Genomic DNA, 56,290 nt, shown 5'->3' with positions numbered 1-56,290 from the left:
TCGGACTCCCTGCTCAGTGGGGAGCCTGCTTCTCCTCCCTCTGCCTCTCCTCCTGCTTGTGCACTCTCTCTCTGTGTCAAATAAATAAGATCTTAAAAATATATATATATAAAACAATGCATATACACCGCCAATGACATTTTAAGCGCAGACCTAAAATGAAGTTTTATAAAACACATTATGTTTTCTTGTCTTCTTTTCATATTTAATAGTCTCCTTAATGACTTGGTCATGATAAGCCTTCAAATTTTCTTCTGTAACACAGTGAGCCTCCAGAGAAATTGAAGTGGGTGTGGTTGGTCCTACACTGTGGTGGCTCTAAACTGCTGAGCTTTCTTATTGCTAAGTCTAGTTTTTATGCTTTGAGGGGCCTCATTTCATGCCAACAGATTGTCACTTCTTGATGAGTGGGCTTGGAAACCAGATACTGTTCTTGTAAAAATTTCATGTTAAACACCAATACACAGAAGTGAAACAACCTGTTGTATACACATCTTGGCTTGATCTCAAGGGAATTATGTTGCAAGAAAAAACAATCTCAATGGTTACGTCATACAGTTCATATACATTTCATCCTTGAAATGACAAAATTACAGAGATACGGACAACAGGTTAGAAGTTGCCAGGGGTTAAGGAGGGAAGTGGCTGTGACTATAACTGGATAGCAGGAGGGATCCTTAAAATTGTTCTGTATCATGCCTGGTGGGGGTCACACAAATCTAAACAGGGTAAAATTGCCTGAAACTAAATACATAAGTGAGTCATGTAAAACTGGTGAATCTGAATGAGGAGTAAATTATATCAATGTCAATTTCCTGGATTTGATATTGAACTATATGCAAAATGTTACCACTGGGAGAAACTAGGGGAAGAGTATATGGATCTCTGTATTTAGGTCACTCTGCAATTATCTCAAGATAAAAAGGTTTTAAAAAAAAATCAGTACAGGAACTCCTGGGTGGCTCAGTTGGTTAAGCATCTGCATTCAACTCAGGTCATGATCCCAGGCTCCTGGGATCAGGCTGCACATCAGGCTCCCTGCTCGCTGGGTTGCCTGCTTCTCCTTCTCCCTCGGCCACTCCCCCTGCTTATGTGCTCTCTCTCTCTCTCTCAAATAAATAAATAAAATATTCTAAAAAATCAATACATAGGATTTAAAGAACATTCTTAGAAAGTGCTGTGAACAGGGGTGCCTGGGTGGCTCAGTCAGTTAAATGTCTGCCTTCATCTCAGGTCATGAACCCAGGGTCCTGGGATGGACCCCGAGTCCCCATGCTCAGTAGGGAGACTACTTCTCCCTCTCCCTCTGTCGCTCCCCCTGCTTGTGCTCTCTCTCCCTCTGTCAAATAAATAAATCTTAAAAAAAAAAAAAAAGGCTGTAAACACATGGCCTTTGTGATATATTTTGGGTGCTCAAAGAATTTATATTTTGCTTGATGGTTCTAAAAAGAAGAAATCTCAAATAGCTGGATTCTAGATACATGAGACAATATTGTCTATCTTCCTAACGGAAGTGTACCTGTGAAGGATGAGTTCTGTCAGATGTCTTTTATTCACAGGATTTTGCTCAAAGTTTCAAAAAAAATGTTTTTAATAATAATTGGCCAGAAAACTTTTTGAGGGGGAGGTACTGCGTGGGGGCGTATGGAACCTCATACGAGCAATACCGAAGGTGCTATATGGCTAATAGCAGCTGTTAGCAATTGGGTTTTTGGAGAAAGGTAAAATCCTCTCAAACAGTGACTGTCAATCTTCCTTTATGGAAAAAAAAAAAAAAGAGTTCATCTCTTGGGTGCTCAGAAAGGATCGTGAAAGGGACCATTACGAAATAAAGTGCGACTTCGATGTCCCAGCAACCCCAGCCTAACTGCAAAGGCAGAGATTGAGACTACTGGAGACGTTAAGAACTGAAATGGCGCTTCATAGAATCTAGCCTCACTTATTAGAAGAACTGAAGTGACTTTCCCAAATAGTAACTAGTTACCTTCCCTGTTTATTAGTGAGTGACCTAGAAAAGGGCTTCCAGCTCGCAGTCTACCGCTCTTTCCCATACCACGGCTCTTATAAAACGGCTTTCCTTCTTGCTGAGCATTTCCTCTCTCGGCTGTTGTAGTTCCTGGAAGAGGAAACAATTTCTAGGAAGCATTTAAATGACCACAGCGCTTAATTCAGCGCTTGGCTTGCAGGAAAAGCTTAATGCTTTCCCAGACCCCCCTGCCGCCTAAAACAACCATGGACTAGAAGCAAGAAACTTGCAGCATTCTTGCAGAGCGCAGGCGCAGGACGGAGAAGGCTTGTCCTCTCTGACTTGCCGTAGGGGCTAGGTGGCTTGGCCTCGTCACCCCACCCCCTTCCACGTCAGCCAAGGACTGTGCGGAGCAGCGGCTGCTGCTGCGGGTTGGAGCCGGAGTCCACGGTCCCACCGTTGCCGTAGCTGCCGCGCTTTGGAGCCAGGTAGCCGGCCAAAAGCCCCCAATCCCGGAGGCGTGCTGGGCTGGGCTGAATCGAAGGAACTGGCTCTCCAGCGGGAAGATGCGGAAGGGGAGCGACTAGGCCGCTCGCGTCTGGGCCTGACAAAGTGCAACGGGAGGCTGGGAAGCCCTGGGCCGGACGCCCCTTCCCGGTCTTGCGTACTGGCCGGGGGTCTAATCCCTTCCAGGGCCCCGGGGCTCACCATTCCGGGCCGGGGGCTGCTTTGCTGGAGGAAGGGAAGGGGGTGGGGGTGCAGCGCACTGATTGACCCATCGACACACAGTCGTGTCCACCCATGAACGCGAGAAAACGTTTTAAGGTTTTTAGCTGAGTATTCGTGCACAGGATCTCTTAACTTGAGCAGTTCAGATTATGTATTACGTTTAAAAATCATTGTTCTGTTACAAGATTGGGCGGGACTGGGGGACTGTCACTGTATTGTGGGCCTTAGCAGTACTGCATTCTCAAGCCCTGGGCGGGGTTGTGGGGTGGGAGATAATATACCTAAGACCGAGGCAGACAAGCGTGTCTTTTATTATATTAGGCATTATTTTTATGGGACACAGTTTAAATTGACCCTACTCATTAGCCAAACTGAATGAAATTTAGACAGTAAAGATCACGATAGTTACTGGTTGTGTTTTTGGTTTTGGTTTTTTTACTTGTAATGATGTCCCTGTATTTTTCTAGATTTTCTGGCACCTATCATCCTTCAGTCTTCTAACGAGGTTTGATTATATCAGGAAACCATGACGGCTGCCGAGAACGTGTGCTATACGTTAATTAACGTGCCCATGGATTCAGAACCACCATCTGAAATTAGCTTAAAAAATGATCTAGGTAAACTCTGATAATAGTTTGAAAAGTAAATGGAGAAAAAATGAAAATAAAAAGCTCATTTCCATTCCAAGTTTCTTTGTAATTAGAAGTACTTAATTTTTGTCTAAATACTATATTTTAGGATCTCTTCAGTAGAACTTTGGTCTTATTAAAAATAAAAACTTGGGGCGCCTGGGTGGCTCAGTTGGTTAAGCTTCTGCCTTCCGCTCAGGTCATGATCCCAGGTCCTGGGATTGAGCCCCACTTCAGGCTCCCTGCTCAGTGGGGAGTCTGCTGCTCCTTCTGTCCCTCCCCTCATGCTCTCTCTGGCTCTCTCTCTCTCAAATAAATAAATAAAAACTAGAAAAAGAAAAAAGAAAACTTGTTACATTTAGACTTGCAATATTGGTTTTTGGAAATAAAACAACATTTCAGCTTAGTAAGGTTAAAGAAATATAATAGTTGTTAGATATTCCTCAAAATAACATAACGGCTTATATAGTTTACTATGTTATGCTTAAGTGTAGCTGACAGTTTTCTGTAGGTAACGGGTTGAGAATGTGTATTTGAATGTCTCAGTTCCTTTGTGCACTTAACTTCGTATTATTTAGCTTGTAAAACCAAAAGAACTTTGTTCTTTGGGTTTGCCACCTATTGAACTAATGAAGTCAACCCTGGAATACACGTGTGTTTTCCAGAAAGTGTTAAGCTTTTAGAGTATTTGAGAAGAAAACAAGTATATTTCTGGATTTTAAAAGTATATACTCTGTATCCTTTCTGTGAGTAATTCTGTGAAAAACATTTTTTTTCAGAGTAATGCACATTCCAAAATAATGATTCTTGTTTCATTGAATTACTAAAAATAAGTTTAACTTAAACTGGCAACTACTATTTAAAACAAAGAACAGCGAAAATTATGCTTCAGATCTTGAAAGTATCTTTTAGAAGGTAGTTTGCCATTTGAAAGGAGACAATATTTTACTTGCCTATTCCCACCTCTTAGTCAGCAGTAATGGAATATCTCTTGACTTTAGGCTACCTAATACTAGGTTTCTACTAAGATTTGTTTTTAGAGAAAGAAAAAGAAACGTTTCTTTATGGCACTTAACCCTATACCCCTATATACAAAAGCCACAGATAGTTCTTTTTTTTTTTTTCATGTTTATGTATGATAGAATGGAATGCACATTAATGAATAAACTTTCATAACTATATTTTTTCTTATAATTTAAAAGTTTTCGGGCACTTGGCTGGCTCAGTGGGTAGAGCATGCACTCTTGATTTCAGGATCTTAAGTTCAAGCCTGGTGTTGGGCATAGAGCTTACTTAAAAAAAAAAGTTTTCACTTTTAGACCCCAAAATACTTAAGGCTACAGCTGGGAAGATAAAGAACAAAACCATGATTGTAACAATACCTTTTTCTTAATTACAGCTGCCTTAAGTGTCCTCCCTCTACCAAGAAATAAGTAATCTCAAATCCCAACTTTTATGTGTATTTTTTTACTGTATCTCGAAAGAATTGCGATGAGAAAAAGTTTAGAAGTAGTTTCCAATTTGAGTAACAAATCCTTTTTTGTTTGTGACATATTTACTTTACCTATACTTTTAGTCACTGGACATGAGTTCTGATGACTACATTACCTGGAGTAGGAAGTACTTGGTAGATTTTGGCAAATTGAATTAATATTTGAAATTTTCCATATTTTTAGTAGTGCTCATGGAAGAGAAGTTCTGAAAATTTTGAAGATGTAGGAAAAAATCCTTCACCTCAGTTTGAATTGTTGGAATAAATGGAAATTGGGGCTAAGGGGGCTTGAATTATAAATGGTACAGATTTTTGACAAGTTTTCTATGAAACTTCTAAAACTTTTTAACTTGTAGTTACAAGTGGAGCTTTATCCTGCTAAACCCGTAGGATTTGCTAATTTGGGAATAGTAGTCAAAAACTGGAACAAAAGAAGACATCGGCATTATAATGATACAGTTTTATGCCTTTTGGACTTTGTGTCCTTAATGCTATCAAACAGATTAGGGGGAGAAAAAACTTTTTTTTTTTTTTTATAAATATATTCAGAAAGGAAGCTCAGAACAAAGATAAGAAAACCTGTTTAGGCTCAGCAAATACAACTTCAGCCACTTAAAACTTTGCCTAATCTGTCTTATTATAGTTATTGCTATCGACTGCTGTCACCTTTCCTGATGCTTTGTTTTTGTTATCCTCCCAGACTTAAAAACTGAAGGTTTGCACAGATTGGTAGTTCATCATTTTACAGTTGTTGTTGCTGTTGTTTTTTAAGATTTTATATATTTATTTGAGAGAGAGAGAGAACATGTGCACAAGTAGGGGGAAGGGTGTGGGAGGAAAAGCAGACTCCTGGTGGAGCAGGGAGCCAGATGCATGGATTGATCCCAGGACTCTGGAATCTTGACCTGAGTCAAGGCAGACGCTTAACTAGCTGAGCCACCCCGGCACCCCCAGTTGTTTCTTTATTTGGTATGGCAATACCAATTTTTTTTTCATATGTGGTAGGAGATATAATACTCTGAATCAGGGAGAGATGCATGAGAAGGCGATGTGTTTTAAACAGAAATGTTGACCCTTGTGGAATAAATTTGGGAAGAACCCTTACCATGTTCTCAGTTGAACACAAATTGAGAACCTGAGAATATTCTCTATTCTGCAACAAGTGAAAATATCATACCAAGCTAGTAAAAGATATATACCCTTTGGGGGCTAGAAAGAGATTTTGATTTACCTATTACAATTCTTCCAAAGCTTAAATCCTTTCTGTAACTACCAGCTGGCCGTTCACAGTCTCTTGTCTCTTTGGCAATAACAAGGAACTCTTCATTTGATAGCCACTTAGCTTTAATTGTTGGAAATGTATTCCTAGTTCTATTTCTCATGATAACTCTAAGATTATTAAAAACTTCATCATCCCTCTTTGTCCTCCCCTCTCCTAGATATTTATTTTTGTGATCTAAGCAGTTGTAGTGGTGTGCTTGCCTCTTACATTCCTGCCTTTGAATTTTGGACACAAATATTTTTACCATTAATTCTTCAGTATGCAGTGATAATGATGAAATTATAGATTGTTTTGCTTAAAATAGTTTTTAGTGTAAATTGCTTTAAGCTAAGTAACAGTAAACTAGAATCTTAAATGTCATCCATCATTCTAAATAATAGCTACCCATCTACTACATTTTAATTTTCTTCCAGTTTTTTAGGTGATTTCTTAAGAAAGATTATGAAGTTTTGTAGTCTGTTCTATTTTTAGTATATGTGCTGCTGAAGCGAGCACTGAAGCTTTGTAGTCTGTATGGATTTTGGATTTAGTGTATTAGTTCCTAGCCTTTTTGAGTTTGAAGATCTGATGTTAAAAAAATGCCACTGATCCTTCTTCCCCTCATGATAGTGGCTGTAACTTCGATTGAGGAGATACACGACTGACTAAAAGCTATGTTGAATTCAGAAGCGCTTATTCTAACAGCATCTATTTACACTTTGAAAAATAGCTACTGTGTGTTTGAGACATGCATCATGTGGTATGCCTACAGATTCATGGCTTCTGCATTAACTGCATGGGTTAGGGGCCAGAGATCTAATCCAGTGCCTTCATGTTCTATGTAAAGTATCATGAGGTTCAGAGATAAATGACTTGTGTAAAGTCATTCAGCTTGTTCGTGGCAGAGCTAGGTTGAGAACCCTTGTCACTTCCTTTAGTGCCTTTATTACCATTACTGCTGATAAAGTAATAAGGGAAATGTTTTATTTTGTGAATTGTAAAATTATCTGAGGAATTTTCCTTTGAAATGATTGTGGTTTTTTTTGTTTTGTTTTGTTTTGTTTTTTTGAATCAGAAAAAGGAGATGTGAAGTCAAAGACTGAAGCTTTGAAGAAAGTAATCATTATGATTCTGAATGGTGAGAAGCTTCCTGGACTTCTAATGACCATCATCCGTTTTGTGCTACCTCTTCAGGATCATACCATCAAAAAATTACTTCTGGTATTTTGGGAAATTGTTCCTAAAACAACTCCAGATGGGAGACTTTTACATGAAATGATCCTTGTATGTGATGCATACAGAAAGGTAAACCAAACCATGGTTATTTCTGAATATTGCTTTGATTTAAGTTGTAAAATTGGTGTAATGGGATTTGTTTTAATTTTTAAAATTAAATCTTAGATAAGATCTAAGTTATCGATAATTGGAACTGAAGTTGTAAAAAGTTATTGTAAAAAGTTTTATTGTTATTTCTTTGCACATTTTACATGCATTTTTATGTTACTAATAAAAAAACCCAGTGACACTTAGAATATGAGACATTGGTGTGATAATTAAAAATTTTTGACAGGAATCCGAAGGAAATTGTCTGATAATTTAGATCTTTTTCCACAAACCTACTTTCTTATTTTTTTCCATGGGAAATTTTGCACTTAATTGTGTGTTGTTTTGTAAAATGCTGGAACTCAACATTTTGTATTTAAATTTTATCAGGATCTTCAGCATCCTAATGAATTTATTCGAGGATCCACTCTTCGTTTTCTTTGCAAACTGAAAGAAGCAGAATTGCTAGAACCTTTAATGCCAGCTATCCGTGCTTGTTTGGAGCACCGACACAGCTATGTTAGAAGAAATGCTGTTTTGGCCATCTATACAATCTATAGGTAAATAAAGATACTCCTGTGGCTTCGTTTTGTGAGGATTATTTAGTCTTTCAGACTAGAGGTTCCACAGCACTTCCTTGCAGATTGTATGTAGCTTGCAGATAATGTTTTGTTTGACCTGAATGATATTTTTTTTTCTTATTATTATTTTGTCAACATTGAAAAGATCTGGCAACCCTGGGTCCTAGTTTCTGCATGACAACACTATGCTGAAGTTAACAGTAGCTCCCTTTAAATAAGTTGTACACTTTCCAGTTTACAGCGCCTATCATTCTCAATTGTAGTACTTCAGCCCATTTAATTAGTTAACTTGCTTAGTCCCTGTAGGTTTTGAGGTTTTTTTTTTTTTAAAGATTTTATTTATTTATTCGACAGAGATAGAGACAGCCAGCGAGAGAGGGAACACAAGCAGGAGGAGTGGGAGAGGAAGAAGCAGGCTCATGCGGAAGAGCCTGATGTGGGGCTCGATCCCATAATGCCGGGATCACGCCCTGAGCCAAAGGCAGGCGCTTAACCGCTGTGCCACCCAGGCGCCCCAGGTTTTGAGGTTTTGACCCTGTTTTTGAATTCCCTTTATGTGGAATGTGGGTCTTGTCTTTTTACCCTCGGAAGCCTTAAGGAGGAAACTTTTTAATGAGAAAGGTTGCAGTTCTCAACTGATTCCTGTTCTTGGAAAGCTGAAGATTTGGGGCTTTAAAAATGATTCAGAGAACCAGTTAGATAAGGCTAGAATACTTGGTTTTTATAATCGCCGGTGTCAGTCCATTTAGACATAGGATGTACACTTTTATAAATATCTTTGTACTTTAAGAGTTGATTGTTCTATTTCACAGTTCTCTTATTGTTACATTAGATTTTGTTATCTGTTGGGAAAGTGGTATTCTGGTTAATAATGTAGAGTTCTTAGAAAGTTATCATACAGACTACACAAATTTAAGAACTTAAACTAGACTGCATACACAAAAATTATGACATTTATAAGACAGTGGGAAATTTGAACACTGTATATGATGATATTAAGGAATTTTAAGTTTTTTAAGGTATGATAATGGTATTATGATTTGTTTTAAGAAGAAAGAATCCTCAATTATAATATGCCAATATATTTATAGAAGAAGTGGTAAGTGGTCTGGGATCTGCTTCAAAATAGTATGGGAGGAGAAAAAGTGGGCAGGGGTATAGGTGAAACAAAATTGGCCATGAATTATCAATTGTTGAAGTCAGGTGACGGTTTTTAAGCTGGTGTTCATTATTCTGTAACTACAAATACTTAAAAATTTCCTGTATAGGAAGTAAGTTAGCAAGTAAGTGAATATGTAAATATAATGCATAATTAATACAACTCAAAGGACTATTTTTACTCCTGATAATTCTTAATGAAGAATCTTTTAGTACCTTGAGATTGTTATCATGAGCATTGATATTATATTCCTAAAGTGTATGCAAGACAATTATTAGAGATATTCTAGTGAAAGATAGCATGTGGAAGAGGTCAGCTTTTTCTTTATTAAACTAGAAAACATATAATTTAATAATTTAATAGGTGAAGATGTAAGTTTATGATTCCTACCGACAGTTCTAAATGACTTAAGGTTTCAAAAAGCAAAACAATTGACAGTGTTATAAAGCTTGATAAAGATTAATTTTAGTAATGTCCAGGGAGTTACTAAAATAACGAAGTAGGTTTTTATTAAATATGAATTTTACCTGTTTTATTTCAAGGAATTTTGAACATCTTATACCTGATGCTCCTGAACTGATACATGATTTTCTGGTGAATGAGAAGGATGCAAGTTGCAAAAGGAATGCATTTATGATGCTAATTCATGCAGATCAGGTGAAGTACTTTTCCAAAAATTTATTTATTTATTTATTTGACAGAGAGAGACAGCGGGAGATGGAACATAAGCAGGGCGAGTGGGAGAGGGAGAAGCTTCCCTCTGAGCAGGGAGCCTGACTTGGGCCTCGATCCCAGGACCCTGGGAACATGACCTGAACCCAAGGCAGACGTTTAACGACTGAGCCATCCAGGTGCCCCTGGAGTACTTTTTAAAAAATACTTTTATGACTGTGTTCAAATGAGAATTAAAAGTATTTACATAGGTCTAGTCAAGTTTTTAGTCAGTGATTTTATTTATAGTACAAGTGTTTGTATATTTTGGATTTTTTTAGATTTTTGAACTTAATTTGTATAAGATATTTTTTTCTTAATCCTTCTCAAGACAGTTGCTTATGTATATACTTTATTTTTAGTAAACATCTGAGAGATATTTATTAATAGCCACTTGACAGTTTTTCCAGATTGAAATTATTATGGCTGTCTACAGCCATACCACCCTGAATGCACCTGATCTCATCTGAAATTATTATGGCCATTTTTTGTAACATTCTCTTTTGGGGTTTAAACCTGTTTTTCCTTCTGTTGGTATAGATATAAAATTGTTTAATAGAGAAAAGTAGTAGCTTTGTATAGGGTTCACCTTGAGCCATGTCTGTGAAAGAAGCACGGTCTTCAGTGTAGATGTGTATCCTTACTAGGCTCGTCAAATTTCATAAGCTGTTGTCAACTCTACATCCCGCTCTGCTGGTACTTAAAGTGTATGGATCAGCTGGAAGGGTTAGCAGTGACTCTGCATGCTTTGGTGGCATCTAATTTGGAATTTTTGCTATCCAGAATTCTCAACATGTGGGAAATAATATGCGTGAAGACAAAGATATCGAATCTATCCATATCCCTGAAATCTAGATGCTGTCATCTTATCTTTGTGAATAAGATTATAAGAAAGCTGCCTATTTGGGCCAGAATGTTTTGTCCTCTAGTACAGTTGGTTTTATTGACCTCTATATTTGGTGTTATGCTGTTTACCTAGAAGGGGGGCATAATCAGAAAAAGTTCAGTAAAATTTCCTGATACTTTTGCTGTAGAGATATTGTTGAGATCATAGTTTTCTGTATCAGCATTCAGTATATGAAAATCCTGAGATTTTTCTTTTAAGTCTTAGAAGTAGGAATAACCATAAGTACCTGGTTTGTTTTGATTTTATGGGTACCCTAAATCATGTAACATAGTGTTTTTCTCCTCAGTGTAGCTGCTAGAAAATTCAGACCCCAGATTTATGGCCCATTTGTAGGAAACGTATTGGATTTATTTCTTATATGTATGTGTTAACCTTGTTTTTTCCCCTTCATTTAATTTTTCTTTGCCCTGATTTCATTTGTTCTATATTCAGTTGTGTGTGTTTTTTTAAGGTTGCATTGATTAAGTCCTTTTATTAAATGAGATGGAATTTGATAAATATATTTTTATTTTGTTAGGATCGAGCTTTGGATTACCTAAGTACTTGCATTGATCAAGTTCAAACATTTGGAGACATTCTTCAATTGGTTATTGTTGAACTAATTTATAAGGTAAGACTAATCGATAGTGGGTAAAATACACTAAGAGTTTTAGACAAAGTTAAGTTGTCTCTTTCTGGAATGTTGCTTAATTGCTGGGATAATATGTTTTAGTAGTAGAAATATTTTATAGCACAGTCTTTTTTTTCTTTTTCCTTTGGTTTATTCTGTTTTCCAAGCACTTCCAATTTTTCTAACCTCCTTAAAGAATTGTGTCAATGGCTTGACCCAGTACAGCAGCACAGAAATCATCATGCATTGTTCAGTAACTGAATAGATTATGAATCAGGCTTTGGAATAAAATTCAAGATCTTTTCTTGAGTACACACCAGACTACTTTGGTAATCTAAAAACAAATCAGAAAAGCTTTAAATATTTTCTGTCTTCCCTGTTTGTAAAAGAATAGAGACACTTTAAGTATGTCAATATGACATTGTCAGCCATTGGCCAATAGAAAGTCTAAAACTAGATAAGAGATTTGGGTTTTAAAATGAAGTGCTTTATTGGCAACATTTAAATTTGATATATTATTTGAAAGAATTGATTGCATCTTAATGTTCTGATAAAAGGTAAATAACATCCAATTTTGCTATTGATACCATTGGAGGCCAACAAAAATATTCATCAGGAATGCCTTTACTAAATAGGATAACATTGACAAAGTACCCCCAGCAGACATTGCTGATTACAGTTGTCTTTGATTCTGAAAGAAAAGGGCCCCTTTCAACACAAGGTACCAGTCATTTGGATTTGGCATTTAAGATGAAACCAGAATTATAAATATATAGTTCCTTTTAATTCATTGTATGGTTCCATTTAATTCATTGTATGCTCTCCAAAATAAGGATTCTCTGCTATTCAGAGACTTCTTTGTCTAGCAGGATCCAGATTATAGTGAGAGGGAATAGCTTTTGAGTCATGCCTGAATGAGAGAGATTTGGCTGTATATATTGGAGGAAAATCTGACATAAAAACCAACTTCAGAAAAGAAAAAATAGAGAATATTTGCTTCATAGGTAAAGGTATTAAAATATATTTAGGTAAGCATAGAAAATTTTAGTTGTCTTCACAGTATGGGATATGTTCCAAATAAATAAGTAGTAGTACTTAGAAAGGGGTTATCTTTCTTGCTCTAAGAACAGGTATTTTCCTTTTATTAGCTATTGAGATTGGTATCCATCATGTTTCGCTTTTTGACATAAGATCCAGAATAAAAATTTAGGACCAAATTAAATATCATATCACAGTACCCATGTTAATACACTTGGTCCTTGATTTTGTTACTTAAATTTTCTTGTTCTATTTCACTTGTGTGTAGTATGCATATCTTTTATTATAAACCATTTGAAAATCTTTTGTGAAAGAGAATATTATGATTGAATGAATAAGTGAATGAGTAACTGCAACAATTGTCTGAAGCAAAACCTATTTCTTCCTGAAATTATCAGTCACAGTTCTCATCTCATGTTGGCTGACATCTATAAAAAAATCTGTTTGAAAGCTAGTGTCCCTGAAGTCAGTTGAAACCTAAATGTTTTCTTCTCCAGGTCTGTCATGCTAATCCATCAGAAAGGGCTCGTTTCATTCGCTGCATCTATAACTTATTACAGTCATCTAGCCCAGCTGTAAAATATGAAGCTGCCGGAACATTAGTGACCCTCTCTAGTGCACCTACTGCAATCAAGGTATTGCTTATTTCTTTTGGTGCCACTTAGATGATAGATATGCTGTCTTAGCACTTACAATTTTTTTATTTTTTAAAAGGTTTATTTATTCACTTGAGAGAGAGAGGGAGCGAGAATGGGGGGGAGGGATGGGGCAGAGGGAGAGAGAGAGAGAGAATCTCAAGCAGATTCTGCAGGACGTGTGGAAGCCAAAGCAGGGCTTGATCCCGGAACCCCAAGTTCACGACTTGAGCCGAAACTGAGAGTCAGACACTTAACTGACTGAGCCACCCAGGCGCCCCAGTGGTTAATGATTTAGTGGCATTGCAGTTTACTCTGTGATTACATGGCTTTACATGGCATAGAAATAACAATTTATAAATGTTGTGAAATTATTGGATTCCTTATATAGGCCAATCTTTTTTTCTTCCTTCCTGCTTTCATACATATACATGGGGAGAAAGAGAAAGAATACTAATATTTCTAGTTTCTGGAGAATTACACTGGTATTTTAAGATCTCTCCCCATACTTTAATTACGTTAAAACTTAGATCTGGGAAAATGAATTTTGGATCCTACATGATGGATCCTAAAAAAGATTACAGTGCATATTTTCAATAATGGAATGTTAGTTTTCTCGTCTTTAATTTACTATATCAAAACTGCATGAGAAACCCCTAATATAGTCAGAGAATGAACAGTTCTATAAAGCCAGCTTGTATGAATAGGAGACTCAATTGCTTTATCTGCCAATACTTAGAAAAAATTTTTTAACTTTTATTTTAAAATAATTTTAGACTTACAGAACAACAAAACAGCAAAAGTTGTAAAAATAGGACAAAGTTCTAATTACCCTTCACTGGCTCCCATAATGTTTGTGTCTTGCGTAGCAATTGTATAATTGTCAAAATTAAGAAATTACCATTGGAACAATATTGTTAAGTAAACTATGGATGTTATTTGAATTCCACCAATTTCATTACTAATCTCCTTTTTTTCTACCAGGATTCAATCCAGGATTGCACATTGCATTTAGTTGTCATGTGTTAGTGTCTTGCAGTCTGTGCCACTGTCTCAGGCCTTTTCTTGTTTTTCATGACCTTAACACTTTTGAAGAATACTGGGTCAATTTGTTTATAAAATGTCCCTCAAATTGAGTTTGTCTAATGTTTTCTCATAGTTAGATTGAGGTTATGCATTTTGCGGAAGAATACCATGGAAGTGATGAACCTTTCTCAGAGTATTGTGTCAAGGAGTGTACATGATGTTGGAATACTATTAGTGATGGTAACCTTGATGAGTCAATTAAGGTGATGCCTGCCAGATTTCTCCACTGTTGAGTTATGATTTTTCCATTTGTAATCAGTAAATAACATGGGAAGATACTTTGAACTGCTAATATCCTTTTTCTCCTCAAACTTATACCAACTAATTTTAGCATTTCTGTACAGCAGTTATTAATGTGATATTCTAATGGTGACTTTCTATTTCCCTCATTCTACATTTATTAACTGGATTTCTCCAAAGAAGAGCTGTACCTTTTCCTCCCACCCTCTCCCTTCTTTCTTTCTTCATATCAGTATGGCTATTTTATTCTGTGTATTATAATCATTATCATTACTTGTTTCATCGATAAAATTGTTCCAGTTTTGGCCGTTGGGAGCTCTTTGAGGTTTGCTCCTTTGTCCTCTACTTTTAGTGAGTCAGGGTCGTTTTATAATCTTGATTTTTCTGTCCTGTAATGCAGGTGTGTTAGACTTTGCACCTAAACTAAAACATACTCAGTAGCTATATTTTGGGGGGATACTCTGTCTGCTTTTTTGCCTTGTTCCTTAGTTTCTTTTTTTTTTTTTTTAAAGATTTTATTTATTTATTTTGACAGAGAGAGACAGCCAGCGAGAGAGGGAACACAAGCAGGGGGAGTGGGAGAGGAAGAAGCAGGCTCCCAGCGGAGGAGCCCGATGTGGGGCTCGATCCCATAACGCCGGGATCACGCCCTGAGCCGAAGGCAGACGCCTAACGACTGCGCCACCCAGGAGCCCTGTTCCTTAGTTTCAACCCTTAATTTTTGACCATTAGTATTTCTGCCTATAACAGCCCCTTTTCATCCTTTTAACTTGTGATTCTTCTTAACTTTTTTAAACTTGAGAAGAATGAGATTTATTAGAATTCAGGGAACTGAGGGACACATTCCTTTGGGAAAAATGCATAAACTTTCAGTGCAGGAGTAGTGAATGTATTTTGGCTTCTTTGGGGGCTTTTTTTTTTTTTTTTTCCTTATTTTCAGATTCTGTGTTTAAGGGGGACGAATGTGTTCCTAAAATGTTTCTTTTTTATATAGGCTGCTGCTCAGTGTTACATTGATTTAATTATTAAGGAGAGTGACAACAACGTCAAGCTCATAGTTCTGGATCGATTGATAGAATTAAAAGAGCATCCCGCTCATGAACGAGTACTACAGGTAAATGTTATCTGAAAGAGAGAAATCCTAGATAAAATCTTTTTCAAATTCTGGTGACGCTCAAGCCTTGCTGTCTTGGTTAACTTAAATTCTTGGAGACTGGGCAGTTTAAATTTTTAGTCAACGAAGGTGTACCTCTTGAATACCATAGCCTTTTGGGGTATTGTCTTTGCCATAAAAATATTTCTAAGATGAATTAATATGTTATATCTTTTCTATTTGTACTGCATTTGCTATTCTTAACAACGGAGATACATTCATTTTAATTTGAATATAATTTATAGTTTTTGAAAAATACGCCAACTGATTGAGAAGAAAAGATGGTTGAATTCTGTGGAATTATCAGCATGCCTATGTAATCTGTGAGAATAATGATTGTTATAAAAATAAATCCCCATGACAGTTAAATTCAGTGCTATTCTGGATCAGAGCAGCAACAAAAATTTGCTATACAGGACATTATTGGGACAGTTGGAGAAATGTGAATTATAGATTGTATATTAGGTAATGTCATTGTTACCAATGTTCTCTGAATTTGATCATTGTATTGTGGTTATATGAGTTTGTCCTTATTCTTGGGAAGTGTACACTAAAATGTTTAGGTGTAGCAAGAGTGGGCTAAACTATATGTGGCAAAATATTAACAACTGGTGAATATAAGTGAAAGTTATATAGGAAATAATTTTTAGAACATTTTTATCGGTGAAATTTTTTTTAAATAAAGTTTTAAAGAAGTAAAATCATTTGTAAATTAGTTTTGCTGTATTTTAAAATCTTTATCTGCCATAGTGTTGTTTAAAGTATGTGTCATTAAGACATTACATTTTCCTGCAGAGCAAAAACAACATTATCACACCTTAATGAAATTAATAGTTTCTTAATGTTATCCAATACCAACTCCAAAATCAGATTTTCCCAGATGTCCCTGAAATACCCTTTTTGTTTGGCTTGTTTAATTCATGACCGTATGTCTTACCTGATTGTCCTTGATGTTTCAATTGGAGCAGTATTCTTTTTCATGATATGGGCTTGTTGAAGAGACCAGACCAATTGTCCTGGAAGGTGCCTCTCCTCATAGATACGTCCAATTACTTTCTGGTGGTGTCATTTAGTTTGTTTCTCTGACTTCTGAATTTTCTGTAAACTCTGAGTTTGACCTAAAGCTTGATAGAGTCACAGTGAACATTTGCAGTTTGAATGCATCATATATGATATTATATACTTCATATTGCATTACATCAGGATACCCAAAATATCTGGTTCTTCCACCACCACTGATTTTATTATTAATGAAAGAATTAAGGTTATCATGGTCAGAACCCTCCGTTCTGTGGTTAAGATTTTTTCCTCTTAATATTGGTCTTGATTCTGGATATTTTGTTCTTTCTCAGGATCTGGTTATGGACATCCTGAGAGTATTGAGCACGCCAGACTTAGAAGTACGCAAGAAGACCCTGCAGTTAGCACTGGATCTCGTCTCTTCTAGGAATGTTGAAGAGGTAAAACTCTGACAGCACTGTTGTAAGCTGTCAGGCCAAACATGGTGTAATTCCCACTTATTTTTACTTTGTTCTCTAGTTGGTTATTGTTCTGAAGAAGGAAGTGATTAAAACAAATAATGTGTCGGAGCATGAAGATACCGACAAATACAGACAACTCCTTGTGAGAACATTGCATTCCTGTTCTGTCCGATTTCCAGATATGGCTGCAAACGTTATTCCTGTGGTATGTAATTCTGATGACTTTAATTTTGGAATTCTTTAAAAGAATAGAAAGTTTTAGTTATTTAGCAGTTAAACTGTCTTGTAGAATCACTGACTCTGTTGTCAGAAGTGATCTTTCTGTTCACCCTTGAGCTCAGAAGGATAGGGAATCTGACTTCTTTCTCTTACATCTTCATCAAAAAAAGTAAACACAGGGGTGCCTGGGTGGCACAGTGGTTAAGCGTCTGCCTTCGGCTCAGAGCGTGATCCCAGCGTTCTGGGATCGAGCCCCACATCAGGCTCCTCCTCTAGGAGCCTGCTTCTTCCTCTCCCACTCCTCCTGCTTGTGTTCCCTCTCTCGCTGGCCGTCTCTATCTCTGTCGAATAAATAAATAAAATAAAAAAAAAAAAGTAAACACAAAAACACAGTCACAAAAATATCTCCACATATTATTACAACTGATGTTTGTTACAGTTACCTATTATAAAATTATGCTGTATATATATATTCAGTAGCACAAATAAATATTTCTTTCAAATAGTTTTACCTCTTAAAAGTTGAAGGATTTAGTTATAGGAAAAATATATGTACCTAGAATCATTGGCTTCTGTCACTGTCAGGTAAATGAGATATGTTATTGTAATTTGAAATTTTGTCTTTGAATTCCAGATTTTCTCTGAAATGATTCAACTTTTAGTTACAACTTAGGAGTAGCCAGTTAATTTATTTTGAGTTGTGTATTTCCAGCTTTTGTTTTATAGTGAGTTTTTTGTAGTAAACCTGGCTACACAAAACCCAGTAAAGACATTGTTACTTTGTTTACATAGCAGTGCTTGTCTCTCAACTTACATTTTGTTACATGTTATAAAATTATTATAGTCTTTGTAAATTTGTTTATCTTTCTGAAAGTTACATAATTTATGGGGCGCCTGGGTGGCTCAGTTGGTTAGGTGTCCGACTCTTGATTTCGGCTCATGTCATGATCTCAGGGTCATGAGATCGAGTCCCGTGTCGGACTCAGTGCTCAGTGTGGAGTCTGCTTGAGATTCTCTCTCTCCCTCTTCCTCTGCCCCTCCCCCGACTTCTGTGCATATGTGTGCTCTCGAGCTCTCTCAAATAAATAAATCTTTTAAAAAAATTATAAAACTTATCCTATTTTCCTTTTTTTCCCTTTCAGTTAATGGAATTTCTCAGTGACAATAATGAAGCAGCAGCTGCTGATGTCTTGGAGTTTGTTCGTGAAGCCATTCAGCGCTTTGATAACCTGAGAATGCTTATTGTTGAGAAGATGCTTGAAGTCTTTCATGCTATTAAATCTGTCAAGTAAGTTTAAAATCTGTTTAAATGTAAGGTCAGGCAAGCATTTTACCAGTTTCTATCTTTAAAGGGTCAGTTGATAGAAAATATAAAGGAGAAGAAATGAATCAAGATACTAAAGCCAGTATAATAAGCATCCCATCACCCCACCCTTAGTAATTCCATAATCTGTGGGCAAACATTTGTTTTGTAGGTGTGATTTAGCTAGGTTTCTCTATCCTTATTTCCATTTTTTTTTTAAGGATTTTATTTATTTATTTGAGAGAGACAGAGATAGTGAGAGAGAGCATGAGTGGGGAGGAGAGGGAGAAGCAGGCCCCCCACTGAGCAGGGAGCCTGATGCATGGGGCTTGATGCCAGGATCCTGGGATCACGACCTGAGCCGGAGGCAGACGCTTAACCGACCAAGCCACCCAGGCTCCCCTCCTTATTTCCTCTAAAACGTGGTGAATCCTCAAGTGACTAAGGAACATATTTTTAAAGGGTATCACTTTTTGGATACCATTATTTATATCCCCCATTAGTATTTATTAAAGTGAGGGATTGAAAATGCTGCTTAAATCTGACATAATGCATTTTTGCCTTAAATAGTCTCTGCTACTGAGAAAGGACTATTGAATCCAAATTTTGCTTCATTTAAAGCATCTAATGGATAGAGTGTAATAGACTTGCATTATATCTGCGTTGGATAGGAAAGAAAGGACCACTGTAAAATTGTTTTTATGATACAAAGTATTGATATTTATGAAAGTGAGAAAGATTTACTTTCTTCGTGGGAAAAAAAAAATCATACCGAAGTTTTGCCTTTAATGGCCATCATCTCTTAGAGCTTAGTTTCTAAAATGTTTTCTGAATAAATTTGATGAAAATCTTAAGGAAAAGATAACTAAAGACTTTATTCAGTTTAACATTCTTAACTAGAGAATTGTTGCTTTCTTTATGTTTTTGGAGTTTTTAAATTACTGATCCTTTGCACTCCTTCCTTATCCATTGTTCTTTTCAGCATCTTGCCTTTTCTTTTCAGTGACTATACTTTTTACATCAAAGTTATACATTTTTTGTAGTAATAAATGATAAAATAAAATTTAACTCTGTCCTAAATGGAGGATAACACCTTTCTGGGAGACATTTTGTTATTTTTACTAATGAGTTTACCAGTTTTAAAATGTTCCTAATAATAATGGGTGAGGATACTTATTTTCCTTTTAATCCTTGTGATTTCTGGAGAGAATCAAACTTAGTGTCTTTGTTTTATTCTTCAGATTTCATCCATGGTCCCTTGGAACTGCATAATCTCGTTTTCTTGCTTGAGCTTAAATTCACAGAGAAAGTTCTCTGCTTTAAGATTTGTTGGCAACGTCAGTGTTTCAGAATTGTATTCTTCCCTTAGGATTTACCGAGGAGCATTATGGATCCTGGGAGAATACTGTAGTACCAAGGAAGACATTCAGAGTGTGATGACTGAGGTCCGCAGGTCCCTTGGAGAGGTAAGTTTTACTTTAGTAAATCTGACTTTTATGTGGTGGTTTGCTTTTGTGTTTTTACTTGTTGGAGTTGTGTTGGAGTTAAAAACACTAAAAACACTGAAAAATGTGTTTTAATTACCCAGATAATTAAAACTTAGAGGTTGTGGGAAATTAGGGGCATCCCTCTCCCCTGCATTGACCCATAACACCTGTTCTTTTGTCTGTTTTATTTACCCTTTCAGGTAAGATTTTATTTGAACAAAAGGTTATGTGTTTAAGAAAAAGGAAAAGACTTGTAAAACTCTGTGTTAGCCTGTATATTCTGAAAGAAGAATGCGAGTATTACAGGAACCATGCTGACATTAGACTATTTATGTACTAAAACTGTCAGTGTTTCCTCATCCAGACAACCATATGGTAGAATAGGAGAACAGTGCTTGTCAGGAAACCTGGGTTACAGTCTTGCTTCTGCCATTAATTAACTCTGGGACCTCAGATATAAATTTCTTAACCTGACTGGACTTCAGGTTTTTCACTTATGAAAAAAGGAATTGACCAATAATGATTGAAAACTCTTAGAGCTTTTAAGTTAGATGATTGGTATTAAGGAATAAATACATAGTAGCCATTTGGTTTTTTAAAAAGGTGGTTGATAAAGTTATTCTGTACACATATTATTTCATTTTAGAATAGGTGCTGTTTTGGTTAGTATTTCAGAAGAAGGGATAAGAGGAGTAAGTACATACTTAGTGAGTATGTACTTTCTCTTAGTCACTGTCTTAAGCATTTTCCTATTGAGTAACTTGTCTGAATAGATTTAAGATTTCCATTTAAGAGATAAAAAAAAAACTGAGTAGTTTAATTAACTTGCCCAGAACCATTCAACAAATAAGTGGCATCCAACTCCAAAGCCCCTGTTCATCCCACTATATCGACCCGGGAAGAAAAGAAAATGGAATGCCGAGTTGGAAAAATCCCATCAGGGGAATTGCCTTCTACATAGAAATGATTGAATATTTAAATACGATTTTGCTTGCTGTTTGATATTATTTCTAAATTGGTATTTCCAATTGATTTTTAGATCCCAATTGTAGAGTCAGAAATAAAGAAAGAAGCTGGCGAATTAAAACCTGAGGAAGAAATAACTGTGGGGCCAGTTCAGAAGTTGGTAACTGAGATGGGCACCTACGCAACTCAGAGTGCCCTTAGCAGTTCTCGACCCACAAAGAAAGAGGAAGAAAGGTAATCTGCAGCACCTGTGCCCTACCTTCTATACTTTCTAAATTATTACTCCTGAGTATAGAACAGTCAGATGATTTTTTTTTCTCCTATTTGCTTTTTTTGACTAAAATGGAAATCTTTGCCATTTAAGATACTTGAAAGGAGGGTGTTTAATTTCTCCCAAGAATTGTGTTGATGGTTTTAATCCTCTGCTCCTTAAAACTGTTTTCATTGAAATAACTGTTCCGTTTTAAATTATTTTACTCACATAGAAAATGCTAAGTGGAGGGGCACGTGGGTGGCTCAGTCAGTTAATCATCTGACTTTGGCTGAGGTCATGATCTCAGAGTCCTGGGATCGAGCGGCACGGCAGGTTCTCCAGTCAGCGGGGAGTCTGCCTCTCCCACTTTCTCTCCCTCTGCCCCTCTCCCTGTTTGTATGTGCTCTCTCTCTCTCTCAAATAAATAAATAAAATCCTAAAAAAAGATTTAAAGAAAATGCTAAGTAGAGGTTAACTGTGAATTTTGTTGCCTGTATTAGTACTTGGGAAACATATTTTGAAGATTTTCCACTTCTGATTGATGGAATAAAATTTTAGTATTTTTGCCTTATTTTGCTCTCCAGTTTTGTAATGAACATGATAAAAATAATGCCTGAAATTTTAATAGCTGCTTACTATATGCTAGGCATTGTACTAAGTAGTTTGTCTCTTGTAGTCTTAACAACTCGTTGAGATACAGTTTGTTATTATCCCCATTTTACGGAAGAGGAATTTGAGGGTTAGAAAGGTTTGTAACTTACCCATAGGGACACAATAAATAGGTAAGCTGGAATTTGAATGTAGTTCATTGACTCTAGTACATAACTCGGGATCATTTTCCCCTTCCATATTAACTTGGCTCTAGCTCTTTTGAAGATAAGTTGTAAAACCATGTATATTTTCCTTTTTCCATTCTAAAAGGTAAAGAGGGAGCTAATTGAGATCCTCTTCACTGGAGGGTGGCAGTGAGAGTGTTAAATAGGCTTATTTGAGTCACTTATGCAAAAGCTGTATGCTGCTTAAGAAGTGGTTGGGTTTCATTTTCCTTGATTTCTTTGCAGACCTCCCCTGAGAGGCTTCCTTCTGGATGGAGATTTCTTTGTTGCTGCCTCCCTTGCCACAACTCTGACCAAGATTGCCTTGCGCTACGTCGCTTTGGTTCAGGAGAAGAAAAAGCAAAATGTAAGTTCATTTATCCTTCATTTACCTAGCAAGTGTTGAGTGCCTACCATATGCATTGGACAGTGAAGGACCTAAAAGTGAATGCTGAAGTTCTTGTCATTAAAGAGCTGATGGTAATGGGGGAAATGGACATGGTAATATAATGTTATTGTAAAATTGACAAAGTAATACAATAATGTTACCTTGTGATTAGTCCACTGGAAGAGATGTAAGGGCTTATGAAGTCAGTCGTTTGCTTGCTAGGACCAGTCAAGGTCCAGAGAAGGAAAGACCTCTCTCTTAAGCATTTTCATCCAGTCAGTCATTGTCTTTTTTACCTTTTTTAAGAGAAATGTCTCTTAAATGTGTTTTCATCTCTACAGTTTATGCCTTCATCATAGCTTCTGACTCATCCTGACTGTACACTTATTTAAAGTAATACATTTCCATTCCCCCTAACCTTTTGTGCTATTGTCCTGCATTTTATTTCTCTGTGTCATGTTATCAACCCTAACATGCACTGCTGCTATTTTTGCTTTAAATAGTTAAGAATTATGTGTGTGTGTGTGTGTTTATATACATATATGTGCATCATTTATTTTTATTTTTTTACATTTCTTGTTTATCTAGTACTTGGCTGGGCTTGGGCATGAAGGGGGCATAATTAGTTGTAAGAAGTTGAGAGTTGGAAACAGGACGAAGTTCAATTACCTTTCTGGGTGACTTTTTTTTGGCATTTTTTTTCTTTATGATAAAATATACATAATGTAAAGTTTACCATTTTAACCATTTTTAAATGTGCCGTTCAGTGACATTAAGTACATTCATATTGTTGCGCAGCCATCACCACCCTCCATCTTCAGAACTTCTTCCATCATCCCAGATTGAAACTGTATCCAGTAAACAGTAACCCTCCCACAGTCTTTCCCCCAGTCCCTGGAAACCACCATTCTACTTTGTGCCTCTATGAATTTGCCTATTCTACATACCTCATATAAGTGGAATCATAAAAATTTCTCCTTTGCAGCTGGTTTATTTTGCTTAGCATAACATCGTCAAAGTTCATCCATATAGTAACATATATCAGAGTTTCTTTCCTTTTTAAGGCTGTATAACGTGCTGTTTTTGTTTATACATTCATCTGCTATAAATAGTTAATATTCTTCTAAAGTTTTTTTTAATGAGAAAAAAGTCTTATATTTACCCACATATTTATCATTTATGGTGCTTTTCATTCCTTTGTGTAAATTCAGATTTCCATGTGATATTTCCTTTCTGCCTAAAGAACTTGATCATTCTTATAACTCACGTTGTTGGTGATGAATTCTCTCAGCTTTCATTTGTCTGAAAAAATCTTTACTTTGCCTTTATTTAAAACAAATCTTTCTGTGGTAGAATTGTGAATGAGTTTGTTTTATTTTTGTTCATTTCTCTTTAATATTGTTAAAATAAGGAGTGCTATAATAAAAACTAATGAGAAAAAATCACTCATGGTTAGAGGACTGAAGTACAAATCTTATTAATATTGTAGTGGAGATAGAAACATTAAAAGATAGAATTACATTACCAAGTATGATAACAAAAATCCTTCCTTCCTCCAGAAAGAGTTTATTATAGCTTTTCTCTGTGAAATGCTTTTTTCCCCCAGTATTGATCATTCTCTGTTTTATAACACTGCAGTTTCACTTCACATTATAATGAACAGTCCCATGTTCCTCTTAGCCCTTCCTAATCCTAATATTTAATAGCTGTGTGATAGTCCATTAGATTCCTTCATTTACTTAAGCTCCTGTATAAATTATACATTTTCATTTTAGATTTGGAATTTTCAAAGGATTTTTTTTTATTACTTCCATCATGAAAGAAAATAGCCAATAAGTGAGATTTAGAGGGCCAAGTAAATTGTAAGGTGTATTAGCTCTTATCAATTTATTTTGATTTATGGCAACAATTTACTTTGTAATTATCTGTGGGCTATTTATTTAGGTTTTTGACACAGTGTAATTTTGCTTTTTAAGTCTCCAAAATTTTGTATCTCTGAGTCCAGTTTGATTTCCTTTCATGGAATAGCTGCTCAGTTCTGCAAATTGGGAGGCCATTTGAGCATTTGCTGATACCTGTTTAAGAGAACCAGGTTTCTAGTAACTGGTTCATGAAGTTTGCCATATATAGTAGAAGGCAGGAAGAAGTTGGGTTATCACCTCCCTGACTATCCTTCACTTACGCCTTTTCTAGAGTTTCCCTGCTTTTATATACCTTTTGGCTAAAGAATTTGCTTTAACTTTTTTTTTTTTAATAAGAGACTTTAAAAAAATTCTTTGAGAGCAAGTGAGGGGCGGGGAAGGAAGGGGCAGAGGTAGAGGGAGAAGCAGCTCCCTGCTGAGCAGGGAGCCCAACACGGTCTCGATCCCAGAACCCTGGCAGATGCTTAACCGACTGAGCCACCCAGGCACCCCTTGCTTTAACTTTTCTTACAGTGAGGTCTGTTGGCAGTAAATTTTCTTGGTTTTTGTTTGTCTGAAAAAGTTTATTTTTCCTTCATTTTAAAAAGATACCTTTGTGGATATAGAATTCTAAATTGACGGTTTTTTCCCTTTAGTTCTATCAAGAGGTTACTCCATTGTCTTCTGGCTTGCAGTTTACTAAAAAGATGTAGCTCCCAATATCTTCTGGCCTGCTCTCATTCTTATGCCTCTGTGTGGAATGTATCCTGTTTTCTCTGGCTAGTTTTAGATTTTCTCCCTATCATAGGTTTCAGTAATTTGATTAGGGTTTGCCTTGGTGTGGTTTTCTTCATGTTTCCTTTGTTGTGGTTCATTGAGCTTCTTGGATATGAAGGTTATAGTTTTCATTAAATTTGGGAACTTTTTGGCCACAATTTCTGTAGCTATTTTTTTCTGTCCCTTCGCCTTTCTTCTTCTGGAGACTGTATCCAGACTCAGGATTGTTACCCTCATTCCTCTGCTGGTTCATTCCCAGGCCTCTGGGAGTCTTTTCATGCACATGTGCAGATCAGCACTTAGCCAAAGACGGGTTGGCAAGGGTGTAGAGAGTATGTGTCGGGATAATTGTACATGACACTAAAAAAGCAAGTTGGAGTCACTTGTGGAAACCTTGAGTAGCAGGCTAGGTAGTATGGACTTCAACATGAAGGTTGTAGGAAGTCCCTGAAGGTACTTCCATGTAGAGTGAAGTGACTGGTGCACAAGAAGGATTAAGATAGCAGCAGCAGGTGATCACACTTTGCGCCACAATAATGGGGCAACCTGACATTATGTGCCTCCCAGTGCAATACAGTAAGAGATATAAAACATCACCTATCTGGTATTCTAACCAAAAGTGGGGGACATTCTACAAAACAACTGGCCTAGCCTTTTTAAAAAAGTCATTGTAGTGGAAAGCAATACAAAAAAACAGGGGGATTGGTCTGGCTTAAAAGGGACTGAAGAGAATAATGGCCAAATAAAATGCATAAAGCTGATTCTGGATTAAAAAAAAACCATAAAAACACTTGGTGACATTAGGAAAATTTATTTGAACTTAAGTGTAAAGTTTTTGGGATTGTTCATTCTCGGGTGAGATGATGATACTGTGGTTCTATAGGAAACTGTCCTGATTCTTTTTTTTTTTTTTTTAAAGATTTTATTTATTTATTTGACAGAGATAGAGACAGCCAGTGAGAGAGGGAACACAAGCAGGGGGAGTGGGAGAGGAAGAAGCAGGCTCATAGCGGAGGAGCCTGATGTGGGCCTCGATCCCAGAACGCCGGGATCACGCCCTGAGCCGAAGGCAGATGCTTAACCGCTGTGCCACCCAGGCGCCCCAACTGTCCTGATTCTTAAGAGATTTATGCTAAAATAGTTAAGGCGTGAAGAACCTTACTTTCATATGTTTAGCCAAAAAAGTAAGTGCATATGTGTAGGTAGAATAAGAAAGCAAATAAGGCATAATGTAAACAACTGGTAAAGTGTATCCTTTTAACTTTTCTGTAGTTGGACTTTTATTTTTTTAAGACTTTATTTATTTGACAGAGAGGGAGAGAGAGAACACAAGCAGGGGGAACGGCAGGCAGAGGAGAAGCAGGCTTCCCGCGGACCTGGGAGCCCAATGCGGGGCTTCATCCCAGGACTCCAGGATCATGACCTGAGCCAAGGGCAGATGCTTAACCAGTGGAGCCACACAGGCACCCCTGTAGTTGGAATTTAAAAAAAAAGATAGCATTGGCATTTGAAAGGGTTTAGAGTAAGGGAAAATAGTTAAAAAGCTGTTGCTATCTTTCAGTTGAAGGTTCATGAAGGTATTATAGGATGGCAGTTAAAAAGGAAGGAAAAGGGTGTGCATCAAATATATGGAGATAAAAATCTGAAGCATTTGAATTCTTATTCGGGTGAAGTGAAAATTAGATTTATTTCTTGGATTGTGAGTTATAATAAAGTAACATTACTGAATTGGAGAACCATGACAGTAAATAATCCATTTCTCTACTTTTCTAGTCTTTTGTTGCTGAGGCTATGTTACTCATGGCTACTATCCTTCATTTGGGAAAATCCTCTCTTCCTAAGAAGCCAATTACAGATGATGATGTAGATCGAATTTCCCTGTGCCTCAAGGTCTTGTCTGAATGTTCACCTTTAATGAATGACATTTTCAATAAGGAATGCAGACAGTCCCTTTCTCACATGTTGTCTGCTAAACTTGAAGAAGAGAAATTATCCCAGAAGGTAAGGTATATAGTGCTTTGTGGGTTTTTAAAAATTTTGTTTGGTTTTCAGTCCTATGTGAGGGCTGCCCCTAGTATAGGCTTACAGAAAGCTTTCTTTCTTTCCATATTAAAGAGAGACATGTGTATTGTTTTCTTAACACAGAAAGAATCTGAAAAGAGGAATGTGACAGTACAGCCTGATGACCCCATTTCCTTTATGCAACTAACTGCGAAGAATGAAATGAACTGCAAGGAAGATCAGTTTCAGCTGAGCTTGCTGGCCGCAATGGGCAACACACAGAGGAAAGAGGCAGCAGATCCCCTGGCATCGAAACTTAACAAGGTAACAAAATGTCAAATACACTGGTAAATTATTTAAATGGGCCACTTAAAGTAGCAACCAGGAAGTGGCTGGTCCCACTGTTCTTTAAAAGAAAAAATAACTTGTTATACTGCATCAGTTTTTGTCAAGTCACTGTGACTGACGGGTTCATGAAACATGAATTAAACTCAGGTGCTGGGGCGCCTGGGTGGCTCAGTCGGTTAAGCGTCTGCCTTCGGCTCAGGTCGTGATCCCGGGGTCTGGGGATCGAGCCTGATGGGAGCCTGCTTCTCCCTCTCCCTCTGCTGCTCCCCCTGCTTGTGCTCTCTCTGTCTCTCAAACGAATAAATAAAATCTTTAAAATAAATAAAATAAATAAACCTCAGATGCTGGTGTTTTACTGTACACTAGTACTGTAAGTCTAGTAGATGGTTTTATAACTTGTTCCAGTTGTGTGCGGAATCATAGACTAACACATACACTGGGAGACCCCTAAAGATTACCTAAAACTTTAAGAAAGTTTCTGTTTATTTTTTAATTAGGTTCCATGCCCAGCATGGAGCCCAGCATGAGGCTTAAACTCATGACCCTGAGATAAAGCCCTGAGCAGATATTCAGAGTTGGACACTTAACTGACTAAGCCACCCAAGCGCCTAAAGATTAACTAAAACTTTTAAAGGGTAGGGCTCTGGCTTCTACTCTGACACCCTGCCCTGTTTCTCCTGTCCCCTGTTACTTTAAACAGGGCAACTCCACTTTTATATTCTTAGTATATTGACTTCCATGTAGGATTTTATTAGGAAAGTTTTCCTACTCTTAAAATATATAAATTTACAAATCAGTGATCTAGTTTAGTTCCTTTTATTAGATGAAAAAACAGTCTCAGAATGATTAGTCCAAGATAAGGTTAGTAGCAGAATTGGAACTACTGGAGTGCCTGGGTGGCTCAGTCATTAAGCGTCTGCCTTCAGCTCAGGTCATGATTCCAGGGTCCTGGGATCAAGCCCCGCATTGGGCTCCCTGCTCCGCAGGAAGCCTGCTTCTCCCTCTCCCGGTCCCCCTGCTTGTGTTCCTTCTCTTGCTGTGTCTCTCTCTCTCTGTGTCAAATAAATAAATAAAATCTTAAAAAAAAAGAAAGAAAAAGGCAAGCCAAGTGCTTGATTTAAAAAAAAAAAAGAATTGGAACTACTAAAACACTTTCTCTCCTTTAATTTTGGAATTGACATTGACAATATTACAGTTACAAATTTTTAAAATTTATAATAAATAAAAATTTATTTTAATAATTGTGGTAAAATTGACATAATATCAAATTTATCTTGACTATCCTTAAGTGTACAGTTCAGCGGCACCGAGTATATTCACATCATTGTGCAACTGTCACCATCATCCATCCATCCACAGAACTTCTTTCATCTTGTAAAGTTGAGACTCTGTGCCCATTGAACAATAACTCCCCACACTCCCTTCCCCTCAGTCACTGGCAGCCACCAGTCTACTTTCTATCACTATGAATTTGATTGCTCCAGGTACCTTATATTAGCAGAATCATACACTATTTGCCCTTTTGTTACTGGCTTATTTCACCTAACATCATGTGTTCAAGGTTCATCCATACTGTAGCATGTATCAGAATTTCTTTTTTAAGGCTGAGGGATATTCGATTATGAATATATACCACATATTGTTTATCCATTTATCTGTCGATAGTCACTTGGGTTGCTTCTACGTTTTGGCTATTGCGAAGAATGCTGTTATGCACATGGACCACAAATATCTCTTTGAGGCATTAATTACATTTCTTTCAGGTTATAGCCAGAGGTGAAATTGCTGGATCACAAGTCCCTTATCAGATGTATGATTGGCAAATATTTTCTCCCATTCTGTAGTTTGCCTTTTCACTGTTAATAATGTTCTTTGATGCACAAAAGTTCTTCATTTTGATATAATCCAGTTTTATCTATTTTTTCTTTTGTTGCATGAGGTTTTGGTGACAATATTAAGTTTAAAGTGCTGTACTCAGGGTGTTGTTGTTGTTTTTTAATTTGGCTGAGGGGGAAGCATATAAAATTTATCTTTGTGGAATTACAAGCATGCCTTGCCATATAATCTACTTAGTTCCTCAATTTAGGTGGCAGGGACTACCACATGATTTGGATTTTATTTAGTTTCCCAAGTTTTGGAGAGCAACTAGTGAGTTGAGATACTGAGGGATTTAACTGAAAATGTATCCAAGTCTATTCCGTTCTTAAATTGAGATCATGTTTAATGTATTTGCTTAACATATATAACATCTTTCTCCTACTGAGCTATAAACTCTATTACCTGTTATTTCTAATGTCCCATTTGCAATTACCACCTCTGTATTACACAACAATTTTATTGTATCAATTTCAAAATGACTTGTCTAATCTTAGCACATCTGTTAATTACCTAACCGACTTAGTCATTTGGCTAGGATATGTTTGGTTAAATTGTCTCGGTCACTTGATTTTCTCTTTATTTTTGTTTGACAGGTCACCCAGTTGACAGGTTTCTCAGATCCTGTATATGCAGAAGCTTATGTTCATGTCAACCAGTATGATATTGTCCTGGATGTACTTGTTGTAAATCAAACCAGTGATACTTTGCAGAACTGCACGTTAGAGTTAGCTACTCTGGGTAAGGAAATTTACCATAAAGGAAAGATTTTGTTACATAGTAAGTCTTTATGACAGATTACTAAGGGATATGTACAAGTTTTGTATAAGAAATCTTTTTAGTATCAGAATTTTGAATCAAGGCTTAGTTTTACATTTAATATTTAGTCTCTTTCAGCTCCAGTTTTCTGAACCTCTGTGATACTTGACTTTCTTAGGTTTATGCTCTTCGTACATCCAGATGGGTTTATTCAGTGAGCTCAACTAGCAAATGTCAGTTTTTCTAGATATAAATAAGAGTTGTTTAAGTTACAGATTTACCAAATGGCTCGCTTAGTTAAATTTTTAATAGCCTTAGAACAGAATTAGATTTTTTGAGTCTATAACTGATACCTACCACATGTGGCCAAAGTAATATATTATCATTACAATTAGCAACTTGAGATGTGTTTTTCTTCTTAATAAAAACACATGAATCCTACTCTCTCTGACCACTTCTACATATGGCTTTGAAGTTGGAATATATAAATTGTATATAGAAACAGTGCAGTGCCAGGGCGTCTGGGTGGCTCAGTCAGTTAAGGGTTGCCTTCAGCTCAGGTCATGATCCCAGGGTCCTCAGATCAATGGAGCTCCTGCTCAGTGGGGAGTCTGCTTCTCTATTTGCCCCTCCCCCCTGCTCATGCACTCTATAGATGCGCTCTCTCTCAAATAGATAAATAAAATCTTTTTTTTTTTTTTAAGATTTTATTTATCTGACAGAGAGAGCACAAGCGGGGAGAGGGGCAGAAGGAGAGGGGGAAACAGACTCCCTGCCAAGCACGGAGCCTGATGTGGGACTCAGTTCCAAGACCCTGGGATCATGACCCGAGCCAAAGGCAGACACTTAACCAACTGAGCCACGCAGGGGTCCAGTAAAATCTTTAAAAAAAAAAAAAAAAAGAAAGAAACAGTACAGTGCCTCTAGGAAATTCCATGTGGCTTAAGCAAGAGTTAAAGAACTTTAAGATATCGAGGGAAAAGTTACTTCTGCCCTGTCTTCCTCGGCATAGCTTGATGCCTGTATAAAGAGCTATGTTTCTAAGAATTTATAAGTCTGTGGATTATTCTGTCTTTCTTTGTAATGGAGTCTATAGTTCAAGACTTAAGCTTTTTGAGAAATTTATACTCAGTCATTGAAATAAAATGGTAAGCCTAAAGTACACACACACAAACTAAATATAGGATTATTCTGAGAAGCCTGTTACCTTTTCAAAGAAAATATGCAAATTGATGTGAATAATAAGGTGTTAAATGATTTCTTTATTTTGTCCTCAAAATATTTGAATCATAACTCTTCTCTTGTTCCTTATTTTGCTTGAAGCTATTAAGCTGCATACATTTTAAGATTTTATTTTTTGGGACATAAGATTTATGATTTGAGAGATATGCGTGTGGTTTAATATATATTTTAACCATATCTAAATGTTTTTTCAGGGGATCTGAAACTTGTGGAAAAGCCATCTCCTTTGACTCTTGCTCCTCATGATTTTGCAAATATTAAAGCTAATGTTAAAGTAGCATCAACAGAAAATGGAATAATTTTTGGTAATATAGGTAAGGAATTGTTCTATAGTATGTGATGTTTGAATATTGTGTATGAAGAATTTCTGTAATAAGTAGTTGTATGACATTTCTTGAGGACAGGACCTGAATGTATTCATTCATTCACTCATTCATCATTTATGGGGGCACCTGCTATTATATTGTGTTGTACTATGTTCATGGATGTCCAGAAATGAACCGTAGAGACTGTCCTCAAGAAACTGCCAAGCAAAAGGAGGAAATAAATAAGTAAGATACATAAGTACAACACAATGTGAGAGGCGCTACTTTATATACTATGTACTTTGGGATCATAGAGGAAAAATGCTAAATATATAGAAGGCTTTATAGAGGAGGAAGATATGTTATCAAAGGATAACTTTTGAACTGAGTCTAAAATTTTGTATAGGCATTGGTTCCCAGGTCACCCAGGAACTAGCTTATATAGAGGCATTCGGTCAGTCAATAAGCATTTCTTTAAGCAAGTTCCTGGTTGGGATGGGGCTACCATGGTGAGGACAAAAGATCTCTCCTCAGGTAATTTGTGGTCGAGTAAGGGAAGACAGATAAGTAGAATAGATATGTGTAACACATAGTGGTGAGTGCTACGGAGGAAGCTTATGCTAGATAAAGTGGGAGTCTGTGTAGAAATTTGGTCATTTTTCTCAAAGTAGTGGGGGAGTGGGGAGGGAAGATTAGGAAAGGCTTTGTGGAACAACTAATACTCATATGGCGTTTTGAAAGATTATTAAGTGTTCTACCTAGGCAAGGATTCAGCTGGAACAAATGCAAGTAGTTTGATATACTTGGGAGTTCAAAGTGAGCTGGATGGTGGTGGTTTAAAAAAAAAAAATGAGGTTAGGAAGCTTAATGGGAGCTCACTTTTACGTGTCATGCTAAGGATTTCAGACTTAGTCCTGGATGTAAAAGGTTAGAGCCATTAAGGAATTCTCAGTGAGTTACATGAGTAAACATTTCTTTCTTTTTTTTTCTTTTTTTTTTTTTTTTTAAAGAGCGAGAGAGTGCATATGAGTGGGGCGGGTGGAAGGACAGAGGGAGAGAGAGAAAATCTTAAGCAGTCTCCACGCCCAGCACAGAGCCCAGTGTGGAGCTCAGTCTCAGGATCCTGAGATCATGACCTGAGCTAAAATCAAGAACCAGATGCTTAACCGACTGAACCATCCAGGCGCACCCATGATTAAACATTTCTGTGATAGCGCTATAGAAGACTGATTGGAAGAGGCAGGAAGACTAACTAGTAGACTATTGTAGTAGCACAGGTGAGAGATGACAGAGCTCAAACCAGTGCAGTAGCGGTTGGGTTGGAGAGAAGTGCTGCATATTACCCATATTAAAGAGATAGAATGCCCAGGACACGGACTGATTGAGGAAGAAATGGCTAGAGTAACCCTCAGATTTTTTTACTGGGTCTGTTGGGTTGATATTTATGGCATTCACCAAAACAGGGAATATAGGAGAGAACAAATTTGAGAGAGATACTAAGGTAAATCTTGAGCAGGCTGAGTAATAAAGTATCTACAGGTGTCCAAGGGCAGTTTGATACGAGTGTGAAACTTGAATAGGAGCTCTAAACCAGAGACACATACTTGTTTGAAAGCCATAGGCATGGAAGAAGTCACTCAGAGGGCATAAAGAGTGAGAAGAGGGGAGATTTGAAAACTGCATCTAAGAGATCAGCAATATTGAAAGTATGGTCAGATGAGGAGAATCCTACGAAGGTACCTGAAATGTGGTAAAGAAGAAGTAAGGAAAAATCTTCCAGAAGAATCCGGAGTTGCAAAAGGTCAAGTAAGAGAAAGTCTAAAAGAAGCGTCCTTTGGATTTGGTGATCAGTGAAATTAAATATTGCTTGTGGTATGTCTTGGGCAGTGGTGGTGGGTTGAGGACTTGGAGATGGAGAAATAAGGACAGTGAGTGTAGACAGTTCTGAGTGTAGAACTCCGGTTTTGATAAGAATGAGAGAGGGCGGTAGACTGAAGACAATCGGGATGAGGGAGAATTTTTTTTTTAAGGTGAGTATGTTTATAGACTAAGGGAGGAGTCAGTAGAGAATAGGAAGGTAAAGACGTAAGAGGGAGGTAATGATTGGTGGAGTGATGTCCTGACCCGGAGCAGGGGTCACAGTGGCACGAATTACAATTCTGGAAGAGAAGAGACAGCACTTCCCTGATATGAAGGGTAAGGAAGTGAGTGTGGATTCAGAGAGAGAGAAATTTGTTTTTAGATGTGGGGCTAAAAATTAAACTTATTCTCGTGACCTCAGTTTTCACTGAAAGTAGATAGAGTAGGGGAATGTCAAGAGAAGAGGCTAGGAGGAGGAAAGGTTGGGGTGCCTGGGTAGCGCAGTCGTTAAGCGTCTGCCTTTGGCTCAGTGCATGATCCTGGCGTTATGGGATCGAGCCCCGCACCAGGCTCCTCCACTGGGAGCCTGCTTCTTCCTCTCCCACTCCTTCTGCTTGTGTTCCCTCTCTCGCTGGCTGTCTCTCTGTCAAATAAACAAATAAAATCTTAAAAAAAAAAAAAAAAAAGAAGGAAAGGTAGGCTCCAATCAGATGATGACTTTCTGCTGTGGATGAGGCAGTCATAGAAGTAAATAATCTTGTATCATTAAGTACTGTAGCTCTTCAACATTCATTCAAAAATGTTAGTTAAGTACCTCTAAGGGAACACTGCTACTTACGTATCCCCCTGGAGGGCCTCACACTGCAGTTGCTACCTCTGTGCTGACCGAGTTTGAATCCTGGCCCTGCCACTTAGTCAGTTCTGTGACCTTGACAACTTAATGTGACTTCTTTTTGTTTCATCATCCATAAGATGAAAAATGATAATACCATAACATAGGATCGAAGGGAGTATTCAATAGGTCATCTTTTCAAAGCATTTAAAATAGAGCCCAGGATAGAATAAGCATTTTAGAAATGTGGCTAATACAATAATTATTATTTGGAAATACTAAAACTTTTTAAATTAAAATTTGCCTCTGGTGATTCAGGACCTTTTTGTGTGTGTGTATTGCAGTTTATGATGTCTCTGGAGCAGCAAGTGACAGAAATTGTGTCGTCCTCAGTGATATTCACATCGACATCATGGACTATATCCAGCCTGCCACTTGCACTGATGCTGAATTCCGTCAGATGTGGGCTGAATTCGAATGGGAAAACAAAGTTAGTCCTTGGGAGATTTCCCCGAACTCTTTATCTTCCTTTTGGGCTAGTGTTGAGGAGTTCTCTGATAAAAGTAGTCCCACTGAAAAGTGTCAGATGTAAGAAGCAGTCTCTCAATATCTCTTCTTGCACATGAGCCTGAACCAGAACTTACACGAGTAGTTTGCTAAGTTGTAAACTGGCGAGAGTAGCAGTTGTATGATTAGACCGACTGATCAAGATATTAAAGACAATATTCCATCCCTTGGATGTATGAATAATAATTTACCATTGAATCCAGTGTCCAGAAGAGGTTTTACAAAGTCAGTGGCCTTGATTTTTATTAGAAATACTCTACATGGAGCATGCTGATCTTTTATGAAGTTACCTGTGTATGAAAGTTCTGATGCCAACTTGCCGTTTGTTGGATTTTGTAGCTGTCATTTACTTTTTTTCTTTGCCCACTCTCCCCACTAAATACTTGGAAGCAGGTTCTGTATGATATGTGAGTCTGTTTTCTCAACCGTAAGATCAGAAATTTGCAACTTTCTCATTATAAGGATTATGATCTCCTTGATTTTTTTCTCCCTCTGTACAGGTGACGGTTAACACAAATATAATTGATTTAAATGACTACTTACAGCATATATTAAAGTCAACTAACATGAAATGCCTCACTCCGGAGAAGGTAAGATTCGACTGAGAACTTAATCTGATAGAGGGTAGTACAGCCGGTTCCTGGCTCTCTTGTGTTTCCTTCAGTGTATCTTTGTCTTTGTTCAGCATGAGAAAAGCAGTGCCATTCTGGACTAGCTAACAGAATGCATCACTCTGTTTACCTCTTCGTACCAAAATATACCAGCCTGCTTGTTCCTAGTACAGGGACCCAGTTGATTTATAGTCAGATTCATTTTTCTTTTCAGTCTTCTCCCTTTCAGCTCAAGGCTCATTCCAAAATAGGTTTTGATACTGGATTAAAAATGTCCACGACCTCTTCTCTTGGCTCTGATTGTGGGTCAGAATGTATCTGTTCAAATACAGAATTTTCTACTAAGTTCTGTATATATGAAAAAGAATAGAAAGAAAGAAAAATGAAACTAAGGCTCTAAGGAATTTTTTTTCTTTGTTGAATTCCTACTAATATTAATACTACTAATTTTATCGGTAAAGTTCTGCCAGACAGATGGGTTTTAATTCCTGTATCAGTTTATTCAACAAATAGTCTAACAAATAAACAGATATCATACACCCAGTACTCTGTGAGCTACTGGATATACAGTAATGAGCAAAATAAAAATTGTCTGTCCTTCGTGGAGCTTAAGGTCTGGTGCAGTCAGACAACTCTGTAAGTGAATAGGGAATGTATATATACAAACTGGCATAAGTGCTATTTCTTTAAATACAGTTTTTTGAGGTGTAACATAGACACAGTAACATTCACACTTTTATATATGCAGTTCTGTGAGTTTTGACATTTATGTAGTCATGTAACCACCACCACATGGTAAGTCCTATTTTAAATGCTAATTTATAAACGCTGCTGGGTCTCGCTTATGTCGTTCTCTAGTGAAGTATTGAGTGTATCGTCAATTTTTTCCAGGCTCTTTCTGGTTACTGTGGCTTTATGGCAGCCAACCTGTATGCTCGTTCCATATTTGGAGAAGATGCCCTTGCAAATGTCAGCATTGAGAAGCCAATTCAACAGGGACCGGAAGCCCCTGTTACTGGTCACATAAGAATTCGTGCAAAGAGTCAGGTAACAATAGGGTGGTTTTTGTTTTGTTTTGTTTTGTGTTTTGAGATCATCTCTGAATGGAACAAAAAGGAAGAATTTATTTCTTCGTTATTTCTATATGTAGTATTCTCTGTCATACTAGTGTTTTATGCATTAGATGCATATATGTAATAATATTCTCTGACTAGAAATAGAACTTTGGCTTCATTAAAATGGCCCACTTTTTGGGCCTATTGCTCTGGATTATTTACCTAAAACAAGATTGATTCCTGTAGGATGTTTGTGAAATGGGTTCTCTAGAGTTTTTTGAAATCCAAACTACAAATCTAGTGACTATTTGTAAATCTAGCACTGAAAGTAAAGTTTTGGTGAGTCTGTTTTGTACATCCTTGGTTTCATTATTCACCTGGTGTCATTGACTGGGGGCTTGGTTAAGATACAATAACCTACTGGTTTTATATAGATTTAATAATTATAAACATTTTCATTCTTCCTTACAGGGAATGGCCTTAAGTCTTGGAGATAAAATCAACTTGTCTCAGAAGAAAACTAGTATATAAGAATAAACAAAAAGTCCTTGCAGCTTTACAGTAAAAATTTAGGTATGGGCTTATTGGACTCCAACATCTTTTGTACTCTTTCGTGCTTTATGTTATATAGAATCTGAGTTCATGCTGAATGCATTCCAGCCAATAATTTATAGCCTTTCCCTTAAATCAAGATTGAGTTTAAAATTATAGTTTGTCTTTTGTCTTAACAGTTCTGAATGCTGTCCTCAAAGTATATAATGTTTCTCACATGTACCAAGACCATTTTCACAGTACAATAAACAGATCTATTCCTAAATCTTTTGTTATTTTATAAATAAATATATAATTACCTAATTTTAGTTATGTAGCAATGGATTTCTTTTAGTTGGATTACAGGTTTCTATTATAAATTTAAATCACTCTGAGTTGTGCATATACAAACTTTGTTAAGAGAATTTACAAATTCAGTGATATGAAATGAGACAGACCTTGATTTACTTGATTGACTTTTACTTATTTGTTATTTTGACATCATTATCTCTAAAAATGCCTTTTTGTGTTCTAAGAGCTTTTCTCTGGAGTTGAGCTCTGGAAGGAAAGTATCAAATAACTTGAAACAGATCCATCTTCAGTTTAAAAGAGTATTATGAACCCTGACTTAAATAAACGTACTCTTCTTAATTATCCTGAATCATAAAGAAAAGTAATAATCCAAAGTAGATCTTTTATTTATTTATTTATTTATTTATTTATTTATTTAAAAAAAGATTTTATTTATTTATTTGACAGAGAGACAGCCAGCGAGAGAGGGAACACAAGCAGGGGAAGTGGGAGAGGAAGAAGCAGGCTCCTAGTCGAGGAGCCTGATGTGGGGCTCGATCCCATAACGCCAGGATCATGCCCTGAGCCGAAGGCAGACGCTTAACGACTGATCCACCCAGGCGCCCCCAAAGTAGATCTTTTAATCATTCACATTTAGGTCGGAGTCTTATTTTATGTTTGTGGAACATAATATATAATGGCTGCAGCCAGTTATTGAGGCTGCACCGGGAGGATTCAGCTGCAAGGGATTGAAAAGCTGTGCTGGGCCCATGTGTCCTCTGAGCCTTAATTCACCTTCCTCTTTCCTTCCTTTATACCAGTGCTTGTCCACCCTCGCCTCTCAGTATGATTCCATGTGGCTTTCTGTGCTGAGTTCCCTAGAGTCTGATTGTGCTGTCCTTTTGGCCCTTGCCTTCCTTGGGGATGATTGAGGTAGTCTGATCTTTTAGCTAAGTCTGAACATTGAGCTATTATGCTTTGTCTTTCAGCGAGGCTTCAGGCTACAGTCAGGATGTTGTATACCGCAGATAAGGTCTGTGAAAGAATGAAAGCAGCATCTCCTCTTTCAGCACTTGAGTGAAAGTGGAATGATTTGTTTGAAGTATAAAGGAGATCGATACCTTGTATGATGTCATAAACGTTGAAGCCACTTGCTTTTTCAATCAGAAAGAACCGGATGGTTACAAGGCATTTGAGATCCCACAGCACTGAGATCTCAAAGCCAAGTCAGTGGCTATCAATGGGGAAGATACGAGGAATGCAGGAAAGGGGTCAGTTTGATGCATTCAGTCAAGTGCTGGAGATTTATGATGAGAGCAGAGGAACTGATGAAACTTTGGATTAGATCATTTCCCAAACTGTCCCATTGAACATTAGCTTCCTTGATGTCGTTAGCTACTCTGGGAGAAAAAGGATACCATAGTCAAGTAAGTTGGGGAAAAGCTTCATACTGTCCGGTACTGGAGATTCATCATGTACATTAGCATACTAGAAATTCTGAGAAGTCCTTCAGTAAAGAAGCAAATTAGTTTGGTTTAACCCAGTATATCTTCATCTTACTTGGCCAGGGAATTAGTTTTCACAGAATTACCTGAAGATGGTATTATAGGGACAGGAAAAGTGACTTAGCATGTTAAAGGTTTTGGTTTTATATTCACAAGCAACCAGTATTGCATTTAAAATCTCAAGGAATTATGCCTTGACATCTACACCTAGAATATCTCTCTTGATACTCTCAAGAAAATGGCCTAACATACTGCAGCTGTTGTTGGTGGGATCAGGTTGGCTCACATTGCCATTTTCTTCAATTCATAAATAAGGAGAACAGAGAGAAGGAAGTTAACACAGATGTCGGATATGTATACTACATTAAGCTGTTTACTTCATTAGCATTTTCTTAGCTTTGTGCATTTAATAAATGTAAACTGAATTGGATAGCTTACAGAAGCCGTTTATACTATGCTCTTTAAATTAGGATATACATTTAAAGGTTGTGGTTGCTCGTATTTGAAGATATATAATTAGGACCACAATGTGTAGTAAGAGAATAAACATAGTATCTGACACCAAGGTGAGGGCTTAATACTATAAAGGTACTGAATGAATAAACCTATAAATCTTAGAAGAGAATTAAATGGCCCTTGTATTTCACTATCATGACACTAGAGGGAGCGCTCAGTGTTCCCTTAGAGCTCTTAGGAAGGAAGTTATTTTCATTTTGGGATTAGAAGTGACTGGAGTTTAAAGTTGTTTTTATAAGAGGGAAAAACAAGGTAATTTTTCTGTTAGGCAGGAGATTGATAATAGTGCTATTCTGCTAGCTGTAAGAAACTTTTCTACATGATTTATAAATAATATAGGGGACAAAACTCATTTCATAGTATCTAAAAAGACAAGAGAACCACAAAGTTTTAGAAACTAAATAGTATCAGGGCACCTGGGTGGTTCAGTCAGTTAAGCGTCTGCCGTTTGCTCCAGTCATGATCCCAGGGTCCTGGGATCGAGTCCCACATTGGGCTCCCTGCTCAGTGGGGAGCCTGCTTCTCCCTCTACCTGCCGCCACCTGCCTGCTTGTATACTCTCTCTCTCTCTCAGACAAATAAATAAAATCTTTTTAAAAAATTTAAAAGAAACTAAATAGTATCAGAAGTGAAATAACAGTGCTATATATTGGGTAAAGTAAGTAGTTTTACTGGCGACATTTTCCTTCCACATTGATAAATGTTCTTAGTTAATTTATAGCCTTTCCCTTAATTAAAGCAAGATTTAGTTTAAAATTATACTTTTTTTTTTTTTTAACAATTCTAAATACTGTCCTCAAAGTAGGGTCAGGCCTATCAGCTGTGTGCCTTAACTGTCCTTACCCGTACCCTCTGCACACCGTTAATGTTACCTGTCCCTACCCCTGAGCTCCGCTCTCCACCCCCAGGATCTCAGGAGCCTAAAGATGTAACCAGGTAGGTATAATACAGTTGAGTTGAGTTCAGCTTAGAATCAAAAATGTGGAATCCTGGGGCGCCTGGGTGGCACAGCAGTTAAGCATCTGCCTTCGGCTCAGGGCGTGATCCCGGCGTTATGGGATTGGGCCCCACATCAGGCTCCTCGACTAGGAGCCTGCTTCTTCCTCTCCCACTCCCCCTGCTTGTGTTCCCTCTCTCGCTGGCTGTCTCTATCTCTGTCAAATAAATAAATAAAATCTTTAAAAAAATTAAAAAAAAAAACGTGGAATCCTGTATTCCACTTACTTGCCGGGTAGTCTTAGGCAGTGATAAATAGCTGGTTTATTGAGTGCCTCTTTGTGTCGTGCATAACAGTCAGTGCTTTTTCCATGACCTACATAATCCTCCCAGTGACTCTGAGGAAATACTGTTAATATCATTTATAGGTGATCAGTCTTAGGAGAGGGTAAGTTACTTACTATTAATAAAGGCCTAATAGGAAGAGGAAGACCCCAGATATAAAGCCAGGGTGTCAAGACAGTAAGTCCCTATGGCTTGTCACACACTGCCACCACTTGCCTTTGTGCCTCAGTTTCCGCACTCATAAGGTGCTTATAATGTCTATGTCACAGAGCTGATGGAGGATGAAGTTATATATCGATTGTGAATATCTCGCACAGAGCAGATGCTCATTAGTAAGTGTTGATTCGTTTCTTTCCGCATTGCCCTTCCTTCCTTACACTGCAGAGAAGATGGAAACGTGCCCTCACTCTCTTCATACCCCCCTCTGCATTTAGGTCCTAATTCTGTACTCTACTCGAATGCTTTTGTTTTTTAACACCAGTAACTTAAAAAGATCTTCATTTCTCAAGAATTATTTAATTGAGGTATCATTGGCCCTCAACTCCATGACGTTTTTTGTCCTGTCAATTTTTTAATTAGCTCTTGGCACTTCTGCTTATCAACTGTTGTTAATCACAGCTAATGTGACTGTCACACCCATATACCTCATATGATAAATGGTCTGTGGTAAACGTGCTGGTTTATGTGCTTCCAGAATGACGATCAAATGACTAGTTCTTTAAAAATTGAGCACAGAGATATGTGCAGCCAGGTTGTAGTAACAACATGGTATTTACAGTCACTCACTGATCAAGTCACTTCTGGCAATCTGACCATTTTCTCTTTCTTTTCTCCACCTAGCTATGGCAGGATCTCTGATTAAGAAGTCAGTTATGCAGTGACAAAAGAATGCAGGTGGGGTTTGTGCCTTTTATCTGGGCTTCTGTGTATAATTGTGGGATTCTGAGAAAACAACTCTATGTCTTTTTGAGTAATTTTAAAACCAACTAGATTTACCAATGGAATGCAGCATGGTGGGCTGACATAGTCCTGAATCAGTCTTTTAAAATCTAATCTCAATTCTCTGTAATTTTCTGAAAGTAGATATATCTGTGTGGCCTACCGCCTCATCTGTAAAATGAAATCATTCAGTTAGCTGACCGTCAGGGTTCCCAGCTGAAAAAATTCATACTAAAAAGCCTTGTGTTTTTACAGCTACCTCTTCAACAAATTTTCTAATCAACTGGGTTATCTCCTGGATATTACCCACACACAACTTAAAATTAACATTGTGAAATGAACACCTCTTGCCCCTCAAACTTGTTCCTCTGCTGTGTTCTCTGTCTGGTCACTTATGCTCAAAACCCGGTGGTCACCTTACCTCTTCCCTCACCCCCTATATCTCATGAGGCACAAAGTCCCATGTTCTTCCTTCCTCAGTATTTTTCTCATCTTTTTTTCCCCACTCCTACCACCATTGCCCCGATTTAGACTCTTGTCATCTTTAGCCTAGTCTACTGCAGTGGCCTAACCATAAATTTTATGTATAATTCTAAAATTAAAGCCTCCGCTTTAATCTTAACCACATACAACAGTAGCTATACAATTCCTTTACCTTTTCAAACTCTTCCCTGGTAATAGTATTTTGAGGGACCTACCTGAAAAAAAAGAAGTCCAAAGATTTTGATAATAGTATTTTCAATAATGAAAATTGAAAACAATTGGGACACCCCAAAATGAGTATTAATGAGAGCAAATGGTGTAAATTATATATAGTGTGTATCAGAACACTCACTAGATAGTAGATACTCAATAAATTCTTACTGAGTGACCCAATGAATGAGGCATGTAGCTATAGAGATAACAGGGTGTGGATTAAATCACACCATTGACGTGTCTATGAAATAATGTTAGCTGGGAAAAAAAGATACTGCTCTGTAAGAATGTTTTCTGCATTCAGATAAATCAGGATATATTACAGATACAATGCCTGTCTCTCAAGTGAATAGAAAACCAAAATCACATTTGTCTTATCACTAATACATCTTGAAAATACATGTTGTCTACCCCCTCAGGACACTGGGTGTGGCTAAGATATTTCATTGGCTGGAGTCCCTGAGTCCAGCTCTTGTGGATTTTTAGATCTGTGATCTTGATCTCTTGGGCTTCTAAGTGGCTGAAAGCTCAGCTTCTTCTGGGCCCACCCAGAGAGCTGGCATCCCCTTGTAAGTCAGCACTGCCTTCTCTTCTAAGAGGGTGGGGGCTGAATCACCGTACAGGACTTCACCAGCCCGGACAGGGGGAAGACGCCTATCTGGCTCAAGGAATCTGGGAAAATTACTGAACTCTGCTAAGCTATGTAAACCATTCCCTAAAGCCCAACAACATTAAAAAGTAACTCTAATCATAATCACAATTTTCTCTATGAAGTTGTTTAAGGTCAGACTTTTTTTTTTCAGTGACCCTGTGCTTTGAGTAAAGGTGTGACTGTTACTCATGCTTTGAGTGAAGGTATGACTGTTGAGAACATGGTTTTCAAACTCCCTCTGCTAGTATACTAGGATTCTACAAGCTAGACCAGTGTGTTCCCACAGGTAGAATCAAATAATGGTGGTCCTTTTCTTAGGTCCAAGAAAAGTTGGTAGAAAGGATTTTGTCTGTGTTACGTTTTTTTCCCATAAATGTTTTTAACACGTTAATACCTGCTACCTAATTTAAAAAGTAATAAAGAAGCACTATGGGATTATTTGGCTGAATGTTCTTGGTCTTTGTGGCCGTGTGTTCCCCTGGCGGTTTTACACTGCATACGTGTACTCTTTGCTAGTAAGCTGCTCCTTGTTCATCGAGCTGAATTAAATGTGTTACTGTCATGGGGTCAGCACAGGGTAACTTGATTTCTAGATACTCCACCACTGGCCTGGGTGTCTGTGTGAAGTATAAAATCCAAATGTTCTTACGTAATTCCTACAGATAATATACCGCTAGGAACTATTTACCTTAATGAAAATAAGCCTTGGTAATGGAAGTACCAATCCACATTCGGGTGGTCGCTGGTTTATGCCTTCAATGTAATGCCCTCTGGAAAAGCCCTGGAAGAAAGTGCTCTGGTTTTTGGTACTCAGCCTCTAAGACTTTTCCCTTATTTCCTAACCTAAGGCAGAAGACGGGGACTTTCTAGGATCCTTGCGTTCTGATTGATAATACCCGCTACATGTCTAGTGCCGTGGTATGTCCGGAAGTCGCTACGGTTGAGATACACTTTGGTGCGTGTCTTAATGACAACACGTACATACCTCATCAGAGCACCGGTTTTAGTAAGTCTTACATTAGAAAAATGTACCAACTGCTGAGAGAGCCCAGAAGACTGGTAACAGAAGAAACGCATGGTTTCACAAAGAGGTGACATTGGAACTCAGCCTTGAAAAGCAGAAATGTGCCTGCTGAATGACAGAGGAGGGTGGGAGAAAAGGGGTGGCAAAGCCTGTCCAGCCACAGAACAGTTTGGGTATAATCACAGAGGGGCACGGCACAAGAGAGATGGGTTTATTCAGCATGGGGCATGTTGGGGGCCATGGCAGATGGTGAGGCCAGGGATGGTGGACAAGGGTCAGATCATGAAGGACAGGCTAAGGCATTTGAACTTCATAGGGGTGAAGAACTACTAAGGATTTTAAGCAGATGAATGAAACAATCATCTGCATTCAGAGAAACCTCTGGCTACAGTTGGGAGAATAGATTGGGGGTGTGGGAGAACAGTTAGGAATCTGAGTTATTTTGACAGGAGGTGATGTGGAGGGTGGGACATGGCTGGGGCAGAGAATGGAGGACAGGTAGAAGCCTTTGGGGAAAAAAAAACACCACCATTAAAGGCGCCCCTAAGGCCAGATGGTGCTCTCATAATTGCCAAGTCAGCTTTTCCTCATGTATAAAATGGGAACAATTATCCTTACCCTTCCCATCTTAAAAGGTTACTGAAATGGCATGAAACATAATCTGTATTTAATAGTATTGTTATAATGATTTTCATCCACAGAACAAATACCATGAGGTTGAATGATATGAAATTGCCTCTTTCATGGCCACCAAAAAAAAAAAAAAATATCAGGAATTTTGTATGATTCAACCTAATAGTTGGTGACTTTTTCCCTGCTATTTCCTGTCTCGTTTTTGGCCATATCATTGCACCCCCACCCCTCCTTTTTTAAGATGAGCAATACATTTCATCAAGGGGATTTCCAGGAATTCTGGGGAGGCAAGAGTATTAAGTGTACAGCCTTTGGAGTCAAACCCAGAATCAGATTTTTCTCTGTAATGGATGAACAGTGATCTTGGACTTGTCGGTCCGTTTTAGACTTATTTTATTTTTCCCATCTGGAAAATAGAAATAACGCCTCCCTTGCAGTGTTACTAAACGAGAGAAGTCATGCCTCGGAGTATGTGGCATGTACAAGGTGTTGAATAAAAGTTAGTCTCAACTGCCACTTCCCCGCCACCTCCCCCCCCCCGCCCCCGCAACCCCTTCTCATTTTCCCTATTTGTTCACAGAAGGCTTGGCATAGAGCCCTAGTTACCGGCTTTCTTGCAGCCCAGAAAAGCTGGGTTAAGAGCTGCATACCGGGGCTTTTGGTGTGTCAGAAATGTTCAGCTGTCATAATAACTTCAAGCCAAGACCTTTTAAACTAGTGACCATTTAAACTATCAAACTTGATTCCATGGAATTGCTTTAGTGCACAATTTGTGTCAAGTTTTTCCGGAATGCCACAAGCCTCATCACTTTCCACATCATTCAGGAAGTTACTCATTTAGCCTTTCCAATAAACTCATCCATGCAGACTGTGTCATGCTCCCCTGGTAGTGTCATCACCTTTTTTTTTTTTTTAATGTGATAACTGCTTTTTGCAAAAGAAAAAAAAAAACGTAGTAGTATTTATTTCCTTGTATTCATGACTCTGAATCCAACCCAAAAGGTGAAGTCACAATCGTTGACCCTCCACACTCCTGGGTCTCGATAGCACAACTGGATTTCTGCCTCAGTTTCCCTGCTGAACATTTTCCCTTATGAGAAGTTCTGACTTTGCATTAATTCGGTGTTTTTTTTTTCTTATTGAACTCCTACTTTATGCAAGCACCATTCTTGTCCCAGCACGCATATGGTGAATAAGACCGACAAAATCTTTGTGCTCCTGAGCTTACATTTTTGCAACAACAATCAAATATTTTCAGAGTGGATGAGTGCTACGTAGGAAGTAATAGGCTAATGGGACAGATAGTGGCTGGTAGATAGAGGGTAACAGGGTTGACAGGGAAGTAAGACAGGAACAAGGCCCTGATGTGGAAATGAGTCTGGCATATTTGAGGAACAGAATGGCTGGGATTCTTTCTCCTTTTTTGCGACAGAGGGATAAAGTGGTGGAAGATGCAGCAGGAAAGGTAGACAGGGAGCAGATAAACATTACTCTCTGAGCTTTGACCTCCAGCTTCCCCGAAGGGTTGGATTCTGTAGATAGCCACGACCTCGGACCTTCCTTTAAACCCGATGTATGCCATCCAGAAGTATTCTCTTCTCACGCCATCGCTGTTGCATGGAACCTGGCCGCCTCGCCCTACCCCTTGCATTTGCCCCTGACTGAAATCAAGTCAGAGTCCTTGGTTCTCTTGTAAGTATGGCCTTTTTTCACTTAAAATTTAATTACTACTAAGTAATGCCTGCTCATGAAGATAAGAAAATGAAGTAAGGCAAAATTTAAAAATTATCCACAAACCACCCAAAGATAAATATGGGTAAATACTGGTTATCATTTTGGTATATGTCATTTCAGATGTGTATTCATTTAAATATACATATTTTTAAATCAAAATATCACAATATGACCTTCTTATTCAATAATATAAACTTCTATATCAATAAGTCAACGTCTGCTTCCATGTTACTTTAAATAACTTGTCATGCTGACGATAGACCACGATTGATTCGGCCCGTTCACTGTTTCGAAAGACTAATCAAATAACAATTACGACAGCCATAGCAGTTAATGCGTGTTAAGCACACTGGTGATTTTACATCCTTTCTGAGGTAGAGAACGGCTAAGGGACTTGCCTGCCACAACACGGGCAGTGAGCAGCAGTGCTGAAGCAGAAATGACGTTTGCTACACGCACGCTGTGGGCCACGCAGCCTGCGAGCCTCAGCACCGAGACCACTTCTGGTGTTCCCTGAAACCTCACAGGCCGCGACCCCGTAGCCCTTCGGTGACCCCGAAGGGAGAAAGGCATCTGATGTCCACACCCAAGACCGTCCGTGGCATGTACAGAAACCAGGGTGCTAGTAGGAAGAGAGACGTGGGTGCTGGACAGCCTAAGCTGACAGTCTTTATTCTCTCGCCTCTTGCTACAGTTCCGCTGCCCCTCCAGGGTGGCTCCCCCACCCTGAGCCCCTCATCTCTTACCATCTCTGAGGTTCCTCTATCAAATGGGTAGACCATGGTTTTTATTATTGTTGGCTGTTAAATAGGAATAAGGCCCAGCCCTGGGTGGCCAAGTTTCCAGGAATGAGGTGGGTCCCCACCAACGCCCTTTAAAAAGGGGAAAGGGAAATGTCAGTGCTTGGGAACCTGGGGGATTGAGGAAGAAGGGAACCAGATAGGATCAGGATTTTCCTTACAGTTATTGAAGGAAATAGTGAGGGGGCAAAGGAGATGGGGTGGGGGGTGGGGGTCCTCTGGCAACCTCTTTCAGATGTGACACCATTATGGGGTGTGTGACAAGTAATGATTCCCTTAAAGCCCTGCTGGTTTCCTGGGAAAGCTGCTCAAAAGTTGACCCACTGAGCTGCCATTGGTTGCCGCATAGGCAGGGCAGTCAGCCAATAACGGGCATCACCAGATGGCTGGGAAAAGGCTAGGAGGCAGAGACGGAAGCAGGATGCCTCATATCTAGGGTATCTGAGCTGTGCATTTGCACCCTGACAGTAAGTTGTTGACAGCAAGCAAGGAGACTAAGCAAGTGTTGTTCCCATGGCAGCCACGCCCTTCATAGAAGCGAAGAGAATAAGCTTCTGTGTGGGACCGAGGAGGCTTCTTTTCCTTTTGTCCAAAGAGCACGGGGGAGGTGGCACATAATTGCATGGCCGAGGCCCAGGGCTCTATCCAGTTGGGGCTCCACCGCTCACTCCCTGGGAGTGGAGTATCTCTCCTCTTCATGGGCTTCATCTTCAAGGCCCGGCTCATAGGCCGCTTCCTTTACAAAGCCTGCTCAGGCCCTCCCTTATTGTTCTTTTTGCTGTGCTCACACAACACCCTGTTCCGCTATGATACCACGTAGCACTGCTTAGCGCGTTACCTTGTCAGTCTCCTCCATCAGACTATGCGCTCCTGAGTTAGGGACTGTGTCTGACTCATCCTGCGCTCCCCTTGCCCAGCGCAGTAAGATTTCTTGAATAACTGAACCCGTAAAATGGAGACAGCATTTGCCTGCCTTTGTCCCAGGACTGTTCTAAACTGGGAGTCAAGTGTTAACTTTTGTCAAAATGCTACCATTCACTGACTGGGCAGTAATGATAATAAGAATTCACATGTGGACAACGCTTTCAAGTTTACGACGCAGCTTTGCATCTCTTATCTATGTGATCCTCACACTGGGCCAGTTACCACTTTCTCATTTCACAGATGGGAAAACTGAGCTCAGAGAGGTGAAGTCATTGGTTAAGGTTGCTCAGCAAGTAAGTGAGGGGGCCAGAAATGAAACTCTGACCTCTGACTCTGAGCATGTCTTCTCTCTATTCCATGTTGTTACTTCCACTGCTAGCACATCCTTGATTCGTTATAAAACAAGCAAACAGACAGAAATCTCTCCGTTATAAGCTTCAAGTTCATGGCGGATTACTCCCTTCACCTCCTGCTTCATGCAAACTTGGCTGTCCCTCAAGGCCACGTCTCTCCTATATTCTCTTCCGACCTCTTGATTAGAAGCTGCCTATGCTCACATATTCCGCTGGGGCCTCCGTTGACCGTCCCGCCATTCCCTGTCGATGCTAACCTACCCTAACTTCTACCACGTGCAAATTTACTTCCCCTGTGGGGCTTATGCTATCCAGCTCAAACCATCAGACCATTGTCCCGGGGCCTCCACTCTTGAATGAGTGACCCAAGAATGGAGGGAATGACGGGCGGGCCTGTCCTTGAGGCACATGCCACCTTCCACACTATCTTTGCAGTGGCTGTTGTTTGACTACCTTGGTCCCTAAAGTCTTCTCCACTTCAAGTCCTGCCGTCACCCAGGAGTCCTCTCTACGTTAAGCTACTCACCAGCCTGGTCTCTTTGTTCCTTAATGTTGGCAGCAACAGTGACCACTGCCTCGCAGCCAGAGTTAAACCTTGCACCTTCTCAGTGGTCCTGGAACCGCTCCACTTGAGAGATCTTGTGGTCCGACACGCTGCCTCCCTGACGTATCCCCAGCTCTCGGCTCTCTCACTCTTTCACTCCGCCGGGACTGCTCCTGGACACGCTGGTTAGCACCAGGCCTTCGGCCTCACTGTTTTCTTCCAAGTCCACCATTCCCCTTACTATTTCTCTTCCTTCCCTATTAGCCTAGACCTTTAGGGCAGCATGAAAACCAGCATCATCCTCTTTCTGCCACACCCATTCTGAAAACATTAAACTTTGTATCAGTCCAACCTCTGCCTTCTCCACCCCTGCACTCGGGCGGCTGAGCACGACCATGCAGACTGGCTCTAAAGCAATTCCGGGCTCATCCTTGACTGGGCCCTCATAGGTACTGTGATCTCGGTCATCTCTTCACAAGAGGTACAAATTCATTGGGGCGCCTGGGTGGCGCAGTCGTTAAGCGTCTGCCTTCGGCTCAGGGCGTGATCCTGGTGCTCTAGGATCGAGCCCCACATCAGGCTCCTCCACTGGGAGCCTGCTTCTTCCTCTCCCACTCCCCCTGTTTGTGTTCCCTCTCTCTCTGGCTGTCTCTCTCTCTGTCAAATACATAAAATAAAATCTTTAAAAAAAAAAAAAAAGAGGTACAAATTCATTGACTACCGAAACTGGTTCACCCCTCCATTCATTGGACAAATCTTTATCAACTGTCATATGCCAGACAATGGGCTGCATGTTAAATACATTACAGCAGACGAAACCAGTCCGCAACATAGTGCCTGCCTTCGAGGGGGAGAGACACCTTGTCCACTGTGTACGAACATGGAATCACAGTTGTGAAGAGCGCTGCAAAGGGATTAATCCCAAATATGGGAACAGCACACAATAGGAAGACCTATTACCCTAGTCTGCTGGGTCAGAGGCCTCCGGAGAAACTGACTCTTAATTTCGGGCCAGGAAGGGTTGAGATTCACTAAGTGAGAGCAGTGGAAGTGGTGGAAGGGAAGGGCTTTCGGGGTGCAGGGAAGAGTCTTTGTGAAGGTCCTGGGGCAGGAAGGAGGAAGGAAATGAAAGGGGGCCCTGTGACAGCATACAGAGGGCACTGAGGGCAAGGTTGGAGAAGTCAACATGAGCTAGAGCTTTGGGGCATTTTAAGGATTTTGAACGAGTTTTATGCAGAGGATGGCATCGTCTGATTTGCCTTAGCTTTTGAAAAGGGTCAGCCCATTTGTAGTACATTGCCGAGGTTGAATAGTAAACCAGATAAGCTGTTGTCATCGTCCATTCAATGACTGATGACTTTGTGGAGACGGATTTGAGAACCTTCTCCAAACTCCAAAAGGCCCATCATTTACTTCTGATCCCTCCCACCACCACCACCACTACCACCATGTTTGGCAATTGACTTGCTTCCTACTTCTTAGGAAACTAAAAATATCAGGTGTGAACGTCCTCCGTTTCCTGCCTCTGCACCCACACATTTACCTAACTGCACTTCCTTCACTTCCTTCCTGCCCATCTCAGAGAAAGAGGGTCAGGTCTCCTTTCTGAGGCCCTTCCTTCCCTCTTCCACCTTCTCTAGGACCAACACCATGCTGCATTGCTTATTCACTCCTTGTCCTGTGAACAAACTCAATTCTCTTCCAATTAGACAAACAAAAATCAAACTCCACTCACCTCCTATGACCCTAGCTACTACTGCATGTCTCGCCTTCCCTTTACAACAGTCTGTATATAGCCTACCCTCCCAATGTCCCGGACAGTGGTGCTCACCAGATAGACCATGGACTCGGCACGTTTCCTGGCTCCTCTGACGGTAGACAGGCCTTGGTGACTAGCATCCCACTTTGGACCAAAGCATAGAGTAGCTGGCATGTGACTTTCCCATGAGCTCTTCAATGGCTGAGGTAATTGTGAAGGGGGTTTTGTCTTCCAAAGTTACAACTTCAAGACGATGGAGCCCCCATCACTCTTAAGTTACTTGGTGACTGTGTCCCCCCAACACATAAATCTTTGCTGTGTGAAGTCACTGAAGTTTGGGGGTTTGTTCATTACTACACATAGCCTAGCCTAACTAACACATGTAGTCTTTACTTCCTCACCTCTGTGCACTTTTTAAGAAAGAATTACATTATTTCTGACATACCTTCTAGTCCTCAGACTTCTCTCTATTGACATTTTACTCAGGCAAATGCCACTACAATTCTTTTATTGCTAAATCATGTAATTTGATTTCTCTGTGTCTTATGACCTATATGATACATTTCTCTCACTTATCAAAGTGGAATCAAATGGCTTTTATCAAGTCAAACCCCCATTTAAAAGACTTCTATGGCTTCTAGAACCAAAGCTTATTAAACTGACATCTGAGATCCTCAATGATTTAGCCATGATTTAGCTTCTCCTATTCTCCTTTACACAGCTAATATATTTCTCAGTACAGCCTTGATGAGCTCCTCCTCCTCCTTGACCTTCATCATGCTGTTCCCTACACCTGTCACATGCCTCAGTCCCGGTTTCTCCTGTCAAGTAACTTAGACATGTGTGCAAAGATGCTTGCATAAGGATTGCTTATAATAGCAAAATGTTGGAAATGACCTAAATGTCCATCTCTAGGTGATGACTTAAACAGATTATGTTAAGTTCATGCAATATATACTCTAAAGACAATGATGATGATGTGTAGTCATGGAAATTGTTCACAATTTATTAAGTCTGTAAAGCAGTGAAGTATACACTATCTGGTGTTTGTTAAAATACATAGGAAATATCTGGAGGACTATACACCAAAATGTTAATGGCCACAAATGAAAAAAAAGAAGATAAATTGGACTTTATCAAAACTTAAAACTTTTGTGCTTTAAAGGTCACCATCAAGAAAGTGAAAAAGTGCATAGAATATTAGAAAGCTTACAAATCATACATCTGATAAGGTACTTCTATCCAGAAAATATAAAAAACTCTTACAACTCAAAAAATAAAAAGACAAATTACCCCGTTCAAAAATGGGGAAAGGCTCTAAAGAGACATTTCTCCAAAAAAGATATACACATGGCCAATCAGCACATGAAAAGGCGTCCAACATCATCAAACATCAAAGAAATGCAAAACAAAACCACAATGAGACACCACTTCACACCCGCTAGGATATCTGTGATCCAAAAGACAGGTCACAGCACATGTTAAGGATGTAGAGAAACCGGAGTCCTCAAACCCTGCTGGTGGGAATGTGAAATGGTGCTGCCGGTTTGGAAAACAGTCCGCAAGTTCCTCAAAAGGTGGAACATCTCATCACCATATGACCCCGTGACTCCACTCCTAGGTGAAGTCCAAGAGAAATGAAAACACAACCACACAAAAACGTGTACGGGAATCTTCACAGCAACAGTATTCATAATAGCTAAAGAGTGGAAACAACCTAAAGTCCATCAACATGGATAAGCAAAATCCACGTAATGCAATATTATTCTGCAATGAGAAGAAATAAAGTCCCGAAGAATGGCATGACTTGGGTGAACCTTGACAACATCGTGCTAACTGAAAGAAACCAGTCACAAAAGACCACGCATTGCATAATTCCATGTGTATGAAAGGTCCAGAATAGGTAAATCTATAGAAATAGAAAGTAGATTTGTGGTTGCCTAGGGCTGAGGGGGGAGGGGACTGAGCAGAAACAGGAATTGACCGCTAATGGGTACAGGATTTCTTTTGGAGTGATGAAAATGCTCTAAAACTGTCGGTGACGCTGGCTGCCCAACTCTATACTAAGAACCATTAAACTATATAATTTAAATGGGTGGATTTTGTGGCATGTGAATTGTACCTCTATACACCTGTTGTTATTTAAAATCGTTAATGATCTTGTTTTTATAAAGCTTGGAAAGTGGCAGCAGCATCAATAGGGAAAGAGGGAGAGGGGTTTATAAGAAATTAATGCATAACTCTGGCTTAAGCAAAAGAAAATGTGTGTATGTGAGGAATTTATTGGAAGGGTACTGGGGTAGCTCATAAACTCCAATGAATTATCAAATAACCAAAGCTTGGTAGGGAAGGAATGAGGGCAGCCCTGGGAAGTTTGGTAGTAGGAGCTCATGGGACTTCTCTCTAGAATGCTACTGTTAGTATGACTCAACTCTAGTGACTCCTAACCTCAGGAGTCTCTATTCCAAGTTCCAATCTCCCAGGAGAGAGTATTCATTGTCTCAGTGAGGGTTAGGCGTCTCCCCTTGCGTTAGTCAGCTCTGGGTGAGGCGAACAGGATCGAACGGCAAGGACCTGATTGCAGGAAGCCTTTGCTTACGTACCTGATTCACTGGGACGGTAAAAGGAATGGCTGTGAGCGGAGCAGATAAACAGACACAAGAAATAATTACTAGATTAAGTTTTTAAAAAGCAAGGTCCAGAACAGTGTGTATAAGACTCATTTTCTTCTTAAAAATTTATGTCATGTACAAATGAAAATGGGGGCCACGTAGGTGACCTATGAGTGTTGCAAGCAGGTGGAAGGCCCTAGAGCATGCTAGGGACTGTAGCAAACTAGAGAGAGGGTCCTACATTTAAAGCAAGCAGATGCAACTCCATTCCAGTTGGTTTTGTCCTTCAGGAATGCAAGTCCGCTGTTGCTAGATCTTTGGATTTCCCAAGCAAAGCCAAACACTTGATTTTTATTTCAAATTTCCTGAGTTTAAAAACCCTCTGGGGGCCAAACAAAAATCTCTATGGGCTGTGTGTGTCTGCAGGTTTCCGGTTTGCCGCTTTTGATGTATATATTTGTATATAAATAGTGCTCAGACAGACTTGAGTTTCTACCGGCTGCGTGATCTTGGATAATCAAGTTATTTCCCCTCTAATGCGTAAAATGGGGAGAATAGTCTAAACCTTCACAGTTGCATCCATGAATTAACACGGAGTGTTTAAGAGCTTTCGGTTAAAGATGGTGGATTGAACGCATACATATAATTTTGCTCCCTCCTGAAAAACCCATTAAAACCACAGTAAAAAGATTTAAAGAAGCAGGGATTTACCAGGACAGAGGAGAAAGGAGAGGAGACAGGAGCAATAGAATTTTGGAATCTTGAAAGCAGATGGACAAGTAACTGACTTGGCAGATCTAAGAAACTAAATCTTACACATGAAGAGGGAAAAGCAGAGAACCAATCTGATCTATACTACGGAATTGTCAAAAAAGCTCAGCAACTGAGAACAAAGGAAATGGAAACTAAATTTAGGAAAATCTAGTGAACACTGTCTAAGAAACAGATTCTTACAGTCCTCCATATTTTATTTCCCTGAGTGACTACCCCCTTCTCTACTCCAGCAGAAGACTGAAGGGTTATTCACTAGAAAGAATAAGCAAGAGAGGGGCACCTGGGTGGCTCAGTTGGTTAAGTGTCTGACTCTTGATACCAGCTCAGGTCTGGATCTCAGAGTTGTGAGTTCAAGCCCAGCATTGGACTCCACACTGTGGAGTCTACTTTAAAAAGAAATAAAACTTAAAATTAAAAATTAAAAAAATAGAAAAATAGAATCCCTTTATTAAGGGATGCATGGCCCATCTGTGGCCTAACAAATATATGTCTACTGATGGCTGAACACTGAGACCTCCCAGCCCTCTGTCCCTTCCTGGATCGCAGAACACAAGCAATCAGGTATCTATCCTCCAGACATGATCAAAACATTTTCTGGGTGATCTAATCAACCAAACAGGAAATATGTAGAAAGTACTGACAGCCGGGGTGGGGGGGGGGATTCTTTAACAAATGGCCAGAGATCATTCCACAGTGAAATTCCAAACCAGCAAACTTAGCCCATGTGTTCAAAGCTTCTAATCAATGTTTAGTGTCCCTTCTTCAACAAGAGAAAGATTAACAGACATCTGAGTAAAACTTGTAACAAGAAAGAAAAGACCAAACAAGCAGATAAAAGTAATTTGGAGGAAAGAAGGATAATGCAGGAAAAGGAAAATTTCTAAATCACTATCGTTAATATGCTCAGACAAGAGGAGATCTTTCCTTGCTATTTTTAAATAAAGAAACATGCAGAGTCAAAACAGAGCCTGTAGAAAATGAAAACCATAATAGAGAAATGAAAAATTCAATAGGAAGATTGGAAGTTAAATTGAAGAAATCTCCCAGAAACTGAGGGGAAAATTCAAAGAGATGAAAGGTGGCCTTGTTCCTGCTTCCCTCTGTCTTCTTAAACATATCAAATATATTTATAGTCTCTGTTTATTTTTCTTGTCTTCTAATTCTAAAGCGTCGCTGCTATTAGGAGTCTGTTTCTATGGACTGATTTTTCTTCCCATTATGGGTCTTCCTGCTTCTTTGCGCATCTGGTAAGTTTCATTTGATGCCAGACATTGTGAACTTTACATGGTTGAGCACTGGACTTTTTATTCCTTAATTATTCTGAGCTTTGTTCTAGGATTCAGTCAACTTACTTGGAAAGAGTCTGATCCTTTTGAGGTTGCTTTGGGAGCAGAGTCTAGTTTAGGGGTAACTTGGCTTCATTATGAGGCTGTCTCTTTTTGGATGTGGTACCCTCCCCGTGCCTAACACATTATGAGGTTCCTTCACTCTAGTTGTTGGGGATATAAACTATTTCCAACCTGTGTGAGCTCCAAGAATTGTTCTACCTGCTTCTTTCAAGTGCGCTTTCCCCAGCCTCTAGCAGTTTCTTCAAATGCATACAATTATCAGGACTCAGTTGAAGACTTCAAGAGAACTTTCTGTGGCTCTCCGGAGTTCTCTCTGTGCAACTCTGTCCTGTCTGGTACTCTGCCCTGTGAATTCAAGCCATGTTGATCTCCCTGAACAACCAGCCACCTGTCCGTTCAACACAGGGAAACTGCCAGTTCTGCCTAGGTTGCCCCTCCATGCACTGTAGCCTGGAAATTCTCTCCAGGCAGTAATGTGGTACGGGACTTGAACCCACTGTATTTGTTCTCCCACTTTTAGGGATCTGTGCCCTGTGCTGCCTGTTGTCCAAGGTCTGAAAACAGTTATTTCATATATTTTGCCTGGTTTTATAAATTGTTTTACACAGGAGGTTAAATCCAGTGTCTGCTACTCCATCTTGGCTGCAAGTAGAAGTCCCCTATTTCAATAACGCCCACATTTCCCCCAGGTATTCTCTCTCATTGTTCAAATTTAGTACACACTTATTGGCTTGGTCTGGGGATATTTAGATGATGACTATAAAACAGAGTATTAAAAAACTCCCATAATTCCCTAGAGTAGTAACGC

At 38.9% G+C, this 56,290-nt stretch overlaps 1 protein-coding gene across 1 annotated transcript; it reads left to right on the top strand.

Annotated features, from left to right (window-relative positions):
- Positions 1 to 2,319: 2,319 nt before the first annotated feature.
- COPB1 (coat protein complex I subunit beta 1) lies at positions 2,320 to 37,420 on the top strand. Its single transcript, XM_045796542.2, has 22 exons — positions 2,320 to 2,454; positions 3,163 to 3,312; positions 7,153 to 7,382; positions 7,791 to 7,960; positions 9,683 to 9,797; positions 11,276 to 11,368; positions 12,904 to 13,041; positions 15,362 to 15,481; positions 16,873 to 16,980; positions 17,060 to 17,206; positions 18,363 to 18,508; positions 19,893 to 19,989; positions 21,050 to 21,210; positions 22,291 to 22,411; positions 26,884 to 27,111; positions 27,256 to 27,435; positions 29,931 to 30,075; positions 31,530 to 31,649; positions 34,677 to 34,822; positions 35,400 to 35,489; positions 36,402 to 36,557; positions 37,037 to 37,420. Exons 2-22 carry the CDS (start codon positions 3,222 to 3,224, stop codon positions 37,094 to 37,096), a joined length of 2,862 nt encoding a protein of 953 aa, XP_045652498.1. The 5' UTR covers positions 2,320 to 2,454; positions 3,163 to 3,221; the 3' UTR covers positions 37,097 to 37,420.
- The last annotated feature ends 18,870 nt before the right edge of the window (positions 37,421 to 56,290 follow it).

This window comes from Ursus americanus, chromosome 24, assembly GCF_024610735.1.
Source record: "Ursus americanus isolate L20-20 chromosome 24, mUrsAme1.1.p, whole genome shotgun sequence".
Taxonomy (NCBI): domain Eukaryota; kingdom Metazoa; phylum Chordata; class Mammalia; order Carnivora; family Ursidae; genus Ursus; species Ursus americanus.
Note: the sequence above shows the minus strand (reverse complement) of the source record. Positions and strands in the feature narration are given on the sequence as shown.

Coding starts and splice junctions, on each gene's coding strand:
- COPB1 (XM_045796542.2), top strand. CDS start 3,222: ATGACGGCTGCCGAGAACGTGTGCTATACGTTAATTAACGTGCCCATG. Junction 9,798..11,275: donor TGCTAATTCATGCAGATCAG/GTGAAGTACTTT, acceptor TTATTTTGTTAG/GATCGAGCTTTGGATTACCT. Junction 35,490..36,401: donor AATGCCTCACTCCGGAGAAG/GTAAGATTCGAC, acceptor AATTTTTTCCAG/GCTCTTTCTGGTTACTGTGG.